Here is a 72,089-nt window from a genome sequence, read left to right as displayed (position 1 = left end):
TTTCTGGCTGAAATTGAGGGACCTGAGCAAAAATCTGATTCAGAGGCTGAAAAAGGACTGCAGATGCTGTTGGATTCTGACCTCCATGTACTCAAAGTGGATTTTCTGGAGCTACAAAAGCCCAATTGGCACGCTCTCAATTGCGTTGGAAAGTAGACATCCTGGGCTTTCCAGCAATATATAATAGTCCATACTTTGCCCGAGATTTGATGGCCCAAAGAGGCGTTCCAAGTCAACTCAAGAATTCTGGTGTTTAACTCCGAAACTGGCACAAAAGCTGGAGTTAAACGCCCAAACTGGCACAAAAGCTGGCGTTTAACTCCAAAAAAAGTCTCTACACATGGAAGCTTCAATGCTCAGCCTGAGCACATACCAAATGGGCCCAGAAGAAGATTTCTGCATTAATTACTGATTTCTGTAACCCTAGGCTACTAGTTTTCTATAAATAGGACCTTTTGCTGTTGTATTTTTCATCTTGGGACGTTTAGTCCTTAGACCTTTGAGGCTGGCCATTCGGCCATGCTTACACTATTTGTTCTTATGTATTTTCAACGGTGGAGTTTCTACACACCATAGATTAAGGTGTGGAGCTCTACTGTTCTTCATGAATTAATGCAATTACTATTGTTTTTCTATTCAATTCACGCCTACTTCTTCTCTAAGATATCACTTGTTCTTCAACTTGATGAATGTGATGATCTCTGACACTCATCATCATTCTCACCTATGAACACGTGACTGACAACCACTTCCGTTCTACCTTCTATTGAGTGCATATCTCTTGGGTTTCTAATCTAAGATTGGAACCTTCGTGGTATATGCTAGAATTATTGGCGGCCATTCCTGAGATCCGGAATGTCTAAACCTTGTCTGTGGTATTCTGAGTAGGATCTGGGAAGGGATGACTGTGACGAGCTTCAAACTCGCGATTGTGGGGCGTGTGACAGACGCAAAAGGATCAATGGATCCTATTCCGACATGATCGAGAACCGACAGCTGATTAGCCGATGTTGTGACAGAGCATCAGAACCATTTTCACTGAGAGGACGGGATGTAGCCATTGACAACGGTGATGCCCAACATAAAGCTTCCCATGGAAAGGAGTATGAATGATTGGAAGAAGGCAATAGGAAAACAGAGGTTCAGGGGGAACAAAGCATCTTCATACGCTTATCTGAAATCCACCAATGAATTATATAAGTATCTCTATCTTTATTTTATGTTTATTTTCATCACCTTAAACTCCATAACCATTTGAATCTGCCTGACTGAGATTTACAAGATGACCATAGCTTGCTTCAAGCCGACAATCTCCGTGGGATCGACCCTTACTCACGTAAGGTTTATTACTTGGACGACCTAGTGCACTTGCTGGTTAGTTGTGCGGAATTGTGACAAAGTGTGATTAACGTTTGAGAGCACCAAGTCTTTGGTGCCATTGTTGATGATCACAATTTCGTGCACCAGTACGCATTACCACCCAGTTTTGAAAAACATGGATTTTAGAGTTTTTAACCATTCTTTTAGCCTTCTAAACTTTTATAAACCCCGATAAGAGTCTAGAGCCGGTGTAATTAAGGATAGAGGAGTTAGAAACGAGAATTAAAGAGATGAGTTGGTGAATTGATAAGAGATGAACAAATTTAGAAGTGGTGAATGATAAGGGATAATGAGATGATAAATGGTAAATGGTTATGATATTGAGAGATGAGGATGAATAAATTTGATTAAGAAATGATGGGAGCGATTATGATGTTATGAGGTGATAAACAATTGATTATGATTAAGCTATGAAGAGAATGGTTATGAAAATAATTTACTTGTAGCGGAGTAATTCCACTTGCTGCAGTAGAGTGGTTTTGTAAACCTCGGGTATTTAAAAAAATAATTAACTAATAAATTAATTTTGAGTCAAGGGAATTAAAAAATTAAATTTTATAATTGGAAGAAGTAAAAATATTTAAAATACGAATTTTAACACTAATTTTAAAGATTTTGACGCAAAACCGATCTATCAAACCAAACCGGTTAGATCGGACCCAAACTGGGTCCAAGGCCCAACATATTAAAGGTAACACTTAGCCTCCTCCTCCCCCAAATCAAATGAAACACGCTGCAATTGGGGAAAGGGAGCCATGGAATCCTAACCCAAATCACCTCCAAATTTCAATCTTCCGTAACTTTCAATTCGGAGCTCTAATTGACGAGCCGTTTGTGGTCATGCATTTGTCTCGTTGAGCTCTTCGATTCTAACCCAAAAAGTGGTATGAGTATTTAGTTTTTATGCCCAATTATTTCCTCTTTAGAATTTTGATTTTTGGGTATATGTATTGAGAGATTTTGATGATTTTGGTGGTTTAGATGTAATCTAACCTTGGATAATTATTGGGTTTTGCCTCAATCATCGTTAGGTAAGGTAAGAAAATTCTAACCCCTGTAGCTTATGGATATTTAAAAATCCTAGTATCGATTTTGATATATTATCTGGAATTAGATTGAGTTTATGTGAAATTGAAGTCAAATTGGTGAAGTGGTGTTCTTGAATTGGAGCTTTTGGTAGCTGGAATCTATGACACTTGATTTGGAACCGTGGAGGCTTGACTTGAGGTGTTTGAACCTGAGAATAAATTGGCCAAGGTATGGTTTTGGTTTCTCATAGTTAATATTTAATGTTATGTGAAAACTTAGGTTAGAAGACCTTAAGATAGGAATGAACTGAATGAATTGTGTAAATGAGTTGGTATGTGTGGGATTATGATTTTGATGAGTATATGAACTTGTATGTATTGGATTATGATGTTGATGATTAGTGAGCATACATGAAAATTCTGAATGAATTTGTATGTTAACAGGTTGAGATATATGAATTGTATATAATGATGATTTGATGATTATGATGTGATGATAATTGTTGATGTTAGCGAGGATTGGTGATAATTATGAATATAGAATATGAATTGATTTGAGAAATTGGGTGTGGAATGGTTGAGAAAGGATCGAGAGGTAATTGGTAGTAATTTTTTGTTGTAATTGAAGTAAATTAGATTGAGGATTTTGGAAAACTAGTGTTTGGGAACTTTTGGTAAAAACTAATTTTTGACCAACTTTGACAGGCCATAACTTGGCTTCTTGAACCTTAAATTTTGTAAAATTTATTTTGAATGAAAATTGGATCCGTGAAGTTTACAACATTTAAAGAACAGATTAAAAATGATTTTTAACAAAAAAGTTATGCGTGTTCGAAGTTGGGCACGAAAAATTGATTTTTCTGACTTAGCAGCTTTTTGCCAATTCCGCAGCCCATGTGTACGCGGACATGCACGCGATGCAGACCCTGGGCTCTGCCCAGACTTCCCACGTTCACGGACAAGGGTCACGTACGTGAGAATGTAAGATTTCGCACTTCCGCGTACGCAGAAGGCATGCATACGTAGAACCCTATTTTGGATTAAAGTTGCATTTTTAGGTTTTAAACCTATACTCTAGCCTCCCAAACCTCTTTAAAACTTGTTTAGCATCTATTAGCGAGTTTGTAAGTTTTAGAATGAGGGTGAATATCCTAGTTAAGTTGACAAAATGTTGGGAAGCACTTGCGAAATGATAATTGGATCAATAAAGTATTAGAAATACTGAAAGAAATATGATTGATGATGATGAGGAGGAGGATCGATTGTAATTATGATTTTTGAATGAATTGGAATGATATTGATAATGGAGTTGAGAGTGAAAGTGACTCTGAATGAGATGTACCACTGGGTAAGATGCAGTGGTGTTGAGTTATGTTGCCACTTGCTCCGGGTCCAGAATTTTAACACCGCCTGGGTAAGAGGCAAGGGTGAGATTGTCCCGTTGCTCCAGGTACGCGGATAAGATGTAAGGGTTGCTGTTTGGTCTCACTTGCTCCGTGTTTAGTATTCTGTCCAGGGTTCACTACCGGACATGTCAGTTTGGCTTTATAACTAACAGATGAGACTCATCGGCCATAGGATAGGCATGTATCATGTGCATTTGTGTGATTGTTTGAGTATGCTTTGTTTTGGCTTGCCTAATAATTTAACCATAATTAATTACTACTTGTCCTATCTACTATACTTGTTATCTGTAGTTGTGTTTTCCTTTCCTGTCTTGTATGTCTTTGCAACTGAGAGATCTCTTTTGCTGGCGGAGGTGATATTGAGGGTAGTTTCACCGGTAATTAGAAGGTTTGGGTTGATAGGAGGTGAAGAGTTAGATTAGAACTAGAATCCATAAATAGATTTCCGAATTATGGTTTAATATACTTTTTTAAGTTAAATTTTGAGGGTCGAAGTTCTAGGATCACCTCTGGCTTTCTCGGAACCTTTTATATTAACTATGCAGGCACCTTTACTGTGCTGAGAACCATCGGTTCTCATTCCATACACATTTTGTTGTTTTTAAATCCAGGTCGAGAGGCACCTCGTTCAGCATTCTGGAGACTCTTGGAAGTGAAGATCTATTTTGGGACTTATTGTTTGTATTTATGCTATGTACATGTACATAGATTTTACCTTTGTATATATTTTATGTTTGTCTCTCTTAGAGGTGACTTGGAGAAACAGGTTGTCAGTTTTCTGTATTAGGATATTGATGCTGGACGGAAGTCGGCCAATTAAGAAATAAATTTAGGAAATACATTGCGAGTATAGTCCTTAACCAGCTAAAATTCGCTCATCAATTTAGAAAGGTTGTCACAAATATTAGAATAAAAATACTGGGAGTATGAGTCCCAGGTTGTCTCCCAACGAGTTGCCAAAAAGGGTGCTAAATTATTAATCAGAAGTTTCCAAGAAATTTTGAGAGTTGAATGACAGAAAAATAAATGATTATAAATTGCAATAAAAATTAAATGGGATTTATATTATCTTAAATAAAAAGCCTTGACTGGGGGAATGATTAATTGGAAGTTCTATCCTTGTTGAAATTTTCTCAAGTGTAGTATAAAGAGGTTGTTATTTTCACTTAGTTAACCCTTACTAAATAAAGAAAAGTCAAGTGATTAAGCTAACTCTTATTCGCAAATCCTAGTCCTCTCTTTTGGGAAGGTCTAGCGTTAGTAAATACAGAATTAGCCAACAACTTTCAATTTAACTAATCACTTGAGTATTCCAACTCAAGTGTCTCCTCTTAATCAACCCCCATGTCAAGTTGGGAGTCTACTCTATCAACATGGATACCATCTTCGTTGTTGGGAGTTTGGAATAGAAAAGAGACATAATAATTTAAATAAAATAAAGATTGAAAATTAATTAAAAGTAAAAGTAATCCCTTGCATAAATAAATTCTAAAAACAATCCAATTGTAACTCCAAACAAGAATGAAGAATATGGAATAATAAATAGGGAGTAAGAAAACAAACTAGAATAGTAACTTCAACGGAGGTGATGACTCTTCAATATCCAAAAGCAAAAGCATAAAACTATAAAACTATGAATGTAAAGAAAACCTAGAGAAAAAGTAGTTTTTCTCTCTAGATTCATATCTAAAACTAAAAACTATGCTAATGAGAATGTGTGTTGAGTCTCTGCATATTCCCTAGCTCTAGTCTGTATTTCTGGGCCAAAAGCTGGGTTAAAACTCAGCACGAAATCGCCCCCAGCATTTTCTATTATTTCTGCAAATCGCGCATGTCACGCATACGCGTCAGTCACGCGTACGCGTCGCTGGTTGTCTTGGCGTGTCACACGTACGCGTCAGATACGCGCACGCGTCTTTTGTGCAAACTCCAATCCACGCGTACACGTCAGGCACGCGCACACGTCAAGCACGCGCACGCGTCGCTGCAATTTTCTCCATGTCGTGGCTCACGCGTGCGCGTCGATGCTCGCTAGTTATCTCCTTAGTTTCTTGTGTTCCTTTCATTTTTGCAAGCTTCCTCTCCATTCTCTAAGCCATTCCTGCCCTATGAAGCCTGAAACACTTAACACACGGATCACGACATCAAATGGTATAAAGGAGAATTAAAATACACAAATTAAAGACTTCTAGGAAGCAAGTTTTCAATCATAGAACAAAACCAGGAAGGAATTGTAAAATCATGCAAATCATATGAATAAGTGGGTAAGGACTTGACAGAAACCACTCAAATGAGCAAAAGATAAACCATGAAATAGTAATTTATCAAACTCCCCACACTTAAACATTAGCATGTCCTCATGCTTAGCTCAAAGAGATAAAATAAATAAGTAGGGAAACGTAAGACTCATGCAATGCAATGCAACCTATGTATGAATGCAACTATATGCTAAGATGATTTGGTCTACTTGGTTAAAAGTAAATAAGTTCTTCAAGATAAACATAAGTCAAATTCTATGAATTCAAATCATAGAATAAAAGACAAGTAAACTTGTAAGAAGATAGCTCATGAAAGCAGGGAACATAGAATCAAGCATTGAACCCTCACTGATAGTATATGTGAACTCTAATCACTCAAGTGTATAGGGTAATCACTCTAGTCTTCCCTAGTCATACTTTCTAAACTTTGTTCTTCACCTAACCAATCAACACATACTTAATGCACCAATGCAAACATCATGAGGTCTTTTTAAGGTTGTAATGGGACTAAGGTAAAGGTGAGGGTATATATATGGCTAAGTGAGCTATAAATTGAATCTTTGAATGGCCTAAGCTCTTACCTATACACACACACACTCTATATACTTTTAAATTCATGCCTAGCTACCCAAAATTCTCACTTTTGCATTACATACTCATGCATCAACCCTTCTTTTAATTTGTATCACCTATGCATTGATCTTTTCATTCACTCAACAATTGGGGTAATTTAGTCCCCTTATTGATTTATTTATTTATTGAATATTTTTGGTTTTTTCTTTTTTTTATTTTAGAAATAAACACAACTTATCAATGCACCTGGATTTTTAATTTTTCTGGTCTTACATGAGTAGGTACTTAAATTCTCAATATTTAAATGAAATAGAAACATAAGACATTCCCTATTAACCCATGTTCCCACAGTTTTCCCACACTTAATTGACACATAATCTCTTATCTTAAGCTAACCAAAGATTCAATTTGGGTTATTTAATTTATTTTTCCGCTTAAGGCTAGTGATGTGGTAAAATATAGAACAAATGGGGATTAAAAGGCTCAAGTGGCTAACAAAGGTAAATGGAAGGGTAGGCTATTTGGGATAAGTGAGCTAATAATCAAATAATGGCCTCAGTCATATGCATGCATATAAATACACTAAACATTGGACATATAGGATGGAATAAAATATAGATTACAATTATAGAGAAGAAAAAACACACAATAAAATATTATGGTTAAATAGTGTAACCATGTAATTAACCTCAAATCTCACAGGTTGTATGTTCTAGTTTTAAACCATGTTCTAATTTATAATCTTCAAACAAGTTTTAACACAAAAGTTTTAATTTAGATTAGTGAAATTTTCAAAAAATAGAGTTTTAAAAAGAAACTTATTATTTTTCAACCAATTAGAACATGCATGCAAATACCTATTACTATGCAATTTATCCTATCCTAACAAAAGATAATTAAATTATTGGTGTTGAGAAAGAGTAAATACCTCCGGAAGTCAGGTACTGACCGACCTCCCCACACTTAAAGCTTGGCACCGTCCTCGGTGCCATCAGTCAGGAATAAAGGGAGCTGGTAGCAGTATCTCCACAATCGGGACCGTCATGGCTCCCTGTGCTAGTAAATGAAGTGGAGTCCAGGGTGTTTGGGTCTTCTTTAGGTGGGTGGTTACCAACAAGCAGCTCCTTGAGGTATGTAAATCGGCGCTTGTTATGGCGCTCTCTTTGCTTTCCCTGCTGGTCAAGCCGGTCCAACCTCTCAAGTATCTAATGGAGCGGTTGATTTGTTGAAGGTGCTTGTGATGTGGAAGGAAAAGGAATATCTTCGGCCGGTTATGCAGTCCTGCTGGTAGTGGTTGCTGCTGGTCTGATGTACTTCCCGTTAGGGACGATCTGATCATCCCGTGGAATCATAGTCTTGGTGTCTCCAGCTCTATAGGAGACTCCAACTGCTGAGACTAGATCTAAAACCATGGCAGGAAAAGGTAAGTTGCTCGCGATCTGTATGTGTCCCATGGCGTGCCGAATGTGTCTCGGTAAATTGAGAGGCTGGTCTGTAAGGATACACCAGAGGAGAACAGCTATATCTACAGTGAAGGAGGACTTGTGAGTGCTCGAAAAGACGTAATGGGACATAATCTGTGCCCATACTCGAGCTTCCAAGGTAAGTGCTGAAGCCAATATGCCCTTAGGTCGGGATCGATGGTATCCATAGATCCATCTATTGCCAGGTTGTGCTATAACGCTGAGGACGATGTCCCAGTCAAATTGGTATGTCTGGCGCTTGAATGAGGCTTCTTGGAATGCATCCAATCCTTCTGAAGCAGGGGGAAGATCTAAAGCTTGCTGAATAGCCTCTTCAGTTATGGGGACTTGCTTCTGATGGACATAGATAGACTGCAGGGTTGGCATGTGAAAATTAGAGTAGAATTCAACTACCCATGAGAGATTAACCTGCCGTGGCTGTCTTAGTAAGAATCCCTATTGTCTACGTTTGATTCGGGGCTCTACAAAATTAACAATATGGGTCGAGAGGATGAGAAGGTGCTCATTGTTATAGTTCCGCTCAGCCAGGATGGGAAACATCTGCTCACAGTAGCGGTTAGTGAACCGTGCAGTGTCCCTTGCTGGAAAGGCTTTCTCTGTTTCATTGACCTTAATAATCCTCTTGACTCTCTTTGTTGAGGGCTTTACTGCGGTTGAGGAAGGTTCCGCAGCTAGTGCTATTTTTGTTTCTTTTCTTGCCGGTGGTTTGGGAGTAGCTTTCTCTTTACCCTTCTTGGTGGCCATCCTGAAAAAGGAAGAAGAAAGTAACATGTAAAGCTAAGGGTTTGAGCAAGCAAGAGGATGGTACAAGTGATAATCAATGCCAAGGTAAAGAAGGATGAAGGATGTCGTTAACACATGGTCACGACTACATGTGATCAGTTTATCACTGGAAATATAGCAAGTGCATACAATGGCAATTAGATGCAAGATGTTTATTGGCATGCTGGCAAAGGCATGAGTAGCATAGATCAAGAATTAATTGCCCAATTTGATTATCAAATGTTTCAAACTAACAATCTGTTTGTATTAACAATTATATTCAATCAATAAAATATTGAAAGGGGTTTTGTGAAAAATAGGCATTAGAGTAGTAGGATAGAATAATTTGAAAAATGCACAATGCCATACGGGCTTTTTCACAAACACTTAGCATGCATGGTAAATATGTTATTGAAAGTATTAAATTTGAACATGTAAGCAACCCTTAAGAAGTAATATTAATTGTCAAACAATTTCTTAATAATCCACAAGAAAAATATAGAAGAAAACAATCACCCAATTAAATTTCTGACACCAATTAAAATAATGCAAAAAGAAAGAAAAAGAAAACATAGATAATGAAGGTAAAAAGAAAAAGAAGAAGAAAACATAAATAAAAGTAATAATGGAAAAGTAAAAAGGGAAGAAGAAAAGAACCTTCATGAAGAAGATTAAGAGTGAAAGAAGAAAGGAAAAAGTAGGAAGGAATAAAGAAGAAAGAAAGAAGAAGAAAGAATTAGGAAAGTTAAAGAAAGAATTAGGATTGGGGAAGAAAAGATAAGAATTCTGGTACTGATCTGGGTAAACTGTGCGGCGCAGGCGACGCGTGCGCTTGGAGCACGCGTTCGCATTGGTTGCGCTATTTTCAAGTGATGCGTACGCGTGGGTGACGCGTACGCATGACCTGAGTTGTGCAATTGGTGCGAGAGCAGCCTCGCGCACGTACAACTCTCTGTTTTAATACGCACGTTTGCCAAAATTTAATGGCGACGCGTGCGCGTGAGGGACGCGCATGCGTGAATGGACTTATTTCGAAAAACGACGCGGAAGTGTCAGGGATGCGTACGCGTGATGGAGTTTGTGCTTCCAACACAATTCCAGCCCGACACCATCATAACTCTCTGGCCATACACTCCTTTACGTCGATTTTGCAGGGTCACGCGTCCGCGTGGGTGACGCGCACGCGTGGAGGGATGATTTCGCAAGCGACGCGTATGCGTCAGAGATGCGTACGCGTGGGTGTGTTTGTGCCTAAGGCACGCCTCCATCCATGCTCCCGCGTAACTCTCTGTTTCATTCTTCTCTTTTGTCGCATGCACCTATGACGCGTACGCGTCAGCGACGCTTGCGCGTCGTGTGCAAAAAAATTTTTTTATGCAAAATACAAAATGAAGGTGCTGATGCAGATGTTATGAATTACACTAATAAACATAAAGTAGAATAAAATAAAATAAAATAAATTAAAACTAAGACTGAAAAGGAACGATCATACCATGGTGGGTTGTCTCCCACCTAGCACTTTGCTTTTACGTCCTTAAGTTGGACGGTCTTCAGGCTCATTCTGCTTCTGTTGGTGGGTCTTCGAAGAGGAAGACCTCTAGCTCTTTGTGATCCTTCATCTTCTCTCAATGATAAAGCTTTAGGCGATGTCCATTGACCTTAATGAATTTGGAGCTAGAAGGATGACGCAGGTGAAAAACTCCGTATGGCTCTGCCTTTTCTACTCTGTAGGGACCTTTCCATCTTGATCTCAGTTTGCCTGGCATGAGCCTCAGTCTGGAGTTATAAAGAAGAACTAACTCCCCTGGTCCAAACTCTCTCCTTTTTATATGCTTGTCATGCACAGCCTTCATCTTCTCTTTGTATCGCATGGAGTTGTCATATGCTTCTAGGCGAATGTTCTCTAATTCTGCTAGTTGCAGCTTCCTTTCAGCACCAGCTTCCTCAAATCCCATGTTGCACTCCCTCACAGCCCAGAAAGCTTTGTGTTCCACCTCTACTGGAAGGTGGCAAGCCTTTCCGTATACTAAGCGGAAGGGGCTCATCCCAATGGATGTCTTGTACGCTGTTCGATATGCCCAGAGCGCATCAACAAGTCTGGTGCTCCAGTCCTTTCTATGAGGCTTTACTATCTTTTCCAGAATATACTTTATTTCTCTGTTAGATGCCTCTGCTTGTCCATTGATCTGGGGATGATAAGTTGTTGCTACTTTGTGAACTATCCCATGCTTCTTCAGTAATCCTGCTAGTCTCCTGTTACAAAAGTGAGTGCCTTGATCACTCACGATTGCTCGTGGTGATCCAAAGCAAAAAATAATATAGTTTCTAACAAAGGAAATAATAGTGTTAGCATCATCAGTACGGGTAGGAATTGCTTTCACCCATTTAGAAACATAATCTACAGCTAACAGTATATAAAGGTACCCACTAGAGTTTGGAAATGGACCCATGAAGTCAATGCCCCAAACATCAAAAATTTTACAGAATAGCATAATCTGTTGGGGCATCTCATTCCTCTTGGATATATTACCAAATCTTTGACATGGGGAACAAGATGTACAAAAGGCAGCAGCATCTGTAAAAAGAGTAGGCCACCAGAATCTACAGTTTAAAATTTTTCTAGCTGTTCTTTGAGGGCCAAAATGTTCTCCACTCTCAGAAGAGTGGCAGGACTCTAAAATGGACTTAAATTCTGATTGGGGCACACACCTTCTAATTACCTGGCCAGCACCACACCTCCATAAATATGGATCATCCCATATATAATATTCGGACTCGCTTTTCAGCTTGTCTCTTTGATGCTTAGTAAAATTAGGAGGGAAAGTATGGCTAACTAGATAATTAGCTACAGGTGCATACCAAGGAACTACTTCAGATACTGCATGCAAGCTATCAAATGGGAAAGCATCATTGATAGAAGTGGAGTCATCCTTAATGTGCTCAAGGTGACTCAAGTGGTCTGCCACTAAGTTCTGGTTACCACTCCTATCCTTAATTTCTAATTCCAATTCTTCCAGCAGCAGTATCCAACGTATTAGCCTTGGTTTAGACTCCTTTTTAGCTAATAAATACTTTAGAGCTACATGGTCTGAGTACACTACCACCTTATTACCAAGTAAATAGGCTCGAAATTTATCCAGAGCAAAAACAAAAGCCAGAAGCTCTTTTTCAGTGGTGGTGTAATTAGACTGAGCAGCGTCTAAGGTCTTAGAAGCATAGGCAATTACAAAAGGATCCTTACCTTTGCGCTGAGTCAGCGCCGCTCCTACTGCATGGTTGGAGGCATCACACATAATCTCAAAAGGCTGGCTCCAGTCTGGTCCTCTCACAATCGGAGCTTGAGTCAGGGCGATCTTTAGCTTATCAAATGCTTGCATGCAATCCTCACATAGCTCGAACTCAACATCTTTCTGCAGTAGTCTGGATAAAGGCAATGCTACCTTACTGAAGTCCTTGATGAATCTCCTGTAGAAACCTGCATGGCCAAGGAACGAACGGACTTTTCTCACAGAGGAGGTGTAAGGCAAACTAGAAATGACATCTACCTTTGCTGGATCTACAGAAATACCAGTATTAGAGACAACATGTCCTAGTATAATACCTTGTTTTACCATAAAGTGACATTTTTCAAAATTCAATACAAGGTTTGAACTAACACACCTGTCTAACACTCTAGCCAAACTATCCAAGTAAAGGTTAAAGGAATCACCATATATGCTAAAATCATCCATGAAAACTTCCATACAGTTCTCAATAAGATCTGAAAAGATACTCATCATGCATCTTTGGAAAGTAGCCGGTGCATTACATAAGCCAAAAGGCATTCTCTTATATACATACGTTCCAAAGAGACATGTAAAAGTAGTCTTCTCCTGATCTTCAGGAGCTATATGAATTTGAAAATATCCTATATAACCATCTAAAAAGTAGTAATGGGATTTACCTGACAGGCGATCGAGCATCTGATCAATAAATGGCAAGGGGTAATGATCCTTGCGAGTAGCTTGGTTGAGACACCTGTAATTAATACAAACTCTCCATGAATTTTGCACTCTAGTTGTCAGGAGTTCTTCATAATCATTCTTCACTGTTGTGACTCCAGACTTCTTTGGCACCACTTTTACTGGACTGACCCATTGGCTATCTGAAATGGGGTAGATGATATCTGCTTCAAGTAGCCTGGTCACTTCTTTCTTGACAACTTCTAAGATGGTGGGATTCAATCTTCTTTGGGGTTGACGGATAGGCCTTGCTCCCTCTTCTAAGAATATTCTATGCTCATAAACTTGAGGGATGATGCGTGCTATATCCTCCAAGCTCCACCCAATTGCTTTCTTATGTCTTCTTATCACATTAAGCAGCTGCTCCTCCTGTTGAGAAGTGAGTTCCCTTGCAATGATAACTGGGAGCTGCTGATTATCCTCAAGGTAAGCATACTTGAGTTGGGGAGGAAGGGGTTTTAATTCTAATTTCTGCTCATGGCTAGGCTCTGGATTATCTGGAGTTAGTGATAATGGCAAGGTGTCCTCATTGTGTTCAGAGGGTATCCCCACACTTGGACCTTGCTCCATGTACTTCTCTTCTACTTCTTCTTGGTAAACTTAAGCTACAGTTTCATCAATGATGTCACACTGGAAGATAGAATGATCTTCCAGAGGGTGCTTCATATCTTCATTTAAACTGAAACTCACTGCTCTGCCATCTATCTCAAAGGAGTAAGTTCCTGAGAATGCATCCAGCTTGAATTTTGAAGTCTTCAAGAATGGTCTTCCAAGCAGGATTAACGATGGTCTTCCTGAGTCATTAAGGGGAATTTTCAAGATATAGAAGTCAATGGGAAATGTGAGCCCCTTAATGCTCACTAGCATGTCTTCAGCAATTCCAACTACTGTAATAATGCTTTTATCTGCTAACACAAAACGAGCTGCCGACCTTTTTAAAGGAGGGAGCCTTAAAGCATCATATATAGACAATGGCATTATACTAACACACCCTCCTAAATCACACATGTAGTCAGAAAATATTACACCTCCAATGGTACAGTTAACCATGCATGGACCTGGGTCACTACATTTTTCAGGTATAACCCCCATTAAAGCAGATATAGAACTACCTAAAGGAATAGTTTCTAATTCATTAATTTTATCTTTATGTATGCACAAATCCTTCAAAAACTTTGCATATTTAGGTACTTGATGAATAACATCGAAAAGGGGAACAGTTACCTAAACCTTTTTGAAATTTTCTACCATTTTGGGATCAAGTTCCATCTGCTTTCTGGACTTCCGTGCAAGGTGTGGAAATGGGATAGGAATGGCGCCACTTATAGCCTCTGCTTCCCTTGGTGCTCCATTCCTTGGATGAGCTGCTTCTTCTTCAACCATGTCTTGTACTACCTCTTCCTCTTCAGCATCTTCCACTTCTACCATATCCTCAACTGGGGTGTGTTCTGGTGGGTCTTGGCTCCTCATGATTCCTCTCTTACAGTGTGGTTCCAGACCTCAAAGTGATGGCATTGATGCCACCCTTGGGGTTAGGTAAGGGTTGAGAAGGAATTCCACTGGAGCTTAAAGGCTGGTTGGTGGAAGCAGGTAATGAATCTATCTGGGAGACGAGAGCTTGTAAAGTGGCATTCAGACCATTTAAGGTAGAGTTCAGTGTAGTCTACATGTCTTGTTATCCTTGTGCAAGAAAATAAAGCATCTCGTCATTTGATGAGGAAGTAGAATAAGTGATCTGAGGAACTGTTGTTAGTTGTGCTGGGGTCCTTGGGACTGCCTTAGGTGAGGTGCTCTGTAAGGCTGGTTCTGATTCTGCTATTGATAGGAATGGTTCTGTTGTTTCCGATTCTGCTGATTGTTATTATTATTCCACCTCTGATTTTTTTGGTTGTCTCTGCCTTCTCTGTTATAGTTGTCCCTCTAACCATGGTTGGAATTGTCTCTCCAGCCCTGGTTGGAGTTGTCCTGCCACCTTTGGTTATAGTTCTCACCTTGGTTGTAGTTGCCGCATTATTGATTGTATCCTTTATTCGGGCGGTCATAGAAGTTATGAGTAGCTGCCACAGTGTTGTCTTCTTGTTGGAGCTGCAGGCACTCATCAGTGTAATGACTATAATCTGTACATATTCCGCATACTCTTTGGAGAACTAACTGTTGGCTTTGTTGTGGTGGGGGAGGCTGTTGTTATTGTTGATTCAACTGCATCTGCTTCAATAGGTTGGTCATTTCACATATAGCTTGTGTGACAGCAGTAGTCTCACTACTAGAGAAAACCTCTACAATAGCCTTTGAGTGGCTATTCCTGTGCCTGTGATTCCGAGTGGACTCAGCTAAGTCGCTGATCAGTTGTCATGCTTCATCTGCGGTCTTGTACTTTTTCAGAGAACCATTATTAGCACCATCCAGTATAGTTTATCCCTAGGCTTTATGCTTTGAGTGAAGTAGCTGATCAACACCAGCTTATCAATCATGTGGTGGGGGCATGCATCTAGAAGATTCTTGAAATGCTCCCAGTACTCATAGAGAGTTTCTGATTCAACTTGAATAATGCAGGAGATCTCTTTCTTCAATCTATCTGTAACTTCAGCTGGAAAATATTTTTCCATGAATTCTCTCCTGAACGTATCCCAGTTGGTGACAGTTGCTTCAGGTTGGGAGTAGTACCACTCCCTCGCCTTTCCCTCAAGAGAAAACGGGAAGGCAGTTAACAGAATAGAAGTTTCATTTGTACCATGACGCCTAACAGTAGAACATGCTATCTGGAAATCCCTAAGGTGCTTGATAGGCTCCTGAGCAAGTAAGCCATGAAACTTGGGCATCAAGTTGATTAGTGCAGTCTTCAGTTCAAAATCTGCAGCCAGATTTGGATGACGCACTTGATACGGTTGCAGTGTAAAATCTGGTGCTCCAGCTTCCTGGAGAGTAATCCTCCTAGGTGCTGCCATATTATCTGCACGTGAATCAACTGAATCAGTAGTAGAGAAGCTTGTTTCTCCCTCAGATGGCAGTTCAGAGTCACCCTCAGATGAGACTGGTGAATCGATAATAATCACTTCACCATCCTCAGAGGCTAACCGACGCCGAGCTCGCCTTATACATGAAATAGTTCTTTCAATTTCAGGATCAAATGCGGCTAAGCTAGGATCAGGCAGTGAATGCGTCATTCAATGAGAAAAACATATAGCTCATGGTAATAAAATAAAATAAAATATGCAAATAAATAAAAATATTTACACCAATTAATAATTTAGCACACAATTGCAACTCTCTGGCAACGGCACCAAAAATTGATGCTGGGCGGAAGTCGACCAATTAAGAAATAAATTTAGGAAATACGTTGTGAGTATAGTCCTTAACCAGCTGAAATTCGCTCATCAATTTAGAAAGGTTGTCACAAATATTAGAATAAAAATACTGGGAGTATGAGTCTCAGGTCGTCTCCCAACGAGTTGCCAAAAAGGGTGCTAATTTATTAATCAGAAGTTTCCAAGAAATTTTGAGAGTTGAATGACAGAAAAATAAATGGTTGTAATTTATTGCAATGAAAATTAAATGGGATTTATATTATCTTAAATAAAAAGCTTTGACTGGGGGAATGATTAATTGAAAGTTATATCCTTGTTGGAATTTTCTCAAGTGTAGTATAAAGAGGTTGTTATTTTCACTTAGTTAACCCATACTAAATAAAGAAAAGTCAAGTGATTAAGCTAACTCTTATTCGCAAATCCTAGTCCTCTCCCTTGGGAAGTTCTAGCATTCGTAAATACAGAATTAGCCAACAACTTCCAATTTAACTAATCACTTGAGCATTCCAACTCAAGTGTCTCCTCTTAATCAACCCCCATATCAAGTTGGCAGTCTAATCCATCAACATGGATACCATCTTCATTGTTGGGAGTTTGGAATAGAAAAGAGACATAATAGTTTAAATAAAATAAAGATTGAAAATTAATTAAAAGTAAAATTAATCCCTTGCATAAATAAATTCTAAAACCAATCCAACTGTAACTCTAAACAAGAATTAAGAATATGGAATAATAAATAGGGAGTAAGAAAACAAACTAGAATAGTAACTTCAACGGAGGTGATGACTCTTCAATATCCAAAAGCAAAAGTGATGAGCGGATAATTTATACGCTTTTTGGCACTGTTTTTAGGTAGTTTTTAGTATGATTTAGCTACTTTTAAGTATAAAATTATTAGTTTTTAAATAAAAATCACATTTCTGGACTTTACTATGAGTTTGTATATTTTTCTGTGATTTCAGGTATTTTCTGGCTGAAATTGAGGGACCTGAGCAAAAATTTGATTCAGAGGCTGAAAAAGGACTACAGATGTTGTTGGATTCTGACCTCCCTGCACTCAAAATGGATTTTCTGGAGCTAAAAAAGCCCAATTGGCGCGCTCTCAATTGCGTTGGAAAGCAGACATCCTGGGCTTTCTAGGAATATATAATAGTCCATACTTTGCCTGAGATTTGATGGCCCAACTGGCGTTCAAAGTCAGCTCAAAATATCTTGGTGTAAAACGCCAAAATTGTCACCAGAATTGGAGTTAAACGCCTAAACTGGCACCAAAGCTGGCGTTTAACTCCGGAAACAGCCTATGCACGTGAAAGCTTCAATTCTCAGCCCAAGCACACACCAAGTGGGCCCTGGAAGTGGATTTCTGCATCATTTACTTATTTCTGTAAACCCTAGGCTACTAGTTCATTATAAATAGGACCTTTTACTATTGTATTTTCATCTGAAGATCATTTTTGAGACTATCCTTGTATAACTTTTGATCTCTTGATCATGTTTGGGGGCTGGCCATTCGGCCATGCCTGGACCTTCATCACTTATGTATTTTCAACAGTGGAGTTTCTACACCCCATAGATTAAGGTGTGGAGCTCTGTTGTTCCTCATGAATTAATACAAAGTACTATTATTTTTCTATTCAATTCAAGCTTATTCTTATTCTAAGATATTAACTCGCACTTCAACCTGATGAATGTGATGATCCGTGACAATCATCATCATTCTCACCTATGAACGCGTGCCTGACAACCACTTCTGTTCTATCTTCAATAGCTTGAGTGTGTATCTCTTAGCCTCCTGGTTTATGACGCATGGTTGCTGATGAGCGGATAATTTATACGCTTTTTGGCATTATTTTTAGTATGTTTTTAGTAGAATCTAGTTACTTTTAGGGATGTTTTCATTAGTTTTTATGTTAAATTCACATTTCTGGACTTTACTATGAGTTTGTGTGTTTTTCTATGATTTCAGGTATTTTCTGGCTGAAATTGACGGACTTGAGCAAAAATCAGATTCAGAGGTTGAAGAAGGACTGCTGATGCTGTTGGATTCTGACCTCCCTGCACTCAAAATGGATTTTCTGGAGCTACAGAACTCAAAATGGCGCGCTTCCAATTGCTTTGGAAAGTAGACATCCAGGACTTTCCAGCAATATATAATAGTCCATACTTTGCCCAAGTTTAGATGACGCAAACTGGCGTTCAACGCCAGCTCTCTGCCCAATTCTGGCGTCCAGCGCCAGAAACAAGTTGCAAAGTGGAGTTCAACGCCCAAACTGGCACAAAAGCTGGCGTTCAACTCCAAGAATGACCTCTCCACGTGTAGACTTTAAGCTAAGCCCAAGCACACACCAAGTGGGCCCCGAAAGTGGATTTATGCATCAATTACTTACTTCTGTAAACCCTAGTGACTAGTTTATTATAAATAGAACTTTTTATCATTGTATTAGTAGTCTTGGTTACTCCGGTTCCCCTCTGGGGCCGAGACCAATGAACTCCATTATCACTTATGTATTTTCAACGGTAGAGTTTCTGCACTCCATAGATTAAGGTGTGGAGCTCTACTGTTCCTCAAAGATTAATACAAAGTACTACTATTTTCTGTTCAATTCATCTTATTTCACTTCTAAGATATTCATTCGCACTTCAACCTGAATGTGATGAACGTGACAATCATCATCATTCCCTATGAACGCGTGCCTGACAACCACTTCCGTTCTACATTAGATTGAATGAGTATCTCTTAGATCTCTTAATCAGAATCTTCGTGGTATAAGCTAGATTGATGGCGGCATTCATGAAAGTCCGGAAAGTCTAAACCTTGTCCGTGGTATTCCGAGTAGGACTCTGGGATTGAATGACTGTGAAGAACTCCAAACTCGCGAGTGCTGGGCGTAGTGACAGACGCAAAAGGATAGTAAATTCTATTCCAGTATGATCGAGAACCTCCAAGATGATTAGCCATACAGTGACAGCGCATCGGACCATTTTCACAGAGAGGAATAGGATGCAACCAACAACAAGAGTGATGCCTCCAGACGATTAGCCGTGCTGTGACAAAGCATTTGGACCATTTTCCCAAGAGGATTGAAAGTAGCCATTGGCACCGGTGACATCCTTACATAAAGCTAGCCATAGAAAGGAGTAAGACGGATTGGATAAAGACAGCAGGAAAGCAGAGGTTCAGAGGAATGAATGCATCTCCATACGCTTATCTGAAATTCTCACCAATAATTTACATAAGTATTTCTATCCCTATTTTAGTATTAATTTCGAAAACTCCATAACTATTTTATATCCGCCTGACTGAGATTTACAAGGTGACCATAGCTTGCTTCATACCAACAATCTCCGTGGGATCGACCCTTACTCATGTAAGGTTTATTACTTGGACGACCCAGTGCACTTGCTGGTTAGTTATGCGAAGTTGTGAAGATATGTTTAGACCATGTTTCTGTGCATCCGTTTTTGGTGCCATCACCAGGGAATCAATTTCGAACAATAATTTACAACCTGAGTAACAATTTCGCATACCAGTTGCCTCTCCTGACAACATAGCCCTCCATTCCGTGAGATCAGAGTCTTCGTGGTATAAGCTAGAATCAATTGGCAGCATTCTTGAGATCCAGAAAGTCTAAACCTTGTCTGTGGTATTCTGAGTAGGATCTAGGATGGGATGACTGTGACGAGCTTCAAACTCGCAAGTGTTGGGTGTAGTGACAGACGCAAAAGGATCAATGGATCCTATTCCAACATGAGTGAGAACCGACAGATGATTAGCCCTACTACGTAACCCGTAGCCAGACCATTTTCACTGAGAGGATGAACGGTAGCCATTAACAACGGTGATCCCCCAACATACATCTTGCCATGGAAGGGAGTACGCATGATTGGATAAAGGCCATAGGAAAGCAGAGGTTCAGAAGCAACAAGCATCTCCATACGCTTATCTGAAATCCTACCAATGAATTACATAAGTATTTCTATCTTATTTTCTATTTTAATTATATTTCAATTATCAAAACCTCATAACTATTTGAACTCGCCTGACTGAGATTTACAAGGATGACCATAGCTTGCTTCAAGCCAACAAGAGCTTGTTGATTTCTATCAATCTTGCTATTGACTGTAATGATCTGCTAAAGCTTGGCTGGCCATTGACCATGTCTAGTGTTTTGGACCGAAGCTTTCACTGAAAGCTTGGCTGGCTAGTAAGCCATGTCTAATTCCTGGACCGGAGTTTTAGACTAACATTACATGATTTCTGGAATTCTCATTAAGAATTTTGAATTCCTTATTTTCTTTTTCCAAATAATTTTTGAAAAATACAAAAAAAATTAATAAAATCATAAAAACCAAAAATTTTGCGTTTCTTGTTTGAGTCTAGTGTCTATTTTTAAGTTTGGTGTCCTGCATATTTTTAATTTTCTTGCATTTTTCGAATATATGCATTATGTTCTTCATTGATCTTCAAGTTGTTCTTGATGATTTTCTTGGGTCTGATCTTTAAATTCTCTTGTTTTGTGTCTTTTGTTGTTTCTCATGTGCATTCACAATTTGTTAGTGTCTCTAATATAAAAATTTCTAAGTTTGGTGTCTTGCATGCATTGATTATCTGATCTTAGTTTTCCATGATTAGTTTCATTTTGTTGTTTTTCATCATTAAAAATTAAAAAAAATTCAAAATTATGAATTTTCAAGTCAATAATACAGAGAATTGAAGATTCAGAACATGCAGCAGAGGAATTACAGAAAAAAGGCTAGGCATTCAAAATGCCCAGTGAGGAAGGAATTCTGGCGTTTAAACGCCAGCCAGGGTACCTGGCTGGGCGTTTAAACGCCAGCCAGGGTACCTGGCTGGGCGTTTAACGCCCAAGGAGGTAGCCAAATGGGCGTTAAACGCCAAAATGGATACCATTCTGGGTGTTTAACGCCAGGACAACACAAGGGAGGTAAGTTAGTTTTTAATTCAAATCTTCAAAATTTTTCAAAATCAAATCTTTTTCAATCATATCTTTTTCAAAATCAAATCTTTTTCCATTTTTCTTTCACTATTTTTGAAAATCCTTGCTACCAATTAATGATTTGATTCAAAAATTTCAAGTTTGTTACTTCCTTGTTAAGAAAGGGTCAAAATTTGAATTTTAGAATCATATCTTTTAAATTTCTTATTAGCCAAGTCATTAATTTTAAAATCAAATCTTTTTAAATTATGTTTCAATCATGTATTCTCAATCATATCTTCTCAATCACATCTTTTTCAAAATAAGTTTTCAATCATATCTTTTTGATTACTGATTTCAAAATCTTCTTCAAAATCACCTAACCACTTTCTCACTTTTAATTTTTGAAAAACCATCAACCACTTTTTCAAAAATTCTTTTTTATTTTAAAAATCTTCAGTTTTATTTAAAAATTTGTTTTCGAAAATTTTCCCTCTCCTTACCTTTTTCTATTTAAGGACTAACACTCCTCCTCAATTAGCAATTCGGACTCTCTCTCCTTCTTCATATGTTCGAATTCTTATCTACCTACCTCATCTCTCTATTCCTATTTTCCTCTGACACCTCAAGGAATCTCTATACTGTGACATAGAGGATTCCATACTTTCTTGTTATCTTCTCTTTCATATGAGCAGGAACAAAGACAAAGGCATTCTTGTTGAAGCTGATCCTGAACCCGAAAGGACCTTGAAGAGGAAGCTAAGAGAAGCTAAAGCACAACTCTCTGGAGAGGACCTAACAGAAATTTTCGAAAAAGAAGAAGACATGGCAGCCGAAAATAACAACAATGCCAACAATGCAAGGAAGATGCTTGGTAACTTTATTGCACCCTCTTCTGACTTCTGTGGAAGGAGCATCTCAATACCTGCAATTAGAGCAAACAACTTTGAGCTTAAGCCTCAATTAGTTTCTCTAATGCAGCAGAATTGCAAGTATCATGGACTTCCATTGGAAGATCCTCATCAGTTTTTAGCTGAATTCTTGCAAATCTGTGACATCGTTAAGACCTATGGGGTTGACCCTGAGGTCTACAGACTTATGCTCTTCCCTTTTGCTGTAAGAGACAGAGCTAGGACATGGTTGGACTCACAACCTAAAGAAAGCCTGAACTCTTGGGAAAAACTGGTCAATGCCTTCTTGGTAAAATTCTTTCCACCTCAAAAATTGAGTAAGCTTAGAGTGGAAGTCCAGACCTTTAGATAGAAGGAAGGCGAATCCCTCTATGAAGCTTGGAAAAGATACAAGCAATTGATCAGAAGGTGTCCTTTTGACATGCCTTCAGAATGGAGCATCATATGCATATTCTATGATGGTCTGTTTGAACTGTCCAAGATGTCATTAGACAACTCTGCTGGAGGATCTCTTCATTTGAAGAAGACACCTGAAGAAGCTCAGGAACTCATTGAAATGGTTGCAAATAACCAATTCATGTACATTTCTGAAAGGAATCCTGTGAATAATGGGACAACTCAGAAGAAAGGAGTTCTTGAGATTGATACTCTGAATGCCATATTGGCTCAGAATAAAATATTGACTCAGCAAGTCAATATGATTTCTCAGAGTCTAAATGGATTGCAAGCTGCATCCAACAGTACTAAAGAAGCATCTTCTGAAGAAGAAGCTTATGATCCTGAGAACCCTGCAATGGAAGAGGTGAATTACATGGGAGAATTTTATGGAAATACCTATAATACAAATATCTCTTGGAAGGACCAACAGAAGCCTCAACAAGGCTTCAACAATGATAATGGTGGAAGAAATAGGTTTAGCAATAGCAAACCTTTTCCATCATCTTCTCAGCAACAAACAGAGAACTCTGAGTAGAGTCGTTCTGGCTTAGCAACCATAGTCTCTGATCTATCTAAGACCAAACTAAGTTTCATGAATGAAACAAGATCCTCCATTAGAAATTTGGAGGCACAAGTGGGTCAGCTGAGTAAGAGAATTACTGAAACTCCTCTTAGCACTCTCCCAAGCAATACAGAAGAAAATCCCAAGAGAGAGTGCAAGGCCATAACCATGGCTAACATGGCCGAACCTGGAGAGAGTAAGGAGGACGTGATCCCCAATGAGAAAAACCTCATGGGATGTCCTCTGAACGAAAAAAAGTTTTCCTTTGAGGAACCAAGAGAATCTGAGGCTCATACAGAGATCAATCATAGAGATTTTATTGAACCTACTTCTGCCATTCATGAGCTCTGATGAGTATTCTTCCTCTGAAGAGGATGAAGACATTACCGAAGAGCAAGTTGCTAAGTATCTGGGAGCAATCATGAAGCTGAATGCCAAGTTATTTGGTAATGAGACTTGGGAGGATGAACCCCTTTGCTCACCAATGAACTGAATGACTTAACTAGGCAGACATTACCTCAGAAGAAATCGGATCCTGGAAAATTCTTAATACCCTGTATCATAGGAACCATGACCTATAAAAAGGCTCTGTGTGACCTAGGGTCAAGTATAAACCTCATGCCCCTCTCTGTAATGGAGAAACTAGGGATCCTTGAGGTGCAAGCTGCAAGAATCTCACTAGAGATGGCAGACAATTCAAGGAAACAGGCTTATGGACTTGTAGAGGATGTGTTGGTAAAGATTGAAGGCCTTTACATCTCTGCTGACTTCATAATCCTGGATACTGGGAAGAGTAAGGATGAATCCATCATCCTTGGCAGACCCGTCCTAGCCACAGCAAAAGCTGTGACTCATGTTGACAGAGGAGAGTTTGTCATTCAAGTGAATGAGGACTACCTTGTGTTTAAGGCTCAAGGATCTCCTTCTGTACACATGGAGGAGAAGCATGGAAAGCTTCTTTCAATGTAGAGTCAAATAAAGCCCCCACATTCAAACTCTAAGTTTGGTGTTGGGAGGCCCAAACCATGCTCTGAATATCTGTGAAGCTCCATGAGAGCTCATTGTCAAGCTATTGACATTAAAGAAGCGCTTATTGGGAGGCAACCCAATTTGTTATTTATCTATGTTAAATTTCCATTTTCCATTGTTATTTTATGTTTTCTTTAGGTTGATGATCATGTGAAGTCACAAAAACAACTGCAAAAATCAAAGCAAATTCGAAAACAGCAGTAAAAATAGCACACCCTGGAGGAGGAGCTTACTAAACGCCAGTAAGGGTAGTAGAATGGGCGTTTAACGCCAGAAAAGAGCATCAAGTTGGCGTTTAATACCAGAAAGGGAAGAAAAGCTGGCGTTAAATGCCAGAAATGGGCAGCAACCTGGCATTTAACGCCAGGATTGGCACTCAAAGGGGCGTTTACATGCCAAAATGGTGCAGGGATGAGAAATCCTTGACACCTCAGGATCTGTGGATCCTACAGGATACCCACCTACCTCAACTATCTCTCTCTCTTCTTCACACCTTTCCATAATACCCTTTCCCAAATACCCCTCACCAATCACCTCCATTTCTCTTCCCCATCAACTCTTCACCAATCACCTCCACCCACTCTTCCCCCAAAAAAACCCACCCACCTCACAATTCAAATTCAAATCCTTTCCCTCCCAAACCCAACCCCTCTCTCCAATCCTATATAAACCCCTCAACCCTCCTTCATTTTCACACATCATAAATACTATTCCTCCCTTGGCCGAACCACTCACACCTCTCCATCTCCTCCATTTTCCTCTTCTTTTACTTCCTTCTTTCTTCTTTTGCTCGAGGACGAGCAACCATTCTAAGTTTGGTGTGGGAAAAGCTAAAGCTTTTTATTTTTCTATAACCATCAATGGCACCAAAGCCGGAGAAACCTCTAGAAAAAGAAAAGGAAAGACAATTGCTTCCACCTCCGAGTCATGAGAGACGGAGAGATTCATCTCAAAAGTGTATCAAGACCACTTCTATGAAGTTGTGGCAAAGAAAAAGGTGATCCCCGAGGTTCCCTTTAAGCTCAAAAAGAATGAGTATCCGGAGATCCGACATGAGATTCGAAAAAGAGGTTGGGAAGTTCTCACCAACCCCATTCAACAAGTCAGAATCTTAATGGTTCAAGAGTTCTATGCTAATGCATGGGTCACCAAAAACCATGATCAAAGTGTGAACCAAAACCCAAAGAATTGGCTTACAATGATTCGGGGAAAATACTTAGATTTCAGTCTGAAAAATGTAAGGTTGGAATTCAACTTGCCAATGATGCAAGGAGATGCACGCCCCTACACTAGAAGGGTCAACTTTGATCAAAGGTTGGACCAAATCCTCTTGGAAATTTGTGTAGAAGGTGCTCAATGGAAGAGAGACACAAGAGGCAAGCCGGTTCAACTAAGAAGGCTTGACCTCAAGCCCGTGGCTAGGGGATGGTTGGAGTTCATCCAACGCTCAATTATTCCTACTAGCAGCCCAGACCACCCGCTAGCATGATATTGTCTGCTTTGGTACACAAGGCCTTACGGTTTTGCCTTTGACGATAGGGATGATAGCCGAAGCCCCCCACACTCACTCGTCAAAATGCGTCATACTAGGGAGAAGTATCTACACCCTTATAAGGCATGCTTCGTTCCCCTCCCCAACCGATGTGGGACCTTACAATCCACCCCCTAAGGGAGCCCAGCGCCCTCGCTGGCACATCGATCTGGGCTCCGACTCTGATACTATCTATAACAGCCTAGACCACCCGCTAGCACGATATTGTCCGCTTTGGCACACAAGGCCTCACGATTTTACCATTGACAATAGGGACGATAGCTGAAGCCCTCCACACTCACTCGTCAAAACGCGTCACGCTAGGGAGAGGTATCCACACCCTTATAAGGCATGCTTCGTTCCCCTCCCCAACCGATGTGGGACCTTACAATCCACCCCTCCCAAGGGAGCCCAGCGCCCTCGCTGGCACATCAATCCGGGTTTCGGCTCTGATACCATCTGTAACAGCCCAGATCACCCACTAGCACAATATTTTCTGCTTTGGCACACAAGGCCTCACGATTTTGCCTTTGACGATAGGGATGTTAGCCGAAGCTCCCCACACTCACTCGTCAAAATGCGTCATGCTAGGGAGAGGTATCCACACCCTTATAAGGCATGCTTCGTTCCCCTTTCCAATAGATATTGGACCTTACAATCTGTAACAGCCCAGACCACCTGCTAGCATGATATTGTCCGCTTTGGCACACAAGGCCTCACGATTTTGTCTTTGACGATAGGGATGATAGCTGAAGCCCCCCACACTCACTCGTCAAAATGCATCATGCTAGGGAGAGGTATCTACACCCTTATAAGGCATACTTCGTTCCCCTCCCCAACCATTGTGGGACCTTACAATCCACCCCCCCTAAGGGAGCCCAGCGCCTTCGCTGGCACATCGATCCGGGCTCCGGCTCTGATACCATCTGTAACAGCCCAGACCACCTGCTGGCATGATATTGTCCACTTTGGCACACAAGGCCTCACGGTTTTGCCTTTGACGATAGGGATGATAGCCGAAGCCCCCCACACTCACTCGTCAAAACGCGTCATGCTAGGGAGAGGTATCCACATCCTTATAAGGCATGCTTCGTTCCCCTCCCCAACCGATGTGGGACCTTATAATAATCTACCCCTCTAGGGGAGCCCAGCACCCTCGCTGGCACATCGATCCGGGCTCCGGCTCTGATACCATCTGTAACAGCCTAGACCACCCGCTAGCACAATATTGTCCGCATTGGCACACAAGGCCTCACAGTTTCATCTTTGACGATAAGGATGATAGCCGAAGCCCCCACACTCACTTGTCAAAACGCGTCATGTTAGGGAGAGGTATCCACACTCTTATAAGGTATGCTTCGTTTCCCTCCTCAACTGATGTAGGACCTTACAGGACCCATATCCTCTGCCCAATATTGATGCCCTGGTGGATTCCAGCTCAGGGTATCAATATTTATCATCCATAGATGCTTACTCGGGCTACAATCAGATCCCGATGTATAAATCGAATCAGGAGAAAACATCTTTCATAACGCGCAAGGCAAACTATTGCCATGTCATTTGGATTGAAAAATGCAGGGACCATCTATCAAATATTGATGAATAAGGTGTTTGCACCTCACCTCGGAAGCCTGATGGAAGTATATGTAGATGATATGGTAGTGAAGACCAAGGACGAAGCATGTCTCTTAACCGACCTTTCACAAGTCCTTGATACTGTAAGGAAGCATGGGATGAGGCTGAATTCCACCAAATGCACCTTTGTAGTGGAAGCTAAAAAATGTTTAGGATTCATGCTGACACAAAGGAGAATTGAGGCTAACCCAGATAAGTACAGAGCAATCCTAGAGATGAAGCGTCCGATCTGTTTGAAGGAAGTCCAGCAACTGAATGGTCGCCTTACAGCTCTATCTAGATTTTTGGTAAGATTAGCATTGAGATCCCTGCCACTTTTTTCACTACTTAGAAAGGGATGCCAGTTCGAGTGGACCCCTGAATGTGAAGAGGCCATTCAAGAGTTCAAAAAGTTTTTGAGCTAGCCTCCTTTCCTTACTTGGCCGAAAGCAAGGGAAGAACTCGTATTATACTTGGCTGTCGCTGAGAAGGCCGTCACATCCGCACTAATACGAGAAGATAAGGTCGGATAACATCCAATCTATTTCACTAGTAAGGTACTACAAGGTCCTGACTTAAGGTATCAAAAACTTGAAAAGTTTGCGTATGCCTTAATTGTAGCATCAAGAAGGCTTCGACCTTACTTCCAGGCTCATACCATAAGAGTCCGAATGAACCAGCCTATGAAGCAGATCCTTCAGAAAATGGATATTGTAGGTAGAATGGTTCAATGGGATATAGAGCTATCTGAGTTTGATCTGAAATACGAAACTCGGACAGCAATCAAAGCCCAATGCCTCACCAACTTCGTTGTAGAATACACAGGCGATCAGAGCGAGACCTCAACGACCTGGGAGCTCTATGTAGACTAATCATCTAACAAGGTTGGAAGTGGAGCCGGCATAATATTGGTCAATGAAGAAGGTACTCAGATAGAGGTATCCCTGAAATTCGAGTTTCACGCTTCCAACAACCAGGCTGAATATGAAGCTCTAATCGCAGGGCTAAAACTTGATAAAGAAATTGGTGCTACCAAGGTAATAATCCTCAGTGACTCTCAAGTAGTAACATCTCAAATTAATGGAGATTATCAGGCAAAAGATCCCAACATGAAAAGATACTTAGAAAAGACACTAGAGCACCTTAGACAATTTCCTGACACTAAAGTCAGGCATATAACTTGGGAGCTCAATAGTAGAGTCGATGCTCTCTCTAAATTAGCAAGTACCAAACCATGAGGAAACAATAGGAGTCTGATACAAGAAACTCTCTAGGAACCCTCAGTCATGAAGACGGATGACAGGCTGGACATCTTGCTAGTCTCTGGCTTAAACCTCGAATGGATGACCCCCTAGTCGAATATTTGAAATTCGACATCCTCCCAAAGAACAGAAAGAAGCTAGGAAAATTAGGAGGGATGCACAAAACTACACTTTGGTGAAAAATGTCCTTTATAAGAGGGAGATATCTACACCACTACTAAAGTGCGTCCTAACTTCCAAGACAAAGGAAGTCCTGGAGGAAGTGCACAATGGCATCTGTAGGAATCATTTCAGAGCAAGATTCCTAGATAGGAAAGTAATCCGAGCTGAGTTCTTCTGGCCGACCATACAAAAGGATGCCACCGACTTCGTGAAAAGGTGCCAACCTTGTCAGATGCATGCAAACTTCCACGTCGCTCCCCCAAAAGAACTTATTAGTATAACTTCTCCATGGCCTTTTGCAAAATAGGGATTGGACCTACTCGGACCTTTTCTTCAAGCGCCTGGACAAGTAAAATATCTTATTGTGGGAGTAGATTATTTTACCAAGTGGATAGAAGCAGAGCCATTAGCTACTATCACAACACAAAGAAGTCGGAAGTTCTTGTACAGGAATATTATAACCCAATTTGGAGTCTGATAAACCACTATTTTATGGTTTATCTTGTACTCAATTGAGTGGTTTTTATCTACTCTTTACCCACTTATTCATACTATTTGTATGGTTTCACATTTGCCTTCCTAATTATGTGCTTTAATCGAAAACATGCTTCTTTTGCCTTATATTTGCTAATATTAACCCTCTCTTATTACCATTAGATGCCTTGATATGTGTGTTAAGTGTTTTCAGAAATTACAGGACAGGAATGGCTCAGAAGATGGAAAGGAAGCATGCAAAAGTGGAAGGAATACAAGAAGTTGGAGAAACTGCTAAGCTGTCCAGCCTGACCTCTTCGCACTCAAATGGCTATAACTTTAGCTATAGAGGTCCAAACAACGCGGTTCTAGTTGTGTTGGAAAGCTAACGTCTGGGGCTTCGATTTGATATATAATTTGCCATAGCTGCCCCGAATTTAGGCAACGTGAACGCGTGAATGACGTGTCCGCATCGCATCTGCGAACCTCAACCCGCGCGGCCGCATGGACGACGCCTCCACGTCACTTGCCCGCGACCTGGACGTAACAGAAATCGCAAGGGGCAATTTCTGGGCTGCTTTTGACCCAGTTTTCAGCCCAGAACATACATATTAGAGGCTATAAAGTGGGGGAATGCATCCATTCATAAGAGAGCTAGCCAATTTTTACTTTCCATGATTTAGATTTAGTTTGGAGAGAGGTTCTCTCCTCTCTCTTTAGGATTAGGATTTAGATTTAGGATTTTTATTCGCTTTCAGGATTATCTCTTTTGGTCAGGTTCAATATTCCTTTTATTTACTTTTGCAAGTTACTTTATGAATCCTTTCATGTTACAGATTACTCTTTTATTAATGTTATTTGAGGTATTTTAGTTTAATATTGATTTCTTTTATTTATGCTATTGTTGCTTTTACTCTGAAGACATTTTTATTCCAGTAGATTTACTTCCCCTTTTAGTTTTGGTTAAGAAATCAGTAACTCAAGAGTTGTCAAACTCAAACACGATTGATAATTGTTATCTTGTTAATTGAATTGAACTTCAATAATCCCAATCTTTTCTTAGGAAATAAATAGGATCTGAAGATCAAACCAATTAATCCCTTGACCTTCCTTTATATTAGTAAAGGCTAACGAATTGGAATTAAGATTCAATTATTATCATCATTGATAAGGATAGCCAGGATAGGACCTCTAATTTCTCATACCTTACCAAAAGTTTGCTTTACAGTATTTATTTATTTTTAATTGCCATTTAAATTATTTGTCATATTTGTTCCTCATTCTTGAAACCCCAAATTTACAATCTCCATAACCAATAATAAGAACATACTTTCCTGCAGTTCCTTGATAAGACGACCCGAGGTTTGAATACTTCGGTTATCAATTTTTAAGGGGTTTGTTACTTGTGACAACAAAAACGTTTGTACGAAGGGATTTTTGTTGGTTTAGAAACTATATCTACAACGCGACTGTTTTATTAAAATTCTTTACTGGCAAAAATCCTAACGTCAAAATGGCGCCGTTGCCGGGGAACTGCTAACGTGTGCCTTATTATTGGTTATTGTAAATATTTTTCTTTTGCTTGTTTATTTATTTTTGTTTCTCTTTTTTATTTTTATTTGCTACGATGAATTCTCACCCCTCTCGCTTTGAGTTTGGGTCTAACTTTGTTGAAGGAAATAGAAGTTACAGCAGGAATATGCATCAAGGTCAGACCAATCAAGGATGGATGGAGCCAAGAGGATCTAATCAACCCTTTAGGCAACAACACCCTCCAAGATATCACGAACAACGACCATTCTACAATGCATACCCAGCTGAAAGATATGATGGACAACCTTGTGACTACCAACAAGCCCCACCCCGTGCCTATAGATCAACCTCTCAACATAACCTCGAACCACCACACTCACAAGCTTCTCTTCACCATTCGCCACCGTATGATCCTTTCTTACCCCAGTTCCAATCCAATCACTCCCAAGCACCACCACTTTCCTATGTTTTATGTCCAAATCCATCACCTAGAGAATCAGAAGTTCGCCTCAAGAAAACAGTAAATAAACTTCAAACAACTATTCGACAACTGGAGCAAGCAGTAATTCAATTAGCTTCTAGACGTGCGAACATTCAAGGACCAACCACAGCCCCATGTGGACAATCTAATGACGAGCGTAGCATGAAGGAAATACTAGAGACTCCAGTGGACAAGACAGAGAATGAATTTGTACTAGAACAAGTAGAAGAGGCTGTCATTATGCAAGAAAAAGAGTTGGTTGAAGATCTAGGAGATGCTGAACCTCCATGGGAATCCAGAGCTGAAGAGAACTCCGTCAAGGACGCTACAGTTGATGCTAAGGAGGATATTGCACAATCCCTAAGGCAAGTTGTTTATGAAGAACTAGACGGAATAACCCAGGACACAAATTCCCTTGATGATGATAGTCACAAGTCTAGCTCTCTTAGTAATGAACTTGCATCTGCAAGTGAATTCTCTGAGATCGAAGAATCTTCCCCAAATGAATACGAAGATGATGCAGAGGTAGATTTCTCTCAACCTCCAATCTATGACTCGAGTGATGAGGAAGACATAGAATACTTTGACCAGGATACAGATGCACTTGAAGAATCTTGCGAAAAAGTGGAGGAATTCACAGAAGAGCACAAGGGAGTAGAACTTACAGAACCATCAGAAACACCTACCCCAAGGCCATTACCGCCCAATACAAGCTTCAAGTGGGTACAATCCTTAACCTTTAACTTTACTTATTCACTTGAATATGGTTTACTTGAAACAGATGGCCAGCTTAGAGCTCTCTGCGGCTTTAAGAGTAAGAGGAAAATGGCTCGCACTCAGAGCTGGTGCACAAGGTTCAATAATGCTCCACGCTTCAACTCGAAGTGCACGGATTGGTATCATGCTCAATTGAATGGATCTCGAAAAACGTTTGGTCACTATGGTGAGAATCTACTTTCTAACCCGCCCGGATGGAAAAATATAGATAAAGACAGAGGCGGATTTAAACGCAAGGCTTGGGATCATGGATTCTATTCTGACATTCGTCACCCCGGGAGCTTGACAATCTGTTTGAAGCTGCTCAGAAGCTTTACATGCCTAGTTTGGGACCCCGGAGGCTATTGGCATTCCAAGCATTGGTGGAGATTTTTGGATGAATTTAAGCATAAGCCGCCATAACAGGAAGCTCCTCCAATGTCCAACTTAAGGACTTTAACTAAAAGTGCTAGGTGGGAGACAACCCACCATGGTATGATCGTTTCTTTTTAATTTTTATTTAGTTTTATTTGTTTTCAAGTTTTATTTTATTTTATTATATTGAACCTGGAATTTTGCATCTCACTCATATTAATCATTGCATTCTGCACTTTTCATGCATATATATAATATGTATAAAAAAAAAAGGAAGCACGCACGGGACGCGTCCGCGTCACCAGTGCAATGGGAAGAAAAGAAAACGAACAGAAAGTCACGCAAGAGCATGGCTGGAGGCGTGCCAATGGCACAAATCGTCCCACACGACCGCATCGCTGATGCGACCGCGTCATATGGGAATAATGGCCTCCCACGTGACCGCGTGCCCCACGCGGCCGCGTGACCAAAATTTCGACGTCAAAGTGGTGCACACCCGAAAGTTGTGCGAGAGTGGTGCTGGATTGGTGCTGAACGCATAATCTTTCTCACGCGGCCGCGTGACCCACGCGACCGCGTCATATTCCTTTAAAGACCACTCACGCGATCGCATGCCCTATGCGATCGCGTCACTTAAAATTTGGCACTAATATGATTTTGAACAGAGAGTTGTGCGAGCGCGAGGCTGCTCTCGCGCTAGTAGCATAAACTGTGTCACGCGACCACGTGACCGACGCGACCGCGTCAATCCTTATAAGTGCAAGTCACGCGACCGCGTGCTCCACGCGTCCGCGTCGATTGCGCCGCACAGCTTATCCTAATTTGCCAAATATCTTATCTTTTCTTCCCCAATCCTAATTTCTTCCATCTTTTCTTCTTTCTTCTTTCTTTCTTATTTTATCTTTTTAACTTCTCATTTTTTCACTTCCATTCTATTTTACCTAATTTATTTACATACTTTCATTCATTGCATTTTAATTTTGTGCATATTTTTCTTTTCTTTTCTAAAGTTATTATTTTACCATTGGTGTCACTTGTTCATATTCAACTGTTGTGTCTTTTCTGGTATTATTTGGTGCTTAGTGACTTGTTTACACTGTCGGGTAATATTATTTAAATCAATGCTAATCTTTTATGATATTTGTATTTCTTTTTGCATTGACATGAGCTTATACTGTCTTTCATTACCCACACTCTCCTCCCCTATGTTTCAAATCTTGCACCATTGGCATGCCATGGCTTCTATTGTTTTCTCACTTGCATGTTGTAGCTACCATGTAATTGAGACCCTCATTATTTGGCATTAACGCACCCATACTTCATTTATTTTCTTATCTTTACTTCTGGGTATTACTGATCTTCTTTTTCTCTTCTTTCAGGATGGCCACCAGGAAGAGAACCGGAAGACGTTTGCATGGGGAGACAAGACAAGTCCATCTGCACAATTCTTGAAGAAGAGCACCAGTTGGAACAGCCCGTCCACCTGCACATCTTAGTATGCACCGAGGATGGTGCAATCTTTAAGTGTGGGGAGGTCAATACCGATCTCCATGGTAGTACTTTCTTGTCTCAAAACCAATGTTTAAATTTTCCTTGTAGATTAGTTGTTGCATTTGCATGTTTGTTTGATTTTTTTTTGCATATTTTACCACTTGGTTGAAGTAATATTTTCTTTTTCAAGAAATCTTTTTAAGAGCATTTCACTAATAAATTTTTTTGTTACACTTGTTTGAAGAAATATTATATTGGAACATGGTCTAGAGCTCGAACACACGAAACCCGTGAGATTTTTTTAGCCTAATTGATTGGTTGCATTTTATCAACCAATAATTTATTTTTGATGTGTGTTTTTCTCTCTAAAATTGTGATCTTTGTCTTGCTTGATTCTATATTTCCATGGTTTGATGTATGCATACACTTACATGATTGAGGCCTTTGTTTCACTGAGCTTACGTACCCATATGGCCTTACCTTTTCATTATTCTTTGCAAACCAATGTTGAGCCTATTATACCCCTTTGTTCCTTACTTTAGCACATCATTAACTCTAAGCGGAAAACAATAATATCCTTAATTTGAATCCTTAGTTAGCTTAGACTAGTGAGAGTGCTCATAAATTAAGTGTGGGGAAGTGAATTTGAAAACATTTGGTTTGAGAATTGAGTATGTTAGAATTTTCTGAAAATGTGAAAAAAAATGTTTAGGACATGATTCATGCATCCAATAATTTAATCATATGCATTGAGAAAAATAAAAGAAAAAAATATGTATATAAAAAAAAGGAAAAAGAACAAATAAGAAAAAGGGGACAAAATGCCCCAAAGTAAATGTTGAAAACAATGCATATGTACTGTACTTGAAATTAGAATGCATGAATATGTGAAAAACATGGTTAATGTATGGTTAGATATTGTATTATGATTACATAGATTGTCTAAAGTTAGGTGGAAAGTTTAAGTTAATTAAGGATTCAGATTTTAGTCCACTTGGCCAAATACAATCCTACCTGGACCCTAACCCCAGTACAACCCTTAAAAGACCTCTTGATATCTGTGCATTAAATTTATGTTGATTGTTAGATGAAGAGCAAGCCTTAGAAAGAAAGGTTGGTAGAGAATTGAGAGAATCGAACCTTAAACACTTGAGTGATTAGAATGTATACACTACCAATAAGGGTTCGATGCTCAATTCCTTGTTCCCTGCTTTCATGAGCTATTTTCTTCTTGCAAGTCTATTTGTACTTCATTTTCATGATTTGAATTAGTGAAATCCAATTCATCTTTGTTCTTAAAAGATTTGTTTATTTTTAACCAAGTAGGTAGAAACATTCTGCATATAGTTGCATTCATATAGATAGGTTGTATTTCATATTAATCTACCATTCCTCTTCATCTTTACAGCTTCTCTTGAGCTTAGCATGAGGACATGCTAGTGTTTTAAGTGTGGGGAGGTTGATAAACTACTATTTTATGGTTTATCTTGTGCTCAATTGAGTGGTTTTTAGCTACTTTTTACCCACTTATTCATACTATTTGTATGGTTTTACATTTGCCTTCCTAATTATGTGCTTTAATCGGAAACATGCTTCTTTGGCCTTATATTTGCTAATATTAATCCTCTCTTATTACCATTAGATGCCTTGATATGTGTGTTAAGTGATTTTAGAGATTACAGGGCAGGAATGGCTCAGAGGATGGAAAGGAAGCATGCAAAAGTGGAAGGAATACAAGAAGTTGGAGAAACTGCTAAGCTGTCCAGCCTGACCTCTTCGCACTCAAACGGCTATAACTTTAGCTACAGAGGTCCAAACGATGCGGTTCCAGTTGTGGTGGAAAGCTAACGTCCGGGGCTTCGATTTGATATATAATTTGTTATATCCCGAAGTTAGGCGACGTGAACGCGTGAATGACGCGTCCGCGTCGCATCTGCGAACCTCAACCCGCACGGCCGCATGGACGACGCCTCCGCGTCACTTGCCCGTGACCTGGACGTAACAGAAATTGCAGGGGGCGATTTCTGGGCTGCTTTTGACCCAGTTTTCAGCCCAGAACACACAGATTAGAGGCTATAAAGTGGGGGAATGCATCCATTCATAAGAGAGCTAGCCAATTTTTACTTTCCATGATTTAGATTTAGTTTGGATAGAGGTTCTCTCCTCTCTCTTTAGGATTAGGATTTAGATTTAGGATTTTTATTCGCTTTCAGGATTATCTCTTTTGGTCAGGTTCAATATTCTTTTTATTTACTTTTGCAAGTTACTTTATGAATCCTTTCATGTTACAGATTACTCTTTTATTAATGTTATTTGAGGTATTTCAGTTTAATATTGATTTCTTTTATTTATGCTATTGTTGCTTTTACTCTGAAGACATTTTTATTCCAGAAGATTTACTTCCCCTTTTGGTTTTGGTTAAGAAATCAGTAACTCAGGAGTTGTCAAACTCAAACATGATTGATAATTGTTATCTTGTTAATTGAATTGAACTTCAATAATCCCAATCTTTTCTTAAGAAATAAATAGGATCCGAAGATCAAACCAATTAATCCCTTGACCTTCCTTTATAATAGTAAAGGCTAACGAAGTGGAATTAAGATTCAATTATTATCATCATTGATAAGGATAGCCAGTATAGGACCTCTAATTTCTCATACCTTGCCAAAAGTTTGTTTTACAGTATTTATTTATTTTTAATTGCCATTTAAATTATTTGTCATATTTGTTCCTCATTCTTGAAACCCCAAATTTACAATCTCCATAACCAATAATAAGAACATACTTCCCTGCAGTTCCTTGAGAAGACGACCCGAGGTTTGAATACTTCGGTTATCAATTTTTAAGGGGTTTATTACTTGTGACAACCAAAACGTTTGTACGAAGGGATTTTTGTTGGTTTAGAAACTATATCTACAACGCGACTGTTTTATTAAAATTCTTTACTGGCAAAAATTCTAACGTCAGAGTCCCTCAATCCATTACCACAGATAATGATACACAGTTCACTGATTCTACATTCAGAAGCTTAGTAGCGAGCATGAAAACCAAGCCCCAATTCATTTCGGTAGAGCATCCCCAAGCCAATGGTCAAGCCGAGGCAGCCAATAAGGTTGTATTGGCAAGATTAAAGAAAAGGCTCCAAGAAGCAAAAGGGGCTTGGGCTTATGAGCTCCCCCAAGTGTTATGGGCTTATCAAACTACGCCCCACTCAACCACCGGTGAAAAACCTTTTTGACTTACTTATGGGAAGCCATGATTCCTATTTAGGTCAATGAGCAAAGTCCAAGGGTGAGATTCTATGATGAGGTCGGAAACATCCAAGCCCACAAAGAAGAACTTGAATTGCTCCCAGAAATTCAAGAACAAACCCAGATAAGGGAAGCAACGTTAAAACAAAGGATGATGAATAGATACAAGAAAAAAGTCATTTGAAAAAGTTTCGGCTCAGACGACTTAGTCCTCACCCAAAATGACATCGGGGTGAACAAGTCGGGTGGAGAAAAACTCGCTGCGAATTGGAAAGGACCCTACAAGATAGTTGAAGTATTAGAAAAGGGCTATTATAAAGTGGCTAGCCTAAGTGGATCCGAGCTCCCAAGGTCATGGCACGCTTGCAATATGAAAAGGTACTATTGCTAGAAGCGAATCTCGCTCCCTGATGTACTCTTTTACCCGACTTCATGGTTTTTACCCGAGAAGGATTTTTCTGGAGGGGGTTTTAGTGAGGCATCAAAGCGAGGACTAGGGGCAAGAGAATTTTTTAATCCCTTAGTAGCTAAAAGCATCCTTGAAAAGATACCTTTTCATTTAATAATAATAACTTCTCTCTAATTCCATTATTGTTCTACGATATGCACCGACTTAAGCTCGAAAAAATACAAGAATCCATTGACCGACCTATATGGTCGGCAAGATAAAGCGACGAGGTACAAGTCGGTGTAAAGAGGTTATAGAAGACGATCATGATAGCTCGGAAATAAGATAGCAACCGACTTATAAGTCTTCTGAGATTGAGCAGAACGAAATGCATCGCAAGAATAACCTAAGTTATGAAAACAATTCAATAAGCAAAGCAAAATTGAACGTATGGGATTATGGTAATGGAAAAACAAGAAATATGAAGGTTGGTGCACGAAATCGTGATTGTTCATTCCTTGGTAACGGCGCTAAAAACTTAATACGCACGTTCATAATTTTAGTTCTCTTCACAATTTCGATACAACTAACCAGCAAGTGCACTGGGTCGTCCAAGTAATAAACCTTACGTGAGTAAGGGTCGATCCCACGGAGATTGTCGGCTTGAAGCAAGCTATGGTCACCTTGTAAATCTCAGTCAGGCAGATTCAAATGGTTATGGTGAATTGATAATTAAAAACATAAAGAAAATATAAACTAGGATAGAGATACTTATGTAATTCATTGGTGAGAATTTCAGATAAGCGTATAGAGATGCCTTTCGTTCCTCTGAACCTCTGCTTTCCTGCTGTCTTCATCTAATCATTCCTACTCCTTTCCATGGCAAGCTGTATGTAGGGCATCACCGTTGTCAATGGCTACATCCCATCCTCTCTGTGAAAATGGTCCAATGCGCTGTCACTGCATGGCTAATCATATGTCGGTTCTCGATCATATTGGAATAGGATTTACTATCCTTTTGCGTCTATCACTACGCCCAGCATTTGCGAGTTTGAAGCTCGTCACAGCCATCCCTTCCCAGATCCTACTCGGAATACCACAGACAAGGTTTAGACTTTCTGGTTCTCAAGAATGGCCATCCATGGGTTCTAACTTATACCACGAAGACTCTAATATCTCGGACTCGGTCCCCTGTATTAGATATCTAAGAGATACTCATTCTAGCTTGTTTGCATGTAGAACGGAAGTGTTTGTCAGGCACGCGTTCATAAGTGAGAATGATGATGAGTGTCACATAATCATCACATTCATCATATTCTTGTGTGCGAATGGATATCTTAGAATAGGAATAAGCTTGAATTGAATAGAAAAACAATAGTACTTTGTATTAATTCGTGAGGAACAGTAGAGCTCTACACCTTAATCTATGGAGTGTAGAAATTCTACCGTGAAAAATACATAAGTGATAAGGTCCAGGCATGGCCGAGAGGCCAGCCCCCAAACGTGATCTAAAGATGAAACTAAAGATGTTCCAAAGATGTAAATACAATAGTAAAAAGTCCTATTTATACTAAACTAGTTACTAGGGTTTACAGAAATGAGTAAATGATGCAAAAATCCACTTTCTGGAGCCCACTTGGTGTGTGCTTGGGCTGAGCATTGAGCTTTACACATGTAGAGGCTTCTCTTGGAGTTGAACGCCAGTTTGTAACCTGTTTCTGGCGTTTAACTCCACTTTGCAACCTGTTTCTGGCGTTTAACTCCAGAATGCAGCATGGAACTGGCGTTGAATGCCAGTTTGTATCATCTAAACTCGGGCAAAGTATGGACTATTATATATTTCTGTAAAGCCCTGGATGTCTACTTTCCAACGCAATTGAGAGCAGGCCATTTGGAGTTCTGTAGCTCCAGAAAATTCACTTTGAGTGCAGGAAGGTCAGAATCCAACAACATCTGCAGTCCTTCTTCAACCTCTGAATCTGATTTTTGCTCAGGTCCCTCAATTTCAGCCAGAAAATACCTGAAATCACAGAAAAACACACAAACTCATAGTAAAGTCCAGAAATGTGAATTTTAATTAAAAACTAATAAAAATATAGTAAAAACTAACTAAATCATACTAAAAACTATGTAAAAACAATGCCAAAAAGCGTATAAATTATCCGCTCATCAAAGGTCCCTTAAAAGATCATTGGTAAAAGATTTTCACGAAAACTTTGCCCAGATTAAGATTACTTAGCAAAAAAGTTTTCTTAAAGGCTTTGCTGAACAGTAGCAAAATTATCTACTGACCTAGATAAAACAGAAACTTTGCAAAATCAGCTACTTTGTTAAAGTATTATTGGAAAAGGACAAAAAACATCCAAAAAAGCATGCAGCAGTTGTTGTTAAAGATTCTTCAAGGATCAAAAGTCAGGAATCATCAATAAAAATACACAAAAATACATAAAAATTATTCATAAAAGGTCCCACAAACCAGGCCTTAGTAAGAGCATTAAATACGGCCAATTAGAGGGTTCAAATCATTAGCAGGAAAGGAGACTGGTTTGGCTGTGGAAGTCGGAGGGGTCGAAGGACTCTCTTCGGTGTCAGAAGTCGGAGCTACCTCGGGCTGAGCAGACGTGCTTGGAAATAACTCCTCGGCTGGACCAACCTCTCGTGGAGGAGATTCAACCAGGCGTTGTCCCGTCGTCATCAGCTCGGAATCAGTCTCAAGACGTAGAGGAAAAACTATTTCACCATTGATAACGACCTTGTCAGGATGAAGAGGCGACAGGTCCAAGTCAGGCGCAATAACACCGACCTGTTGTTTCAACACCCTAAACACCTCTTCAGTGCCCTCAACTATAGAATCCTCCAAGTTCTGGTAACCCTCCCAAAGCAGTTCCAACTGTTTTTTAGGGTCAATATTGTCCGAAAAGACCCTGATATAGTTCTGCTCAGCCTTCTCCCTCAAGCCTCAGCCATTGCGCAAAAGGCCATTAACAATTTCTCTTTTTTCTGGGCTTGGGAGAGTTCTTCCTACAGCCGAGCATTCTCCTTCTGCAACCTCTTCTTACATTCTTGAAAGAAAATGCCTACAAAGTCAAAAATAAAAAACTACCTAGCTCGGAGATCCAAGAAGAAATTTCTTAGTGTCAAGGTTTGGAGCCCGTCCTCAAGCCTCTCGGAAAAACTCAACCACAGCCTCCTCTACCTCTTCCAAGTCTACTAGGTTGTATTTTTCTACAGGGACTGTCTCTACCCAATACAATAGGAAGCGGGGTTCATTTTTCTCATTCAAGAAAAAGGGATGATGACCTTCAACGGCTTGAATTTTGAAAAAGAAATTTTTGAAGTCATGGAACTACTTGTCAAAAATGGAAAAAAAATTTTCGGCATTGAATAGCTCGGAAGGAAACCCACTGTTGCTTATTTTGCCTATTCAAAGCACTAAAAGGCTTTGTTAAATGAAAAATATAGAAAAATATCTTTAAAGAAATAAAAAATCCGAGTTCATGGCTGACAAGTTGGTAAATTTTAAGAAAACTCCAGGAATTAGGATGAAGTTGGGAAGGAGCTACCCTACAATAGGACAACACCTCTATCTCAAAATCGGAGAAGGGAAAGGTAACCCCCAAGCAGGTAAACAGACAGTCATACATAAAGAAAAAATGGGGGGTCAGAGTCGTTAATTCTCCCACAACAAACTCGGTCCTCGGGGTCAGGGGCCACTATTTCATATTTGGTTTCGCTGGCATCGGAACTACAAATCCTATGGTGTTTACGAAGTTCGGTTACAAAAACGCCATTTGCTATAAGATGCTCAGAAAGGACAGAGGAATCTACCCATCTCAACAGAGCCTCAAAAACTCGGGAAGATATTTTTTCATAAATGAGAAAAGATATATAGGGGGATATACCTACATCGCACAAAGAAAAGAAATCATCAAAAACAAGTTCGAAACAAAACAGTTCTTTCCAAACAAAGCAGAGAACAGTCAACAATCACAACAAAGACGATTTTTGTAAAAGAAAATACAAAAATCCTAAAGTTTTCTACTACAAACAATGAAAGTATAATAAGAACCTACTCAGAATCTCATTCTCAATCATCCAGTCCACTTAACAGAGGCAAAGAAAACACTATAAAAGCCAAGAAATGGTGAAGGCAATGAGAAACTAACCTTTTTTGGGAAGAGAAAACTATCCGCGAGGATGAAAGAAGCGCCGAAATGCTGAGGAACCAACGGTGTGGAGAGTAACACTAAAGTACTAAGAAGAAAGCATGAGAGAAAAACTCAAAGAAGAAGACGAAAAAGAAGAAAGAGAAAGAGGGGAAAAGTATTTATAAGATACCAGGGGCATAAACGTAAAATAGCCCACTCATTAAAGAGGTGCGCCGTTACCAATGTAACCGCCCTCCACGTATCGATGTTGAAAAGCCAACGGACGCGACAGTTGACAACCTGAGATTACATCGGTTTTCAATTCAAATCACGTCGGTTACACGACTTGAAAAGGAGCTGCCGATTAACGCATCTCCGACCTTATCTAATACTCGAATCCAACTCAAATAAAGAGATCGGACTCGAATAGGGACACTGTTCATACCCTGACCCAAAACACAGGCCAAACCCAATCAAGTTAAAATGCCCAATCTAGAAGATTGGCTTTCACCGCTTGTCCGACCTCCTCCAAGAGGTCGAGTTCGACGTAAGCAAGCAACCAACACCTATCCGAACGAGTAACTGCCTCCCCAAATCTCTCACCCACTTCTAGAAGAGAGATCTCAACAACCCTAAGATAAAGGGGCGATTATCCACCATCAAAGATGGAGCTACTTCAACGGTGGTTATTGGTTTATTCTCTATAAATATATTGACACACTCAGGTAAACTTAAGTTCCAATACTTAAAACCTGCTCAACCCCTTGCTAACTTAAGCATTGGAATGTCTTGCAGGTACCACCCCCACCTATTCAAACACATACGTACAATTCAAACGGCGATTACAAGACGTGAACAAGTCGGAGACCACCATCCTTCATCATTTGGACCTTATTCGAGCCCAATCTTCTGATTTCATGTAAGCCTCCGGAACAACCATATTTTTTAAAAAAAATATAAGATAAATTTAGAGATAAATTTTGTTCTTAATATTTTTGTGCATTATCTAAATATTTATTCAAATATTGTCAAAAAAATTTAAATGAAATGAATAAATCATTTGTTAAATATAAATTTTTTTTATTATTTACAAAAAAAATATAATATTTATTAATTATTTTTATCATATTTTAAACCATTTAAGACTAGTTTATCTATAATACGTTTTAGAAACTTTTTGGACAGCATTCAAATCTTTCGAATAATGAAGGGCAATTAACTTGCGTTTCAAAAAACCAGGTGCGATTTTAATAGTTTATTGACTTTATTCTTATTTTTTAAAATTCTATGATAATTTCTTTTAACAGCATTTTTGCATCTCAAAATTTGGGGTTGCCGATGTTTCATGTTCTTCACTTGACAGCAGAACTGCAGAAGAGTACTTGAGCGAGGTCCCACCGAAAAAATAAATAAATAAATAAAAGAGGATAAAAGAAACTTATCAGTTATGAGTACATCTGTACATGGGTTAGTTGGTTACTTGGTTTGTTTGATTTAATACTGCGTGCGTTATAGCGGCTAGCGGATTCACGATTGACTCTCTCGCCTACATCTTATTTTTAATATTTGTTATTTTTATTAATTTTTTATGAACTTATTATTATTTTTAACTTTTTATATTGTTATAGTTCCACCTCTTTATTTGTTTGAAAACTATTTTCTAATATAAATGCTCAACAATTTATAATTAAAATTTCAATTTTTAATAAGAAATTTTACTAATAGATATTCTTACTCTGATTAAGAATACAGAAATAAAATATTTTGGTCAAGTCATAATTTTTTTATAAATTTATATAATCTTAAAAAATGTACAGTATTATTATTTTAATAAAAAACTATTTTATATTCTAAAAAGCTATTTTTTAATATTAAAAAATTAGTTATAAAAAGATAATAAAATGTTCCAAAACACCTCGACACGTCTTTCAAGGTAGAATCTTAGCTTCTCTAAGGTTGAGGTACACTTTCCTTTTTTATTTTTTTGTTTCTTTGCTGCTATTTTTTTTTATAAAATAAAATAAAAGGAGGCTTCAAATTTTGAAAATATAGTTTGTTGTAGTTAAATTAGATGAAAATCCAGACTAAAAAAAAAAATGAAAATGTTTGAAAAGTACTTGGTTTACATTACTTTTTGTCAAAGGTTCGCTTATTTATATCTTCTTCCCCTTATTTCGATTTTGTTAATTTTTATTTCCCATTCCAATTCCACCTGTCAAATTAAATTTAAATTATTTACCCAGTCAAATTTACTCATATTCTTCTGTTTCTGTTTTTTCTCCCATTTTAGTTTTAAATTTTTAAATTTAATTCTTGACCCGTTTTGATATTTTGAGCATTTGATGCCAAGAAAGATTCATAAGATTTTTATACCTTTCTCTTTCTGTTGCAATTTGTAGGTTATCATTATTATTATTATTTATTATTATTAGGGGTTTCACTGAATTTTTGCTTAGGCATGCAAATTAAATTGTGCATTTAGGTTTTTGTTCTAGAGGAATTTTCTTGGCTTATTAATTACTACGCAATCAGAACGTGAGAACATCCAAGTTATCTTTTGTTGCATTGGGTAGGTATTTTGATGTTGCATTTGTTTCTTTCTTTCCTTCTTTTTAAATTAATTTTATTCTTTCTATTTTCTGTTTGCACCTTTTTTAGGTTTCTTTTGTGTTCAGTTAGTTTGCTAATAAAGTAGAAAACTGTTTCTTGTATGTCTCTTAGATCGATTTTCTATGACCCTGAAATGAGGTTAGTCTAAAGGTCTCTCTTGTGTTCTTTCTGTTGCAGGAATAATTAATTAGGTTTTGTTTACCCCTGTTTATCATAAATTTTGCATTGAATGGAACAGCTGATATTGGCTGCAGAATCTGACATCAAAGAGGTTGGTTTTTCAAACCCTAGCAATGCATTGTATGAATTTGTTTCTGCAATCCTTCATGCATTCACGGAATATTTATATTTAGATATGCTGCTCCTCTGTTTGAATCTTCTTTCCTCTGTTTTCTTTTGGATCTCAGCTTTCTGATCTTGCTATTTTTCTGAAATTTGATTGTTTTTCCCCTATTTTTTTTTCTTTGGCTATTCTTGGATTAACTTAACCCTTTTTTTCTCATTTTGCTTGCAGCATTATGAATTTGTATCATCGTTGTTTATTCTACCTCAGTTTATGAGCTAATTTTCTCCTGCTCTGAAGTATGATGTGAAATTGCTTGAAAAATATGTTATTTAATCGATAATCTCTGCACCAAGTTGTTTCTAGTCATTGGCTGTTTCTATTTCAAGTACAATATATAGTATTTGGTTTCTGTTTTTAGTTACCAAATGATTCTAGTTAAAAGTTCATCTTAGATTTTGTGACTCTCATGATTGACATCATTGAATGTTTCCTCTTCTCTAATTCGCTAAAAAGGTGATTGATTAGCAACTGGAATCTATTAGATTTCATTAGACATGTCCCTGGTGAATTATGACACAAAGTGATATTTATGTTCAAACTTGTATATAATTTAATCTTGAGTAGTTTTTTTGCATTCATATTTTTAAGTATTCAATCCCATAATCTCTGACATGCTATTGTGCGTGTTTTTGTCAAATCTTTTGGCAATGTTTGATTGTTATAACATTAGTCATAGTTTTCTCCAATGCATTGTTTGTTCAATGACTACGTTTGCCGGGGTTGCTTTTGTAACAAATTTATCATTCTTACATTTTGGCAGGACTCTCCTTTGAGGCCAAAGCCAAAAAGTAATGATGCACCTGAGCCTTCTGGCAGTCCTAGAAGTAGAATGGTAAGCAGTATGATCTGACAACTGTATCATTTATTATAGGATCCTGTGCTTAAAACTTTTTATGATTGCTCCACTCATGCAAAGCAGTATTTACATGATAACCATGAAGCATTTCTTCTAACTTGATTTGTCTGATTCTCATTCTTTTTAGAGCATAACAGTATACTCAATGAAGTCAATGACTACTTTCAATTTCTTAAACATTTATCTTATTACTGTTCTAGGTCTCTGCTAGATGGGATCCAGGTGAGGCATGCCGACCCATAATTGATGAAGCACCCGTGTTCTATCCTACTAATGAGGTGCTTATTATTGTCAGTTCTTCATATTGTTGCTTTGGTGGTAGCATATGCAGCAAGATTGAATTTTGAATAATGTTTTTTCTTGTATTGACTTCTTTTTAGGAATTTGAAGACACACTTGGTTACATAGCGAAGATACGCCCCCAAGCTGAACCCCATGGAATATGCAGGATTGTCCCTCCTGCTTGCTGGGTGCCACCTTGCCCTCTGAAGGAGAAAGATATATGGGAAAATGCTAAATTTTCCACCCGTATTCAGCAGATTGATTTGCTTCAAAACAGGGAGCCCATGAAAAAGAAAAAAAGGGGAAGGAAACGGAAACGTAGAAATCACTCCAAAATGGGAACATGCAGGAGACTGGCCAATTCAAGTTCAGGAGCTAATAATGCTTCTGAACCTGATGAGAAATTTGGATTCCAATCAGGGTCAGACTTCACATTTAAAGACTTTCAGCTGTATGCTAATTATTTTAAGGAATGCTACTTTCGGTTGAAAGATCCTGGTGAAGAAGAAAAATTTAGCAATGATAGCTACCAGAGGAGATGGCAGCCCTCAGTGGAGGAAATTGAAGGTGAATATTGGCGAATAATTGAGCAACCAACTGATGAGGTTGAGGTATAGCATAATTTATTATTAACAATAAAATTGGTCTTGCTGTTATGTAATTGTGCAAAAATTTATGTATGTTACTCTAATACTCTTGTATATTAGGTGTATTATGGTGCAGACTTGGAAACTGGATCAGTCGGAAGTGGTTTTCCCAAATCATCATCCTTAACTAAGAGTGACTCGAATCAATATGCCCTCTCTGGTTGGAATCTCAATAATTTTGCGCGACTACCAGGTTCGGTACTTAGTTTTGAAGGAAGTGACATCTCAGGAGTTCTTGTGCCGTGGCTATATGTTGGCATGTGCTTTTCATCATTTTGCTGGGTAAGTGTAGTCACTTTTCTTTTTCAATTTTTACCCCTCTTTTCCTTTTTTTGCCTCCCATGTTTCAAATTGGAACCAATTTTCTATTGACAATAACACAATGCCTTCGTTACCTTCTTCTTGGAACAGCATGTTGAGGATCATCACCTTTATTCTCTTAATTACCTGCACTGGGGTGACCCAAAAGTATGGTATGGGGTACCTGGAAACCATGCCTCAGCTTTGGAAGACACAATGAGGAAGCACTTACCTGATTTATTTGAGGAACAGCCAAATCTACTCAATGATCTGGTACATTGCTACAGCTTGGACATAATTTGTTTTCAAGTGTTGCTACTTTGTTATTTCCATGTAGACATGAATGCAGTGAGATTCTAGCTGATGAAAATGTATACTTTATGGGTGCAGTTTGCTAGGAAATGTGCTCAATGTGACATGGAATTTAAGAAAACTATAATTATATGATGCCATTTATATGTATAATATGTCCCTCCTGGTTCATTATCACTTATTCTGATCAAGCTAGTTTAAGATCCCTTTATATGTAGAATTATAAAGTAAAAGATAGAATTTATTTAATAATCTGTGTACAGTACATTGCTTCATAGTTTTGGAATGGTTATGATATATGACTTTCATCTTTGAGCAGGTTACACAGTTATCTCCTTCGATTCTTAAATCTGAGGGTGTGCCTGTATATCGTACTGTCCAGCACTCTGGGGAGTTTGTTATTACTTTTCCAAGGGCATACCACTCTGGCTTCAATTGCGGCTTCAACTGTGCTGAGGCAGTGAATGTGGCTCCTGTTGATTGGCTAATGCATGGCCAGAATGCTGTTGAGCTTTATAGCTTGCAGGGTCGTAAGACATCCTTGTCGCATGACAAGCTGTTATTTGGATCAGCACAGGAAGCTGTACAGGCCCTCGCAGAACTAGCTCTTCATGGAGAAGAAACTCCAAAATGTTTGAAATGGAGAAGTGTCTGCGGGAAAGAGGGAGTTCTAACAAAGGCCATTAAGGTAATTTATATTCTACTTTCTCCTTTTTTATTTTAGCCACTTCCAAAAATCTTGAGAAGTTGCATTTGATTTTGGAACAAATTTATTATATACGTTAATTAACATGCAGAATCTGATTTTTCTTCACTTTACTTTCTTGTTACCCTCATTTGTAACAGACAAGGATAAAGATGGAAGAAGAGAGGCTGGGATGTCTTCCAACACATTTAAAGTTGCTAAAGATGGACAAAGACTTCGATTCTTATGATGAAAGAGAATGCTTCTCTTGCTTCTATGACTTGCATTTATCTGCTGTGGGATGCGAGTGCTCTAGGGACATATATTCTTGTCTTATGCACTCAAAGTTTTTATGCTCTTGCGCAATGGATAAAAAATTTGTTCTTTTTCGTTATACCATAGATGAACTAAAATCTTTGGTTGAAGCATTAGAAGGAGAATCACATGCTATTAAGGTATGGGCAAATAAAAGGCTTGGAATGGTATCTACTGTTTCCAGTGAGGTTTGCATGTATGAACCAGATATGGAGAAAGATATGTACAAAGCAAAGAATCCCAAAGAAGAGGAGACCTCGGTAATAGGAGCCACGAATAACTCAAATTTAAATATACCTAGCAGGCCTCATAGTCATGTCACTTCAGAGATAGTTCAGTCAGAGTCTCACGATGTAACTTCTGGTGCATCATATGGAATTATAGAAAATCATAATCATAGTATTGATAAAAAGTTGGCCGCAGATAACGGACATAAAGTGGACCAGGAAGGTTCTTTGGATTTGAATGTTGAAGCCGTATCAGATGGAAATGAAAATAATTTGCTGCTTAAGAGTTTCTTAACAGAGGAAAAATTATGTTGCTCCGGCTCTGGAACAAAACAAGGAAACATTGGGCTTGCTGGCGAGCATAACCTATCACAGTTTTGTGTTCTGCAGACAGAACTTTCATCATGTTCAAGGGTTGTTGCTTATTCTGGTCCATTTAATGGTGGAAAATTTGGGATAGATTCAAATTCTGGAAAGCATCCTAACTGCATGGTTAAAAGGGAAATCATTGACTCGATGAATAGAAGTATATCTTTGAGTGATGAAAGCCATCTAATGCAAGTGTTTGGTACTACTGTGAAGCTTATAAGTTTGGGATCTGTTGCTTATGGAAAACTATGGTGCACTAAGCAGGCAATATATCCAAGAGGTAGGATATTTCTTTGATTAGATTATTGCTTTTAATCTTTCTTTCCCTTTTCTCCGAGTTTTAACTTCTCTATTTTTTTGAACTTATGAAGGATTCAAGAGTCTAGTTAGCTTCTTTAGCATTCTTGATCCAGCAAGAATATGTAGCTATATTTCTGAAGTTGTTGATGCTGGATTTCTTGGACCTCTTTTCAAGGTATCACGCCTAACCTGGTTTCATTTTAAATTCAAAATCATGTTGACAAGTAACTCTCTCGATTTGTTTTATTTATAATTTGTATGCACATATTTTTAGTTTTTGTTGCAATTGGATTAATATTACAGCTCGTCAACTTTTGATTTGTTTTTATGCATCTATGTTCCTTTTTTTTTATAGTATTGAAAGATGATGCAGCTCCGTCAACTTTTGATTTCGCTTTTTATGCCATCTATGTTCCTTTTTCTTTTATAGTATTGAAGAGATAGTGCAGACTGCAAAGCAGGTGTAATGTAATGTAAACTTAAATTCTAGGATCAAATGTTTAACTTATCAGAAGGCATTTTCCCATATATGTTTTAGAGCATGATTTGTCATTTTTTTTTATCATAGAATTTGATTTAGTTAAGAGAAGTTCTGAAGATGATAATGACAAAATAGTGGGACCTAGAATTGAATGATTGAGAAATGGAATTGTCGAAAAAGGTGTAAGTATTTTTTTTTGTGGGATCCATCAATTAAAATAATGGAGAAATACATGGTAATGTAGACCATTATTTTCAAGCTAGGTAGATGAAATATGAAAGTGATTCCGGAATTATTCAAGTTTAAAGGAAGATTATACTGTGCAACTAAAAGACTGGCTGCGAGGCAGAACATTGGGCAATGAAGAGCTAACAAGAGATAAAAGATCAAGTTTGCAAAGACGATGATGTTGCTTTAGAAAAGTGGACATACTAGACAAGATATAATTAGGATAGAATGTATTTGCTTTGACTTATTTTTCATTTTATGTATCTCTCTCATTACTATATGAATAAATTTTAGGTTACCCTGGAAGGTCATCCAAATGAGGTGTTCACTGATACCACAGCAGACAAGTGCTGGGAATCAATTCTAAAGAGACTACATGATGAAATCGTTAGGCAAAGGAGTCTAGGTGAACTAGAACTTCCTCCGATAGAGCTTTTGAAAAGCATTAATGGTCATAGAATGTTTGGCTTCCATTTGCCATCTGTTGTTCAGGTAATGTGAACACATGAATTTTTAATATATTTGCTGCTACTTTAACAAAAACTAATAATATTGGATATCTTCTCTAAGATTTATGTCACGTTACTTAAAGCTCTACTGAATTCTGCTGAACTAGATTGACATAGTTAGCTTATCATGGAAGTTTAAAGGACTGTTGAACCAATTTGAGTGTAATTTAGTAAAATTTTAAATGGATCCTCTATTGTGTTTCCTTGGAATTATCTGTTCACTTCTCATGTATTTCATTTTGACGACCTTTATCAGGCCATTGAAGCGCAAGATCTCACTCATCAGTGTGCAGAGTACTGGAACCACAAAGGTGCCCTCACTTCACAGGGCCGCGCGATTAAAAAGTTCAAAGATGGTTCAGGTAGCTCTTCAGGCAATGGCAATACCAAAGTTTTTGGCATCAATTTAATTAAGCAGGAAGATGATGACATAGGTGGAAGTTGTCATTCCCTTGGAGAGATGCAATCAATATTACAGGGATTGCTAAAAAGGGCAAGTGCTGATGAGTTAAGCGCAATGCGTAAGTTATTCAGCTCGGATGCTTTGTGCTCCCAGTGGAGAATGACATTCTTAGCCCTGATGGAGGAGATCAATAAAGCTGGTAGATAAAAGAAAAATAAGGTTTCAGTTCTTTGACTCTTGGGATAGTCATTTCAATTTAATTGCTAGGGTAGGTCCATTCTTTAAGAGATCAATTAAACTGAAGTTGCTGGGTGAAACACATGATAAAATTTTGCTACTTTTGCCCACAATCAATGACCAGATTATAGACGGATAATGCCATTGACCAATTCAGGCTTTCGTTAGAAAGTATCTTTCTTTTTTCTTTCTTTTTTTTTTTTCATTTTTTTAAGGCTTAGAATTTTAGCTGCTACTAGACTTAGGTCAAATATTTTGTCCACATTATCTCTCATCAATTCCTGTATATACACACAGAAATACAAATGCTGATATTACAATAATAATAGTAGAGGGAAAATGCATGGTCACATGTAATGCTTCTTCAGTTATTCACTATGCTAATGCTTCTTGCGTTGTTCCTTAGTTTGGGTGGCTCCTTTAATAAAACCAACAAAAAAAAAATCAAATTCAATATGAAAATTTTCAAGGGTTCGATAATTTGTGCATTCCCTTGTCTTTTTTAGGGGACAAGCAATGTGGTGCGTATATTTATACTTTTCCTCTAAAGTGGCATCTTTGTTAATTTCTAATGTAAAGTCTATTTACTCCACATATTGGTTTGTTGTTTTACCAAAGCTGCTTGTGCCATTTAGAGTTAAATTTCTTTTGAATAAACTTGAGGGATTTCTTATTAAATAAGATCCAAATCCTAAACTTAATATGCGAACGGTAGAACCTTCGAAATTTGTAGTCATTATGAGGAGAATGTTAGCCAAGGATTATTCAGTCTGCGATTATTCATTCAAAGGTTTGCTGTTGACCAATAAATTGTTGCATGGATTGATCTTAGTTTAGATATTAGATATAAAGCAAAAAACAGAAGAGTGTTAGTAATTTAACATTCAATATGTTATGAATATACAAAAAATTTATTATCAAATTATTGGTATAAATACATATTAAATATAAAATATACATTTAAAATAAACATAATTATCACAATCGACTGATCATATTATTAAATCATATTATTAAGTCACTAGTTTAATTGGTAGATCACATTGAATCGGTTGACTTAGTCATAATTAAATAATTATATAAAATTTAATTTAATTATTTTATTTTCATAATAAATATTTTTTTAATTTTATTTTGTATTAAATTAACTCTTATTTTTAAATTTTAATAATTTATTAATTAATTTATATTTATTATGCTCTTTAAATATAAGTTTATATTTATTATAATCTTCAAGTATTTATAGAAAAAAATATCATCATGGAAAAAAAATTCTAATTAATAAAAAAATATTTTATCTTTTAAATAATATATAATATATTTAGTAAAAAAATCATGTATAGCAAATAATAGTTTTTTTAGTTTGACTGGATTTTAATAGATTTAACCGAGTTAATTCATCATGTTTTAACTAGTTTTGAACGGTTTTTATTAGATTTGACCAAATTCAATCGAGTTAATTGTTTAATATCATAATATGTTCAAATAGTAATTCAACCCGGGTTGATGATCGGGTGATCGGATTCAGTTCGATAAATCGGATCGAACCAAGTTTGATAACTATAACAATAATTAAAACAACACATATTTATTACAAATACACATGATTGACTTTTTACATATACACCATTTTTTATAACATTTTTCATTTCTTATTTCTATCCATACAAGAAGTTAGTGCATTAAATATATGGAATAAAAAGTAAAAACAAGTGTGAAATTTTCACAATAATTTGCAGAATATTTCACAAGAACAATTCAAGATCAAGAAAAAACCATTGCTGAAGAAAGATATATCGCTGCCTAAAAAGAATCAAGGAGGGAAGAAAAAACAGAGACAGAATAGAACAAGAAACCAGAATCATACTGAATCTTGGCACCTCAAAAAAAAAAAAAAAAAACTTGTATGCATTATTCGATGTTTGTTCAATTACAATGAAAAAAGTGAGCTAAGCTCCATTCTAATCTAAGTTTCCGAGTAAACTCTTTCAAAATCATTGACCAGTCATTATCAATGTAACAAAAAACTCATTATCCTAATAAATTTCCGTAACGAAAAATCTCCCAATGAAAAAATAGCATACAACAACAAACTATATCTAACTTCCACTTTATTCGAATCAAGAAAGCTAAGAAGAAGAAACTTGCACCGTTTGAACTAACATCACAACTCAATGCAGAAGAAAGACGAGTTCTTGAATAACGAGAGCCAAGATTGCCACGTGGACGAGGGTGCACCATAGAGACGCACGTGGAGAACCGCAAGAACCAGACTTCCCACCCATCATTCCTATGGTTTCCTCCATCGGCATGAACGGCTGCATGACGGCAGTGTGCGGCGGCGGAGAATAAGGAGGAGGAGGAGGAGGAGGTGGCGGGGGGATGCCATCGCCGTAGACGGAGTAGTCGAGTACACCGGCGACACCGTGGACGGCGATGGAGGGGGTTTTGTAGATGTCAGGGTGGGTGATTGGAATGCCATCGAGGGAGAAGTTTACGGCGGAGTCGTCGGTGACGGAGATGGACTTTCCGGGAAGGAGGGTTGGGAGGCGGGCGGCGCGGCGGAAGAGGAGGAGGTCAGAGAAGATGAGGCGCTGCGGGACCACGTGGTAGGGAAAAAGAAAAGGGTCTACCATAAGCGGAACCCCGTTGCCGTTGCCGTTGCGGTTCAATGTGGCATCTTGCGGAATGAAGAGTGTGGCGCTGATTGGGAGCAATGCAGGGTTTGACATTGAGAGAATGTTCACCCATATGCTGAAGTCACCGGCTCCGATCAGTGCGTCTATGACGTTGTTCAGCTGTGGGGGCAGTGCCGGTGGTGGAGGAGGAGGTGGTGGTGGTGGTGGTGGTGGGGGGGATGGTGGTGGTGGTGGAGGTGGTGATGTTGATGGTGATACCGGCGCCAAAGACGTTGCTGGGGGCAGAGAAGACGATGCGGAAGTTACGGGTGATAGTGGGCAAGAGAATGGGGGCGTTGTTACCGTTGGTGATGGAAACGGTGATGGCGAGGGTGATGGGGATGATGATGCGTTCAGTGGGGTCTGGAGGAGGAAGAAGAGAATGAGGAGAAAGAGATGGTGGTGGTGATCGTGATTGGTTGCCATTATCATGGGACATTGAGAGAGAGAGAGAGAGAGAGAGAGAGAGAGTGAAAGTGGCTCCTTTCTTTTCTTTCTTTGTGTTCTTGGATTTCTTGCGGAAGGGGTAACCAAAATAAATGGAGCATGGAGGAGCGATTTTGAGTTGAAACTGGTGATTCTCAAGCGTGACTTGCCTCAGATCAGACTATATATACACATGTTCCTTGGCACTGAAATCCATTCAACCTGGCCTAGCTAATTTATATTGCACTAGAATTATAGTCACTTTCGTCACTTTGGCTGTGAAATACATTCAACTTGGGCTTATAAATATTCTCTCAAGGTCGCAAAATCTATTTGCTTATTTGCAACGAGAGAATAAAGAAAAAGGAGAAAGAAGAAGAAATATACCACAAAGTATAAGGATATCGACCACCTAAATGTTGATTAACATGTGGGTCATTTGAATGATGAGGTTAGTATAAATTTAAATGTGTAATTTAGGATCAAATAATTCAGGTTTAATTTTGTAATATCCTGTCACAAAAACTTTAATTTACGCTTAAGTTAGAAATTAACGGTGACGAAATATTACCATGCGTAAAAAAAATACATATATAATTTTAAAATAATAATATAATAATTAAGAGTTCGTAAAAAAAATAAACACAAAAAACTGTCAAATTCACACATACGTATTAAAACGATAAACGTTATATATATAAGTGGAATATACGAAATAAACAATCTATTTTTTCATAAAATGCCTCTAAAAGGAATTTTGGTTACACAACAACAATTTTTAAAAAAGGAAAGAATTCTAGAGCCAAAATAAATCTCTAAAGAATTTTCTTCGCTTCATCACATGAAATTCTACACTCTCATCAAAGTGCATTGTATTCTATATCTGAAAAACAGAATAACAACGAGTGAGAACCTAAAAGATCCTAACAAGTAACAGTTTCAAATAAAAATTATATAAGAAAATATGAACCCTCTAGACAATTTTAATCTCCAATTTTACAGGAATCCAAATCTAGGGTCTTAACTAATCCGTACAGGATTAATTTGCTAAGGCAAAAGTATTTTAATCTACTACTAGTTTTATCCACTTCCAATAGTCATCTTTATTGTTCTCAGTCTCTATACTTTCAATGGAATGCAATCACAAACAAACCATCATACCAAACAATCACAAATAAGAATATTTAGAACAAGTAATACAATTAATAGTTAAACAGGATTATCAAACAGGTAAACCAAAATAATTATTCACACCCAAGTAATTACAAACAAATGCACATGATGCTTGTCTGTCCTACTAGTCGTGAGCTCATGTGTCGGTTAAACTGCCGACCTGACATATCTGGTGGATAACCTAAACTTATCACAAGCCGATCTCAGGAGGGAGAGTGTCCTGTCGTCTTTTCACTGGAGTATCACCCGGACTTATCACAAGCTTGTCTCGGGAGAGAGAGTGTCCTGTCATATCTTGGAAGGGAGAGTGTCCTGTCACCTTTCTCACATCTACATACACCACAACTTCAAGTAAGTAGGACAAAACCACCGTCCTTGCCCAGTGTCGATGCCTTATCAACCACGCAGGCGAGACAGAACCCACGTCCTTGAGCTTGAGCTTCCCCTAAAGTATCAAAATCACCAATTTCAACAACTACATATCTAAAATACAAAAACAAATAAAAATAGAGAAATGGGGTTAAATTCTCATGATTAATCACCACAAAAGTTACATAGAAAATGTAGAGAGAGTTGGGAGTGACGCGTAACCGCAAACGGACCGTCGATCGAAACTCTGGTTTGTGAGAAAAGTGAATTTAAAGATGGAAATGAATAGTATTTTGGAGTTTCACCTTTCTGCCTTCTTTCTCTCGAGCTCTCACCCTATCAAAGTGCAAAATAGATGAAATTGAAAAATGGAGTCAATATGTGATGTGTTAAGTGAGGGATATTTTTGTCTTTTTGACCACTAAATATTTTTAAAGATAAGTGCTCCAATTTGTATTCTAAATATTTTTCTAATCTTTTTTACATTTTTATTTCTCTCATACGTAATACCGGATAAACCTAAGCGTGTACATTTAATTATAACACTCGTATGCGTTTTTCTCTAAATAATTATATTTTTGCGCTCCAAATAATTTTCTAAATTCAAATTTTATCTGTAAATTTTCAATTTATAAAATTTAATTTTTAATCCAGATCGAGCAATTTAAACCCTCTTAATTTAATTTTAATTATATAATTAACTCGTTAGTATTTTTTCGAGTCTTACAAATTTTATGTTACGTTGTATTTACAATAAATATTGATATTTTTGTTAGTAATAATATTATAAAATTATAAGTTTTTTAAAATAAATTGTATCTTAATATTTAATTTTTGTTATAATTTTAAAAATTAATATCTAACATTCTTATCATAAATATTAAAAATTTTATCAAATGTGAGAAAAATAAGTATATGAGATTTATGGTTCACTCAGTATTTTGTGTATAGTAAACAATTTGTAGATTGATATTTTTTTTTTTTATTAGAAACACTTTTCGAATAAGCGTTTTTCAATCAAAATACTAAAAAAATGATAGATGTCACCATAAAAAACGATAACATCTAAATAAATAGTTTGAAAAAAATTACATTTTGATAGTAAGTTTTAAAAATTATGGTATACTAATTTAAAGCTAAGTGAGTGTAAAAGAAAGAGAGAACTACTCCTTAATTTTAGATAAAAAAAATTTTACTTTAATTATAATGAAAAAAAATATATGTGACATTTTTTGATGATCAAATTAATAATATATAATATATTTTAATTTTAATTACAATAAAAAATATTACTTAATACATTTTGCTTATGAAATTAGTAATTAGTGACTTGCCTCAATTCAAACTATAAGTATATATAGATACAGTAATACTCTTCTTTCTCCTATAATTTAATTTAACACCCTAACCATGCAAATTAAAGAGTGAAATAGTTCTCCAAATTTAAAATGACAAATAATCCATCGGTTTTTATTCTTAAAAAAGTTATTTATTTTTCAATGTGTGTAAATTTTAAAATACTTATCATTCTCTGATTCATTCTTATACTTTACTGATTATTCAATCAAATATATATAAATTTATATTGCACTAGAACTAAATGCAATTTCGTTGCCTTGGCTCTGAAATACGTTCAATTTGGTTTTATAAATATTATCTCAAGGTCGCAAATCTATTTGCTTATTTGCAGCGAGAAGGAAAAGAAATGAAAGAAATAAAGAGAAGAAAAAAGAGAAAGAAAAAGAATATGCCTAAAAATATTAGGATATCAATCACCTAAATATTGATAAATATGTTGTGGGTTATTTGACAATTTTAATAAGAAGATAGTCTGAATTTGTACCGATTCCAAGTATTCGATCTTATGATGTTATTTTGGTTGGTTATTATGAGAATGACTCTAATTTATACGTATCTAAGGATTAGAATAGATTAAATATTATTTAAATAATTTAGTTCTAACATTAGTAGTTGATTAAATTAGTTTTAGAGAAATTTAAATTGTAAGACCCAGAACTTTTGAAAAGTCTTATTATGATCAAGTCTCAAATCATATAGTTATTTATAGCCTTAATTTCAGAAATTATTTTATTAAAGGTAATTAAGGCAAGTTTTGATTTATTAGATTTGAGATGAGTTATGATTATTATCCAATTTTATAGGATGTTTGGATTATTTTCTATATTTGAATTATAAAATTGGTAGTTGTGAAATAATAAGGATTTTTATATGGTTTGGATTAAATAATTAATATTTTAAATATTAATACTGCTACTTTGAAAAATAAATGATTTAATTATATTATTTCTAGTTATTGGATTTGGGCATTTTATTGAAAATAATTTGTAAAATTGATGAGCAAATAGTATTTTCTATGTACAAATAGTGTTGGATTTAATTTGGGTTTCAATTACTATGTTATCCCTATTTTAAGTGAAATTACCAAAATACCCCTAACCCTAATTTTCAAAAAAATGAAACCCTAACCCAGTGACCCGTACCCGACCCGGTTCTCTTCTCACCCAACCCAGCAGCAGCAACACAAATGTTTCCCCTTCTTCCTCAAACCAATACGCACCAATAGTAGCAGATCGGAGGAGTGGGGAAGAGAGAAGGGGCGATGATGGTTGGGGCCTCACTGCCGCCGCCGTCCAGCTCAACGCCGCCGCGCCCTACCCGTTTCCCTTCCTCCCCTCATTCACGCGACACATAGCAGCAACAGCTGCCAAACGAAGCAAAGAAAGAAAGAGGGAACGGAGTGCGGCAGGGAGAAGAAGGAGAGGAGGAGACGCGTCGGAGCCGCGGGGCCTCACCGGCACTGTCGCATTGTGCCGCCGCGTTCCACGCCTTGCTGCCATCGTTGTACACCGAAGGAAGAAAGAGAAAGAGACATGGAGTCAGCGTCGCGCAGAGAAGGACTCGCCGCCAGCTCCGTCGTCTTCACTGCTTTGCCACCGTCGAGCTCGCAATCTTGGAGGGAGCACAGCGCCGCCGTGAGTCGTGACCAGAAGAGAGCGAGAGACCAAGAGAGGGGCGTGGAGTCGGCAACGCGCAGGGAGGCACTCGCCGCTGCCGTCGCGCGCGCCGTCAGGTGCTGTCGCTGCTGTTTGAGTAGTCATCATCCCCTCCATTCTATTGCTCTGGTCTGCCGCCGCCACTGCTGGAGATCCGCTCGATCTGACCTGAAGGAAAGAAAGAGGTTCAGGCCGCCACTGCTACTTGCGCTGTGAGCTGCTGCACTGCCACGGTTGGGGGGATCTGCCACCGATCCGATCTGAGGGAGAGGATGTGCGATCGGAGGAGCAGGCGTGGGGTTATCACCGCTGCTGCCAGCTCCTGGGTGCCGTCCAAAACCCCGCTGCCGTCGCCGGAGAACTCTTCCGGTAAGGGTTTTAATTACGGTTTCTGCCTTTTTGGTTTTCGAGATGGTTTTGACGCTGTGCGGTTTTTATAGTTGATCCACCAGAGCTTCTGGCTGCCGCCGGAGCTGCTGTCGGGCCGGTTCAAAATCACAGCTGCTTCGTGTTGAAATTCCGGTAAGAAATTATGTTTCGAAAGCCCTACGTTAGTGTCCCGTACGTGTATTAAAGCCCTTACGGTATTAATGTTCTTAGAGTTTAGTAACTGAGGTTGCTTGTTGTAATTTAGAGCTGTTTATGCTGCTGCGAAAATGTGTGGGGCTGTGCTTTGAAGCTGCTTTTGATTTCGAGTTGAGGTGAAAAGAACTTATGAGGCGTGTGGATTATGGATTTGCGTTTTGAGGTAGGGGCGCTTTCCAAAACTATACTTTATGTATTGGAATTATTACATATGGATACTGATGTGAGAAAATGTGTATTTGGTGATTGTATCGGCCTTATGTATTATTTGATTGTCTCGAAAGCTTATGAATGTTTGTTTGGCTGAATTGTTGTGCAGCTTTGTGAAATGTAATGTTTTAAAGTTGATTCTTTAAAGATTTGAAATATGAGTTTATTCCGTTGAGGATTGGTTTGAATTGAGTCAATTGTTTTGATGATGTGAAAGATAGAATACTCTTTGGAATTCAGCCTGGTTTGTTTTCACTGATTTGGTTTTGATAAATGATTTGTTGCTGAACCGATTCTTTAAAGCTTTGGAAATGATTTCTGGTTTTGGGCTGTTAAAAAGGAATGAGAATCGGTTTAGTTGGGACCCGAACCGGGTGGCAAAAGTCCAAGTTTTAGGGGAGGTGCTGCCGAAATTTCTACAAAATTCTACTCTTATTTGTAAAGTTATTTAAAAAGGGTTGGATTTGAGAAATTGTATTAATTGATTTATTAAGAGAATATTTATGTTTTCAAGCTTAATTTATTTAATGAACTTTATGCGTTGAGTTCGGCTTATTTAGAAACGAACTATTTGTACAGTTTGAATCACTGAAGGAAAGAATGATGCTCTAATATTGATTTCAATATAAAAAGGAGCTTTTAGTGATTTTAAAGGAATTTAGACTTTTGATTGAGTAATCAAGTTTGAGGCATTTTGGAAGAGCTAGAAAAATGGGTTCCAAAAAGAAACCTGAAAGTGGTTTGATTCAAATGAACCGGTTCCGTTTCAAATGAGTTGATTTTTGGATCGGGTTGGAACTTGTGATTTTGTATGATCGGTTTCATAATAAATTTAGTGTTGTTTACTTGAACCAGGAATCTATGATTTTAGAAGTTTCAATGAATTTTAAGGAATTTATATAAGTTGACCTTCCCTAAAGACTTGGGACTCTGGCAAGAAACTTTTGTTATAAAATCCCATTGTTGGATGGGTGATTTTGAATGTTCCCAAAAAGAATCTTTAACTTTCCATGGTTTTGGAAGTTTTGGAAAGAGAATGCCGAGAGTGGCTTTGTTTTAAAAAGGGAACTCACTTTGAGTAAATTTGGCTTATGAGCCTGAGATGATTTGAGAAATGAGATCTTTAAAGCCAAGGCTAAAAAGAGTTAAAATTTGATTTCAAAGTGAAATGGCTTGAGAAAAGTGATTTATGGCTTAAATGCCGGTTTTATGAATTTGATGATGTTGAATGGTGGAAGTGTTGTTTTGTTGTGAGCCGGAATGGCCGTGTATGCTATTGAACTATGGCTGATTGCCGAATGAGTTGTGAGCCGTATGACTGATTATGAATTATGAACTTAAGCCGAAGGGCTGTATTTATTGATAAATTGGCTGGTTCTGAATTGAACCGTGAGCCGGATGGCTGAGATGGATGGTGATCCATGGTTGAGTATAAATGCATGTATGCAATTGAATGAATTGTGAACTTAAGCCGGATGGCTGAGATGAATGTTGTATGCGAGTATGCTTGTGTTTTCTCTCTGGTTGTAAGGGTGACAGGGCACCGATACCCTCTAATGGCGACAGGGCGCAGATACCCTCTAATGGCGACAGGGCGCAGATACCCTCTAATGATAATAAAGCGCAACAGAGAGACTGTGTCCGGGTTAGCTACCGGACACGTCGGGTTGGCTTGGTAACCGACAGATGATATCATCAGCCACTAGGGACAGGCATGCATCATATGCATTTGTGTGACATTGGTTGGGTGTGCATATTATACTTGGTTTGCCTATGTGATTAATTGCTAACTGTTCTACTTGTAATAACTGTTTGTTTGTGCTTGAACTTCCTATTTGTGTTTGCTACTGGGATTCTGTTGGACTGTGGTGATTGGTTGATTGTTGGATTGTTTGGGCCTAGGGCCGTGGTTGGAATGAGATGAACCGATGGTTGATTTCGGTTTTATGTTTCTGATTTGGAATAAAATATGAAAGCCTATTTTGTTTCAGTATAGATAAACCGTTTTGAAAGGCTTTTGAGTTTTTGAGAATTGAATGGTTCCTCTTTCAGAAAAGATTTCCGACTTTACTTCTATTGTAAACTGTTGTTTTTGAAAAGAGGCATAAGACGGTTATGAATCACTGGTGCGGTTATCTTCACGTATCCTATTACAGTAATTCCCAAAAACCCTCTACTGAGAACCCTTTCGAGGATGATGTTCTCACCCCCTACATTTTTCCCCTTTCAGGATATGGGCGCAGAAGTTACGAAGAGCTTATTTAATTGTTGTGATGCTCTGTATTGTTTTAGCTATGGTTTATTGTACCCTCGCCTTTATCTTGATATAATCTGTAAGAGGGATAGGAATTGTATTGGTTAAAGCTTGTAAATATATTTGTATGTATATATATATATATATATATGGATGTACTCTTTGTGAGTTTTGTAAGTTGTATGGTATCTATGGATGTATGTTATCGGATGAAAGTATTTTTGGGAGCGATATTGCGGTTTAAAGTTTTAAACAGGCTCATATTTTAGTATTAAATAGTATAAAAGTCGTCGTAATGTCCGAGCTATCAGAGTTGCGCAGCCGGAAGCGTGAGCTTTGGTAGTTAGGGTATTACATAAATTGTTGTCTCAATTTATATATTATGACTATTCTTTATGGATATGTTATTTTCAAACTTTTTAATATGATTTTTTTTTAAGTTTGTTTTCTTTTTTGATATATGTATCACCTTTTTTTTTTGTATTTCAGATTAGTAATGCAATTATTAAGAGAAATGTAATTCATCAATAAATTAGAATGATTAAAAGTTTAATTAAGATTAACTAACATCTGTTTTAGACACAAGATTAATTAATTAAGATTAAGGCGTGAAAAAGGAAAAAGAGTCACAATACGTGATTTTGCTTTCTTGCTAATATATAAAAATACGTGGAAAAAAATTAAAATATCACCATTTAAAAAAATTGTTAATCATACATATGAAAAGGGATTGAAAAATATGCATGAATATAAAAAATAAAAAATTATTACTCGATTGTAGAATAAAATATATATATATATATATATATATATATATATATATATATATATATATATATATATAATCATAACAAAAAAATAATTAGCATATGTGACTTAAATTTTTATATGTACAATTAATATATATATATAAACAAATATTTAGAATTATTTAACAAAATTAATATATATGTATAGATAAATAAAAAAATTATTATAATTTATAAAAACTACACATACGATGACATTAATAATAAAGAATAAAAAAATTATTGAATGATTGTAGACTCAAAAATAATTAATTATGATAAAAAATTAATTAATATATACGATTTATATATATATATATATATATATATATATGATTTATGAATATTATTACGCATATGATGGTATTAATGGAATAACAAATGTAACGCCCTACCATACAGAGTCTTATGCTTAAGTCATAATTCAGAGATGGCAAGGTATTACGACCTCTAAAACAAAAATTTAGTACGTATAGTAGTATGAATAATTGATTATAACTAGGAGCCTTTGTAGAAAAAGGGGTAAACAAAAACCGTAACTCGAACGCGCAACACTCCGATCGATAACGTAACGAGCAAAGGATAAGCTAACGCAAGATCATATATATAAAGAGTGTCAAAAACAAGAATATCAAGACTCAAAACCCGGCTGCGAAGAGAACCGGTCCGAGCATAGCAATATATACATATGATAAAATAAGGAAACCCCAAAGGAAACCCAAAGGGACACAAATACAGAAAACCTATTCTCCAAAAATCCCCTCTAGAAGGAGTCATCACAGTTTGTATTATTTAATGGAGATAAAAGTATCTAAACAAGATATATAAACCAAACAGAGTCCCAAGAACAAAGGATCTTCGCTAATCCAGAAGTCCCCAACATGTCTCAACGAGAAGCCTCGCGTCCTGCATCTGAAAACCACAAAATCCGCATGGGTGAGAACCAGAGGTCCCCAGCACGGTAACAGCTTCCACATATATAATACATAATAATAGAGGAAAGCCAAAGGCAATCCTAGAACTTCCTCCAGATAATATCAAAGCTTATAAACAAGCTAAACCATATAAGGGTATCTGACTAAAGATTCTTCAGTCTAACTAATACTTCCCTTTCCAATTCCTTCAAACCTCCCAACCACCAGCAGGAGTATATTATAGCAAACACAGTTATATCAGACAAAGAATATACAAATAGGAGCAGTTAAGACATTTAGACAATTAGCAAGTAATATGCAGTCAAATAGGCAATCTCAAACAATTCACATAGTATGCATATGATGAATGCCTGTCCCTAGTGGCTGATGATATCATCTGTCGGTTATAGAGCCAACCCGACAAGTCCTGGTAGCTAACCATTGGACTGTCCCTCTGTCGCGCATCCCCAACTCGAGTTATACTCGTTATAAACTTGATCATAAACATGATCCATATCCATCACCCTCACTGGTGAATATTTCGGGGGCGAGCTCATCCGGGTCTTTCACAGTGCCCGGCCACACTTACGACATAGGGTCAACAGAGTCTCGAGCCTCCACCTGGAGCACGTGGTGGCTAGCCACTGCTTCCTCCCAGGGATCTCGTGCCTCTGATAGTGGAAGTGCAAATCTCAATTATCAATAATTCAGCATAAGCATGCATGAATTCTCATCCATGGATCAACATCCATATCAGCCATCCGGCTCACGGTTCAGTCCAGAACCAGCCAATATTCATATTATACACAGCCTTTCCGGCTCACGGTTAAATCCATAACCAGCCGTTTCATTAGCAATTATAGCCTTTCGGCCCATGGCTTAACAAGCACTTCCACCACCATCCTCCGCATCTCACATAATAATCTTGATCCTCATTGATCATTCATTTTTCCCTTGCTTCACTCGCAAGTTACCTCATTCACTAGCCCCCTTTTTAATAGCTAGGCATGTCATAATGATTTAAGACATAAGTGGTGAGATCGGAGGCTTAGAAGTATGAAATTTGGCTTTTAAAACTCAAAAATCAACTTTGGGATGAAAACAGGTCCACGCGTACGCGCACTCCACGCGCACGCGTGGATGGCGCTTTCTCGAAGAACGGCGCGTACGCACCAAGTGCGCCTATGCGCGAGGGGTCATTCTGCTAAAAATTTTCTAAGTTAAAAGCTGCAGAATTTACAGATTCAAACCCCAATCTTCCGACGGACATAACTTCCTCATTTTAAATCGTTTTTCACTCGTTCTTCGAACGGCATGGACATCATGGATCCAATTTCATTTCTAAACAGATTTGGCACAAATCAGAGATCCGTAGTCCAAGTTATGTCCCGTCAAAGTATGCCCAAAAACCATGTTTTCATACAAAACCACAAGGTGCCATTTTCAAAACAAGCCACTTTCAACTCTTTTCAAAATCAATCAAACATGCCAATTTCAATCCTTCTCTTTGAAATCATTCAAAATGTACCAAAATCAACAACAAGCCATCCTCAACTCACACATTGACACTTTACCAAGGTTTCCAAAACCACATCCAACCATTTTAACACTTCTCAATCAAATGGCTAAAGGACAAACACAATATCATGTCATACATCCTTCCCCATCCCAATTTCCAATAATACCATTTCCAATTAACCATCATTATACATAATCAACATCATACTCACCATCAACATGGTACCACCCATCAATTCAACCTCAATTATCCATCAAGCATATATCACAACATGCATTTCTCATATTTCACACAATCAAGGCATCAATATTCATAATCACATATATGAACACATCATATATTTCAACCATTCAACAACACCAACAATTCAATGCCTATCTTAGGGCCTCTAGCCTAAGTATTTCCTACCACATTACATATTAGATACGGGAAACTAAAACCATACCTTAGCCGATTTTCCCAAGCTCCCCCGGAGCACTTCCAAACCACTTATCCACAAGCTCTCAAGGCCTCAACACCTCCAAGAACAGATTTTTCACCACCAAACCCTTTCCAAGCTTTTCAAAGTCACCAATCAAGCTCCAATATTCACATATACACAACCTAAGCCACAACCATCATACCCATACACAACATCTCAAAACCCAAACATCATAGAACAACAAAATCACACTAGGGTTGAGAATCTTACCACACCCAAGGTCCAAGGAGACAACATTAACCTTCTCCTTCAAGAGAGTTGGGTCCTATAACATCAAAGAACCCAAAATCTCAACATTTTACCCATGAAACTCGAAAATAAGGGCTGGAATTTCGAACAGAAACACGTGGCTTACCTCAAGATTAGTTGTATGGGTTTTGTAGAGCTCTCCGCGGTGAACGCGTGGCCGCAAACGGAGCGGCAATCGGAGCTCTAGATCAAAAGTTATGGTGGTTTGAAGATCAAGTGAGAGAAAGAACTTAAGAGAGTGTTCTTCCTCCCCTCTCTTCAATTTCAGCGTGTTTGAGTGTGTTGTGAGGAGAGAGAGTGCTGAAAACTAGGGTTTTGGTTTAGTTATGTTGGGCCAAGGGCCCACTTTGGGTCCGGTTGGCCCGGTTTGGCCCGTTCGGTCCAATCTTGGTCCGAATTCTATAAAATTGGTACCGAAATTCTCGTCTCAATTTCCTCTATCATATTAAGCCATAAAAATATCATTTTTGGCTTTCTAGAATAAATTCTCATATATGGGTTAATTAGCCGTTAATTAACCAGGTCTTACATTCTACCCACCTAATTGGGAATTTTGCCCACAAAATTCAAATTCAAATTCAATTACCTGAGAATAAGTGCGGATAATCCGTTCGCATCTCCGACTCAAGTTCCCAAGTGTGTTCCTCAACACCGCCTCGACTCCAAGCCACTTTGACTAATGAAACCTCTTTTCCACGCAACCGTTTGATACTAGTATCATCAATTCTGACTGGAGCCACTGGAAGCGTCAAATCTTCTCTTAACTGAACCGATTCGGGTTCTAACACATGGCTAGCATCAGGAGTGTACTTTCGAAGCTGCGACACGTGAAATACGTCGTGCAGGTTTGAAAGATGGGGTGGTAAAGCCACCCGATACGCCACTGGCCCAATCCTCTCCAAGGTCTGAAATGGACCAATGTATCGAGGATTCAACTTCTTTTCTTTAATCGCTCTACCTACTCCTGTGGTCGGAGTAACTTTCAGGAAAACATGATCTCCTGCCTCAAATTCTAAGGGCTTCCGCCTTTGATCGGCGTAACTCTTTTGACGACTCTGCGCCGTAAGCATCCTATCTCGGATCTTCTTGACTTGTTCAGTGGTCTCAGCTATCATTTCCGGCCCCAACAAGCCTTTCTCTCCAGCTTCATACCAACATAGTGGAGATTGACATTTTCTCCCATACAAAGCCTCATACGGAGCCATTCCGATGCTCGCATGGTAACTATTATTGTATGCAAACTCTACTAACGGCATATACCGATCCCAACTCGCTGGTTGGTCCAAAACACAAGCTCTCAACATATCCTCTAGTGTTTGGATCGTCCTCTCGGATTGACCATCTGTTTGAGGATGGTAAGCTGTACTCAAGCTTAATCGGGTTCCAAAAGCTTTCTGAAATGCACCCCAGAACCTCGAAGTGAAACGAGGATCTCTATCAGAGATTATAGTAGCAGGTACACCATGGAGTCTCACAATCTCCTTTATGTATAACCGAGCTAGCTCCTCAAGGGTGTAAGTCATTCGAACTGGTAAAAAGTGAGCTGACTTCGTCAGTCGGTCCAGATCACCCAGATAGCATCAAAACCAGTCCTAGTCCTTGGCAATCCCGACACAAAGTCCATTGCAATACTTTCCCACTTCCATTGCGGAACCTCTAAGGGTTGCAACATCCCGGAAGGTCTTTGATGTTCAATCTTTACCTTTTGACAAGTTAAGCACTTTGAAACATATTCCGCCACATCATTCTTCATACCCGGCCACCAAAACATCGCCTTTAAATCATGGTACATCTTAGTACTTCCCGGGTGAATGGAGAATCCGCTTTTATGTGCCTCCTTTAAGATATCTTGCCTCAAAGTGCCAACATCCGGCACCATGATCCTACCCTTGAATCTCCATAACCCATCTTTCTCTTCCGACACTCTCCACTGTTTTCCTTGCTCGATAGCCGGTAACACCTTCCATAACGCTTCATCATTTTCATGAGCCTTTAGGAGTTCGGACTTAAAGTCGCTCGAGATTTCTAATCGGCTCAAACACAAGGTTCCAGATACTTCTCGAGCACCAATTTTTAGACTCCCGAATCCCTTGAGCAACTTCTCCTCTTGAAGCATCATCCAAGACGCATATAACGACTTTCGACTTAACGCATCCGCCACTATATTCGCCTTTCCAGGATGGTAATTTAACTCAAAGTCGTAGTCCTTCAACAATTCCATCCACCTTCTCTGCCTCATATTAAGCTCTTTCTGATCAAAGAGATACTTCAAGCTCTTATGATCAGAGAAAACTTGGAACTTAACCCCATAGAGATAATGCCTCCACACCTTCAAGGCAAACACAACCGCAGCGAGTTCCAAATCGTGCGTAGGGTAACTAACTTCATGAGGTCTCAACTGTCGTGAGGCATACGCCACCACATTATGGTGCTGCATCAGCACGCACCCTAGGCCCTTTAACGATGCATCACAGTACACCTCAAAAGGCTCGTTCGGCTCAGGTAACACTAACACAGGTGCAGTGGTCAACTTTTTCTTCAATGTCTGAAAGCTCTCCTCGCACTCAGGAGTCCAAACAAACGGAGTGTCTTTGCGAGTTAACTTTGTCAACGGCAAAGCTAATTGCGAAAAGCCTTTGATGAACCTTCGGTAATAGCCAGCTAAACCCAGAAAACTCCTTATCTCAGTTACTGTGGTTGGTTGCTTCCAATCCATCACAGCTTCTACCTTGGTTGGATCTACGGCTATTCCCTTCTTACTCACCACGTGACCCAAAAACTTCACCTTATCCTTCCAAAACTCACACTTAGACAGTTTCGCATAGAGTTTCTTCTCCTTTAGAATCTGCAACACGGTCCTCAGGTGTTCCGCATGCTCTTCTTCAGTCTTGGAGTAAATCAGTATGTCGTCAATGAAGACAACAACGAATTTATCCAAAAACGGATGGAATACTCTATTCATGTAATCCATAAACACTGCAGGAGCGTTCGTCAACCCAAAAGACATTACAGTATACTCGTAATGACCATAACGAGTCCTGAAAGCAGTCTTAGGGATATCCTCACCCCTCACCCTTATCTGGTGATAACCGGATCGCAAATCAATCTTAGAGAAAACCCCAGCTCCTTGTAACTGATCCATGAGATCATCAATCCTCGGCAATGGGTACTTATTCTTTATGGTGACCTTGTTCAGCTGCCTGTAATCCACACAGAGTCGCATACTTCCATCTTTCTTCTTTACCAGTAACACTGGAGCTCCCCACGGGGAAACACTTGGTCGGATAAAGTTCTTACCCAACAATTCCTCTAACTGAGACTTTAGCTCGGCCATCTCTAATGGTGACATCCTATAAGGAGCACTTGAGATTGGTCCCGCCCCAGGCACCAATTCAATAGCAAACTCGACCTCTCGGTTAGGTGGAAATTCCTCAATATCATCGGGAAACACTTCCGGAAACTCACACACTACCGGAATCTGATCCAACCTTTGATCATCACCCGAAACACCCGCGGTTAACAACAGGATACCCTGACATTCGGTTCCAGAACAGTTCACCATCATTGAATTCAAGTAATAATTATTCACCACAACCGGCCCTTCTGTATCCTCCGGCATAAAGTACACCGACTTGGTAGAACAATCAAGCAGGACATGGTTTTCGGATAACCAGTCCAATCCCAAGATAAGATCAAGACCGATCATCGGTAAGCAGATTAGATTATGGACAAAATCACGCTGCTTGAACCTAAACGAAACTTTCGGGCATCCTAGTCTAGTTACCATGGCTTCATGGGTAGCATTATGTACCTTTAGGTCATAACCTAAGGTTACGATCTTCAATCCTAACTCATGGGCTTTCTCAAATGCAATAAATGAATGCGATGCTCCCGAATCAAATAAAGCATTTAAAGTTTGACCAGCCATTTCACAGTTACCTCGAATGAGTGTCTCGGATCCCTCTGCACCCACAGCTGAGGTGGTGAACACCCGACCCGTCTGTTGTGCTTTCCCAGCACCTTGCTTTTGCTTCTCTGGACAACTTGCGGCTTTATGCCCCGCCTTTCCGCAATTGTAGCACAAACCCCATCCGGCCTTGCATGGTACTCCCGGATGGTGACTCCCACACCTAGTACAAGCTTGTTCATTCTGAGGTTGCTTCCCAAACTTCTTCCCTTGGAAATTGTTGTTGTTGTTGGGCTTCCTGAAAGAGCTCCCCCTCTTGAAAGACGGACCTCTAGGTGCAAAGCCCTTCCCTCGGTTCTGTGGAAATGAACCTTTGTGACTCCCTTTCTCAGCGGTTGCCCTTTTCACACACTCCTCAGCAACCCTACACTTGTTCACTAATTCGGAGAAAGTCCTAATCTCCATTGGTCCTACTGAACTGAAGATATCACTCCGGAGTCCTCCTTCATACTTAACACACTTCCATTCCTCATATTCCACCGGAGTCCCTTGGCACATACGAGAGAACCTGAACAGCTCCTCAAACTTGTCAGTATACTCTGATATGGACATAGTACCCTGCTTCAGCTGTAACAATTCAAGTTCCTTAGCCGTCCTAGCAGAAGTCGGAAAGTACTTCTTATAGAACTCTTCTTGAAAGACATTCCAGGTGATATAGTCATCACCCTGCTGCAGAAGACGTCGAATGCCTTGCCACCAATGCGACGCCTCACCGGTGAGCATATAAGTGGCAAACTCGACACGCTGTCCTTCAGGTACCACTTGTGCTTGTAATGCTCGCTCTATAGCCTGAAACCATGTATCGGCCTCAGTCGGGCTAGTAGTTCCCTTGAACTTAGGTGGATTAACCTTCAAAAAGTTCGCCAGTGTCATCGGGCCCTGAACTCCACCTCCGTCATTACCATGGTTGTTCATCTGTTGACCAAGAGCCTCAGCAGTGGCTTGCATAGCAGCAGCCATATTCTCCAACGCAGTCATAAAGTTCACCGGGTCATTAGGATTATTCTCCGGTGCACGAGCATTCGTACGACCTCTCGCACTACCTCTACCGCGTCCACGAGGCGCCATCTGGTTCCTATACACACCCAACAATCGATATTAAGTTGATCAGTCTCAATATCGAAAGTCTAGTGCTTCAAAGTCCCAAATGCATGCTCATGAACGTTTATGCCAATTATATCAAGCAGATATACTAATAGCACATAACACACACACAGAGAATGCACAGAAGCATAGTCAGTCCATCCCTCAGGCTCTATAGGAACGAACTGCTCTGATACCATAATGTAACGCCCTACCATACAGAGTCTTATGCTTAAGTCATAATTCAGAGATGGCAAGGTATTACGACCTCTAAAACAAAAATTTAGTACGTATAGTAGTATGAATAATTGATTATAACTAGGAGCCTTTGTAGAAAAAGGGGTAAACAAAAACCGTAACTCGAACGCGCAACACTCCGATCGATAACGTAACGAGCAAAGGATAAGCTAACGCAAGATCATATATATAAAGAGTGTCAAAAACAAGAATATCAAGACTCAAAACCCGGCTGCGAAGAGAACCGGTCCGAGCATAGCAATATATACATATGATAAAATAAGGAAACCCCAAAGGAAACCCAAAGGGACACAAATACAGAAAACATATTCTCCAAAAATCCCCTCTAGAAGGAGTCATCACAGTTTGTATTATTTAATGGAGATAAAAGTATCTAAACAAGATATATAAACCAAACAGAGTCCCAAGAACAAAGGATCTTCGCTAATCCAGAAGTCCCCAACATGTCTCAACGAGAAGCCTCGCGTCCTGCATCTGAAAACCACAAAATCCGCATGGGTGAGAACCAGAGGTCCCCAGCACGGTAACAGCTTCCACATATATAATACATAATAATAGAGGAAAGCCAAAGGCAATCCTAGAACTTCCTCCAGATAATATCAAAGCTTATAAACAAGCTAAACCATATAAGGGTATCTGACTAAAGATTCTTCAGTCTAACTAATACTTCCCTTTTCAATTCCTTCAAACCTCCCAACCACCAGCAGGAGTATATTATAGCAAACACAGTTATATCAGACAAAGAATATACAAATAGGAGCAGTTAAGACATTTAGACAATTAGCAAGTAATATGCAGTCAAATAGGCAATCTCAAACAATTCACATAGTATGCATATGATGAATGCCTGTCCCTAGTGGCTGATGATATCATCTGTCGGTTATAGAGCCAACCCGACAAGTCCTGGTAGCTAACCATTGGACTGTCCCTCTGTCGCGCATCCCCAACTCGAGTTATACTCGTTATAAACTTGATCATAAACATGATCCATATCCATCACCCTCACTGGTGAATATTTCGGGGGCGAGCTCATCCGGGTCTTTCACAGTGCCCGGCCACACTTACGACATAGGGTCAACAGAGTCTCGAGCCTCCACCTGGAGCACGTGGTGGCTAGCCACTGCTTCCTCCCAGGGATCTCGTGCCTCTGATAGTGGAAGTGCAAATCTCAATTATCAATAATTCAGCATAAGCATGCATGAATTCTCATCCATGGATCAACATCCATATCAGCCATCCGGCTCACGGTTCAGTCCAGAACCAGCCAATATTCATATTATACACAGCCTTTCCGGCTCACGGTTAAATCCATAACCAGCCGTTTCATTAGCAATTATAGCCTTTCGGCCCATGGCTTAACAAGCACTTCCACCACCATCCTCCGCATCTCACATAATAATCTTGATCCTCATTGATCATTCATTTTTCCCTTGCTTCACTCGCAAGTTACCTCATTCACTAGCCCCCTTTTTAA

At 38.6% G+C, this 72,089-nt stretch overlaps 1 protein-coding gene across 5 annotated transcripts; it reads left to right on the top strand.

The window, feature by feature from the left end:
* Positions 1-43,458: 43,458 nt before the first annotated feature.
* On the top strand, positions 43,459-50,997 carry LOC112738429 (lysine-specific demethylase JMJ18). 5 transcript variants are annotated; one of them, XM_072211998.1, is made up of 13 exons: positions 43,591-43,683; positions 44,023-44,109; positions 44,328-44,421; positions 45,257-45,328; positions 45,553-45,630; positions 45,733-46,245; positions 46,342-46,563; positions 46,693-46,854; positions 47,213-47,581; positions 47,740-48,769; positions 48,861-48,964; positions 49,793-49,990; positions 50,264-50,997. In XM_072211998.1, the coding sequence occupies exons 3-13, from the start codon at positions 44,380-44,382 to the stop codon at positions 50,615-50,617; spliced, it is 3,144 nt and encodes a 1,047-aa protein (XP_072068099.1). In that variant the 5' UTR covers positions 43,591-43,683; positions 44,023-44,109; positions 44,328-44,379; the 3' UTR covers positions 50,618-50,997. The 5 variants fall into 5 exon arrangements, 4 of the variants coding, with proteins under 4 accessions (XP_025644680.1, XP_025644679.1, XP_072068099.1 ...); XM_025788895.3 differs by lacking the exons at positions 43,591-43,683; positions 44,023-44,109 and adding an exon at positions 43,459-43,501; XM_025788894.3 differs by lacking the exon at positions 44,023-44,109 and having other exon boundaries at positions 43,583-43,683.
* The last annotated feature ends 21,092 nt before the right edge of the window (positions 50,998-72,089 follow it).

This window comes from Arachis hypogaea, chromosome 13 (genome assembly GCF_003086295.3).
Source record: "Arachis hypogaea cultivar Tifrunner chromosome 13, arahy.Tifrunner.gnm2.J5K5, whole genome shotgun sequence".
NCBI classification, from domain to species: Eukaryota; Viridiplantae; Streptophyta; class Magnoliopsida; order Fabales; family Fabaceae; genus Arachis; species Arachis hypogaea.
Note: the sequence above shows the minus strand (reverse complement) of the source record. Positions and strands in the feature narration are given on the sequence as shown.

Coding starts and splice junctions, on each gene's coding strand:
- LOC112738429 (XM_025788895.3), top strand. CDS start 44,380: ATGGAACAGCTGATATTGGCTGCAGAATCTGACATCAAAGAG. Junction 46,564..46,692: donor GCTTTTCATCATTTTGCTGG/GTAAGTGTAGTC, acceptor TTCTTGGAACAG/CATGTTGAGGATCATCACCT. Junction 47,582..47,739: donor TTCTAACAAAGGCCATTAAG/GTAATTTATATT, acceptor CATTTGTAACAG/ACAAGGATAAAGATGGAAGA.